The 72,089-nt window shown below is 36.6% G+C and overlaps 4 protein-coding genes across 4 annotated transcripts; 3 read left to right on the forward strand and 1 right to left on the reverse strand.

Annotated features, from left to right (window-relative positions):
* Nucleotides 1-10,438: 10,438 nt before the first annotated feature.
* On the reverse strand, nucleotides 10,439-11,106 carry LOC128567974 (keratin-associated protein 13-1-like). The gene has a single exon (XM_053565603.1). The coding sequence runs from the start codon at nucleotides 11,069-11,071 to the stop codon at nucleotides 10,601-10,603; it is 471 nt and encodes a 156-aa protein (XP_053421578.1). The 5' UTR covers nucleotides 11,072-11,106; the 3' UTR covers nucleotides 10,439-10,600.
* Nucleotides 11,107-31,887: 20,781 nt separating this feature from the next.
* Nucleotides 31,888-32,695, forward strand: LOC128567938 (keratin-associated protein 13-2-like). The gene has a single exon (XM_053565555.1). The coding sequence runs from the start codon at nucleotides 31,927-31,929 to the stop codon at nucleotides 32,416-32,418; it is 492 nt and encodes a 163-aa protein (XP_053421530.1). The 5' UTR covers nucleotides 31,888-31,926; the 3' UTR covers nucleotides 32,419-32,695.
* Nucleotides 32,696-55,494: 22,799 nt separating this feature from the next.
* Nucleotides 55,495-56,225, forward strand: LOC128568006 (keratin-associated protein 13-1-like). Its single transcript, XM_053565653.1, has one exon. The coding sequence runs from the start codon at nucleotides 55,516-55,518 to the stop codon at nucleotides 56,050-56,052; it is 537 nt and encodes a 178-aa protein (XP_053421628.1). The 5' UTR covers nucleotides 55,495-55,515; the 3' UTR covers nucleotides 56,053-56,225.
* Nucleotides 56,226-67,090: 10,865 nt separating this feature from the next.
* On the forward strand, nucleotides 67,091-67,714 carry LOC128567600 (keratin-associated protein 27-1). Its single transcript, XM_053564918.1, has one exon. The coding sequence runs from the start codon at nucleotides 67,091-67,093 to the stop codon at nucleotides 67,712-67,714; it is 624 nt and encodes a 207-aa protein (XP_053420893.1).
* The last annotated feature ends 4,375 nt before the right edge of the window (nucleotides 67,715-72,089 follow it).

The raw sequence follows: 72,089 nt of genomic DNA on the forward strand, positions 1-72,089 counted from the left end.
AATGTCCCATTTCAGGTGGATAAAGGAGAAAAGGTAATGTTATCATTTTACAAGAGACTCATAGCCCTGAGCTGATGTCATGCCATTACCATTTAGAAACAGTCCCTCTCCCCCATTCCAAATCTCTAGCAAAACTCTAAATCTCCCCCCAATGCAGATGTTATTCTCTGCTCTAGTTCAACAATTACATACAAAACAGTTAACTGTGGTCTTTCAATTTTCATCAAGTCAATCCCATTGTACACAATTAACAGGAGACCAGCTGGCACCTATCCGGATCTTATCTACTTGCTTCGGAACTTCCAGCTCCCTCCTGCTGGAAACTGTGACACATGCTCACACCACACACTTGGACCCCTCAGGTTTAGATCCCAAGCATCTGCTGCCCACACAGTTATAATTTCAGAAGCTGCTGGTCATCTGTCTAACAGGTTTGCAGTTCTGATTTCTAAGAATTAATGCAAAAATTGTGTTCCCAGGAAATTCTCCCATGAATCTTCTCTAGACACTTGATTTCAATAATTTCCATTTATTAAAGCTTATCTCATGAGTGGTTACAGAGAACAGGTCTGTCCTCTGAGACTCTCGGATTCCGGGTTTGTATGTCATTAGTCACGCCTCACCACACAGCGTCAAGTATTTTTTCAGTGCCTTCATTTTTCACAATATGCTCATGGAGCCTTTATCATGAACCAAAAATCTACGCCAAACAGTTTACTAAACTGAGTTTCATTATTTCACCATGCCACCCGCAGAACCCTAGATTTCTAGAACTCGACACCAGCACCAGCGTTTGGTATTGTCATGTTCCTTCCAACCTTTGGCGGATCTGAGGAGCAGCTCACTGTCATTTTAAGTTGCATTCACTTGGTGAACAGCGATTCTGAGTATTCTTTTTTGTGTTTTTTGGTCATTCATTCCCCTGTCTTCTTTTGTGTAGTGTTTGTTCACCTTTTCCCTTATTATTTCAATGGTTGCTCTCTTCTATTGGTATTGAAACTAATTTTTTACATACTCCAGAAGTCTAATGCCACATATTGTTAATAATTTCCTATTTGTTGCTTGCCTTCTTAGCTTCTTAATAGTAACTTTTAATAACCATATATTTTCAATTTGATGGAATCAGGCTTATCAATTATTTTCTTTTATGGTGATTTTTCATACTTTTCTATGCAAATTTTTGCCTTCCATCAGGTTGGTAAGATGCTCTCTTTTTTTAATTTTTTCTGGAAGCTATAAAATTTTGGCTTTTGTATACTGATCTATGATAGACATCAATTTATTTTCTTCTTCTTCTCATTCCTCACACCTATCCGGTAATTCTAAACCATAAATTGATAACACACACAACTATTCTATTCTACTGGTTTAATTATCCGTATTTACTCCACTGTCATATCTTAATATTGAGTACCTTAAAATTTTAATTTTTTTCAAGACTGAAATGCCTGGTTTTGCTTCCTTCAATTTTATAAATTTTAGAATCAGTTTCTCAATTTATGATATTTTAATTAAGAATTGTTGGATCTACAAGTCAGGGATAATGAACATACTTTAATCCATGATATTTCTCCATTAATTTGGGTTTTATTTAATTTCTATAATTCTTTAATTTATAATTTTAATGCAGGGATTTTTGAATCTTGAAATATATTCCAAAGATTATATATTTTGGTGTCACAACATATTTTTCAATAAGTTTTAATAGTTTGTGTAGAAAAATAAAATAGATTATTCTCTTATTATTTCGTAGATTCCTTAGGATTTTTCTGTGTAAACAAGTCACCTGTGAATAAAGAGACTCTTACCACTCATTTGCTGATATTTATGCCTTTTATTTGTTTTCCTTGTCTTAGGGCTCTGATACATACCATACAATGTTGACTAGAAATGTTGTGGCGCCATGCTATGTGGATGACTTTGCATGTATACAGTATGCTACCTCCTACTTTGTTCACAACAATTAATAAATAAGTACTTTTTTTTTTTGCAGTTTTTGGCCAGGGCTGGGTTTGAACCCACCACCTCTGGCATATGGGGCCAGCACCCTACTTCTTTGAGCCACAGGCGCCACACAATAAATGTGTACTTCTAAGTTTTAAGTGCCTGTTGTTTGCAATATTAAATTATATCTGAGCAAGAAAATGAGTGAAAGATGATTGATATGATTAGTTGGTAATAAAAGCATTATACAGAAAATAGTATTTTAAGTGAATCTAAACGTTGTGGCCATCTTGAATATCAAAATTATAAGAACTATGAAAATAGATAAAGGTACTGTGAGAAGCTGAAATAAAATGAGCAAAGCAGAGAAGGAAAATGCATATTTTGTGTTCAGGGAAGAGTTGAAATTCAGCTGGTTTATAAAAAAAAGAGAGAGAGAGGGTTTATGTAGAAATGGAAGATAGAACCTCTATTATGGGATGGATACATATGGGTATTCTGACTTTTGGATGTCATCAATCATAGATTTTTATTCTTATTCAAATTAGTGAAAAATACCAGCTAACTGAATTGTCTTTATTCCAGTTTCTCATCCTAATCAAGATATTTTTACTTACTCAGTAGATATGACTAATAATCAGCTTTCTCTGAAAAGCTTTGCTGTCTTCTAAGATAGCTCAGATCTTCCTGTGAAATGTTCTTATATGTTGAAGAACTGCTCATTCACAGCATTAATCACTGTTTAATGACATAATTATTCAGTTAGCATCTGTTAACCCTGCTGAATGATAAGTTCAGAGAGATAGGAACCACATTTTTAAAAATAATTTTTTTAAATTTACTCATTATAGAGTAACATAGGAATGAATGCTTTCTCCTTGAAAAATATAATACAATATTTCTTTACCCTACATTCTCTAAGAACAGAGACAGACGGATGGATATATATATACATATATATATATATATATTTTTTTTTTTTTTGCAGTTTTTGCCCAGGGCTGGGTTTGAACCCCGTCACCTCCGGTATATGGGGTCCGCGCCCTACTCCTTTGAGCCACAGGCACCGCCCCTGATGGATTTTTTTTTTTTTTTTTTAAGTGACTGGCACCAACAAGATGTTTGACAATGTGTTCCTGGGGCATGGCTAAGAAAAAATATGGTCATTAAGATTAGGAGTAACAAAGCTGTTGACCATAATCATTAATGTGACAAGAATAAATAAATGGAAATTTGCAGAATCAATTGCATGAAATGATTCGTAATGAGTTTCCTGAGAAACTGTATACATTAAGTCCTAGAAATGAGAACCACATGCTGGTCAGATGACTTGGGCAAGGGAGTTGGGTCCCGACCCACTGGATTGAAGTCTCACAGAGTTGCTGAGTGAAACAGAACCACCACCCAGGCAGCAGCAGAGCAGAAACCTGGAAGCCTGGTGAGGACGGGATGTCTGAGAGGTCTGTGGGAATCTGGTAAAGAGCAGGGCTGCCTTGATAGGAAACCAGATCCAGAATCGTTGTTGATAAAATGCTGAAATATCGGGAGAGCTCTGTCTTAATCCTGGTAAACTCAGAATGGTGCAAAAGTCTTGAGGGCTGTGACTATTTCTGAAGCAGCGTTTTTTGTGAGGGGGGGGTCGAGGTAGTTTCTTAAGATACGAAAGTTTTTATTCTTTTGATCTTTACATCTTGATATGAGATATTAATCTATCTAACTTCAGTATCAGTTGTAATATTACAAACTTATTGTTGCTAACATTATAATTACCAATTGAGGAATTATGTTATTTCATTTCATTATATTATCCTGTCATTAAATTGAATCTATCCTGGTTTAGTATTTAAAAAGATGTTTGGTGGCCGGGTGCAGTGGTTCATGCCTGTAATCCTAGCACTCTGGGAGGCCAAGGTGGGTGGATTGCTTAAACTGTCTCTAAAAAAAAAAATACTAGCTGGATGTTGTGTCAGGTGCCTGTGGGAGGCTAAGGCAAGAGGATTGCGTGAGCCCAAGGGTTTGAGATTGCTGTGAACTCAGATGCCATGGAACTCTACTGAGGGCAATAGAATAAGACTATCTCAAAAAAAAAAAAAAAGAAAGAAAGAAAAAGAAAAGGAAAAAGTAAAAGTTTGCTTTTGTAAGCAAAATATTTTCACAGGCTGGATAACCACTTTTATAAGTGAAATAAGCAGATAATTTATAATCATAAGAGGGTCCCCCAGCATAACTAAAAGTATTCTTTGTAGTTAATACTCTCTTTGTGTTCTCTAAGATGACTCTGAACCACAGATAGGGATTTTGTATGTGGAGCTAACTCAGATTAAAAAATTACTAAAAATTATGGAATTTATAAACAAAATAAGATTAAATTCATAGGTATGCACCCAAGATGACTATTCCAATTTCTGTCAGGGAAAGCTGAAGGCAACTTTCTGCATATTTTTCTCATTATTTCAACCCTTTAGTAATTTACGGCCAGCAATTTATGACTGAAAAACCAACTGATGAAAGAATCAAAGTAGAGTTGTTTCTGAAGATAGTGAAGATGACAGACACTTTGTTGACAGATTGGACACATTGCTCAAAGGTCTGGACCCTCAGTAAGTTGATCCATAGAAGCCACATCCCAGGGTAGTCTGTAACATGGAGACTAGAAACTCCTACGGCCTAAATAAGTTGGAAAGAAGAGTCTAGATTCGTAGCCCAGGAATGGAAGCCATGACTCTACAATTCAGGGATCTGAAGCTACTGGAGCCACAGCCAGGTGAATAACAGCTCCTAGATCCACAGTCCACAAGCAACCTCTCTTGGAGCAAAAGTTCAGAGACCCAGTGTAAGTCGTCTGGCAGGGGCTGCACAGTGTGGGTGTCTTTGGGCAGTAGCAGGACGACTGGCAGGGGCTGGACATCACACAGGACATCTGGCAGCAGTTGGGTTCACAACAGGTCTCCTGACAGTCCGTGTAGAGGGAGGAGCTCAGCTGGCAGGTGCTGGGAGAGCAGAGGTAAGAGCTGTAGATCAGGTTGCTGGGGTAGAAAGAGCCACAGGAGGTGCCCGGGTAGCACAGGTAGCTCCCAAAGAGGCGGGAGGAGAAGGTTCCAGGGCAACAGCTATAGGACATGTTGACAGGAGAACAGGTGAATGTGGCAGAAGCTGTGAGCTTTAATGTCACCTTCTAGACTTGACATTTATATACTCTTAGCCATGGTTGTGGTATTCTTCACATCAAGATCCCCACATTTGGATCCCTCATTACTATATTGTAATTCAATAATATTTTCTATAATTGTAGATGAATAATTCTCTCCATCTCATAATTCTGGGTGAACTCACTGTGTTGTTATAGCCATGTTCTCCTGGGTCAGTAATGCCATGGAAACTAATAGAGAATGCTCATTAAGATCGTTTAAAAATTCAATTTAAAACATTTTTAAATTGGGAAAAATAAATTTTAAAAGGGCGAAATTGTATCATTAAAATACAGGGTGTCCCCCAAATCACCCATAAAGTCACTGTACATAGGAAAAATGGGAAATTGCTGCTAAATATACATTTATTTACAAAATATTCCAAAATATTCATTACAAAGTTTTGACACTTTGTAATGAATATTACAACATATGCAGAATATTTTGTAAGTATTTTGTAAAATTTTGTGAATATTTCATAAGTAGAGGTACATGGCAATTTTGTATATTTTATGTATAACACCTGTATGGGCAACTTTTAGGACACCCTGGGTATTTATTAAGCCCTCCTCCCCCAAGCATGTGTGAAAATGAGAAAAAGGAACATAGGAAATGAATAGAACGATAAGAAAATAGCGAATATGTAGATTGAAATCTAAATGTAACAATAATTTAGTGAAAGATAATATGACAAAAAATCTAAATAAAAACCCAATATCAACCAAATGATTTCCTACTGAAAAGAGATATTATTAGGGCGGTGCCTGTGGCTCAAGGAGTAGGGTGCCGGCCCCATATACCGGAGGTGGTTCAAAACCTGCCCCGGCCAAAAACTGAAAAAAAAAAAAAGGAGAGAGAGAGATTTTATTAAATATAAAGAAATAGAAAAGAGCAACATGAAAAGATAAATTAGGCAAAAGAAGCAAACAAAAAAATGCTATTTCTGCTTTACCAACCTCAGACAAAGTTGGCTAAATTGCACATTACTTGACATAAAACAGCCTAGTTCTCATAGTTCTTAACAATCACTCTGTCAGTCACCCAGGGTGATCTACAGGAGCCACATTTCATAAGCATGAGAGGTTCATGTGGCTGGTGGATGCCATTCAGCAAACAGTGGGAACATGACAATATTGTTCTCGTTACAGGCACTTTTGTTGGACTGTGATGCCTTAGAAATCACAGCGTGCATTATTGATTTGCTGACATAAATTAGCACTCTTGCCACTTGCTGTGCAATGCAAGAATCTTAGCCCTTTGTCTTTAAGGCCATTTATCCTTCCCCCAATTTATGTACTACTGTTAGGATTTTATGTGTTTTAATTTCATGTATGCTTACATATACATTGATATACATTTATCTCCATGCTTTTATGGACAATACAATTGACCCTGAACAACACAGGCTTGAAGTGTACAAGTCCATTTATAGGCAAATTTTCATCTCTGTCACTCCTGAGGCTGCAAGACCAACCTCTCTTCCTCCCTCCCCTCCCTTCCTCTCCCTCCTCCTCCTCAGCCTACTCAATGTGAGGACAGCAAGGATGAAGGCCTTGCTCATGACCTGCTTTCTCTTACTCAATAGTAAATATACTTTTTCTCTTTCTTGTAGTTCTCAATAATATTTTCTTTCTCTGTTTTTTTTTTTATTGTAGGAATATAGTATATAATATATATAACATACAAAATATGTGTTAGTAAGGTTTCTGGTTAGCTGGAGCTATTAGTAGTTAAGTTTTCAGGGAATCCAAAGTTATACATGTATTTTGGCCTGCTTGGTGCACCAGTGCCCCAAACCCTACTTGCTCAAGGGTCAACTGTATTTGCTTAAATTTACCAAATACATGCCTGTCATTTACTTATCATTCTTTACACCCTTCTGCTATATTCTGAGATCATTTATTTTAACCTACATAACTTTCATTATATATTTTAGTGCTAGAAGGCTAGTGACAAGCTCTTTAAGTCTTTAACTATCTGAAGATGTCTATTAACTCCTCTTCATTTTTGAAGTACCGCAGATACTCATACCACTTTAGTTTTGAGGTTTTCTTTATTCATCAATTTATAAACACTATTGTTCTTCTACATTCTTTTTTTTTTTTTTGCTTATAATTCAGCTGTTAATTTTATTGTGCCTTTTTAAAAAAGAGCTTTTCTTTATCCCTTTTCTGGATGCTATAAATTTTTCCCTTTTTATTTTGTGTTCATCTAAGTTTGATGTCAAGATACCTAATGGTTCTTGAATCTGTGAATTTGATGGAATTTTATTTTTGTTTGTTTGTTTTTGATTAGGAAAATGCCCTCTGGACTTCCTATGATCTGTTTCTATTTCACAGAGATTTCTTTATGTTTGGTGATATGTTGACTTGTTGTTAGCTATTGCTCTTTTACAAGCTATCAAAAGTATATGTATGTGGTACACATTTTATATATATTTGCTTCAGATTTCCAACAGCAATTATGCCAGACTTTTCACATCTTTTGTACTCCCTGAAGGCTCCTTTTGTATTTTTCTTTAGTTTATGGTTTGAATATATTCTACTGAATAATCACTAATTCTCTTTTTAGCCATCCATCTTTAGTCATCTTTACACCAATTCTCTATTTATTTAATTTATTTTACTTTTCGATTTTAAAGTTTCTACTATTTGGTTCTTTGTTTCATTGCTCTGCCAAAATTTGTGATCTATTCTTTTTATCCTAAGCAAATTATCTGTAGTTATTTTAAGACCTATGTCTACTATTCTCATTTACTGAAGCTCTTGTGAGTCTGTTCCTGCTATATGATATGTGTACATATGTATTTTAGATTTAGCCATCTCTTAGTTTCTTGAATTCTGGTAAATTTTCATTGTGCATTAGAATATCTGTATCTTCGTCTATACCTATATTTAATTGTATCTATAAACTACATCTGTGCTTATGTATAAATCTGCCTCTACATTTATATTTATATTTATAGTTTTTATTCACAGTCTTAAACAATTTGGACCAAATCACTGGAAACCCCTGACTTTTGATTGTTATCCCAGTCCATGGGTCTTACCTCTTGAGATTTGGCATCCATGCTATGAAAGTGTCACAAATTCTGTGACTTTCTGTTTGTTTGTTTGCTAAGATTTAGGCCCTGGTGATTTTTGGATATTTTCATATGCATTTTCCTTGTCTACATTTTCTAGATAAAAGACACTAATTCTAATTTTTTTTCATTTATGTTTTATTTTTACTTTACCCCCCCTCAGGTATAAACTTAAAAGTTCACACCTAATCATTGGATAGAATATTTATTTTATAAAATACTATTCAGCCATGAAAAGGATGGAGACTGCATCTTTTGTATTTACCTGGATGGATTTGGAGAGCGTTCTCCTAAGGATAGTATCTCAAGAATGGAAAAGCAAGCATCACACGTTCTCAATTCTATTTCAAAACTAGTAGATCAACAACTATAGGCCTACGTGAGAGAAAAACACAATTACATTCAAGAAGGGTGGAGGGTGTATAAGTTCTCACCTAATGAATACAAATAGGTGTACATGGTACACTTCCTGGGTGAAGGGCCAAGTACAACTGCGACTTGCAAATACAAACAATGTAACCAAATCGTATGTGCTCTCATATTAATCCAAAAATCTAAAAAACATAAAATACAAAGTAAAATAAAATATGTAAGTGTGATTAGAATAGGAGAGAAAATGGGTAAAAGTACTCAATCATGAAATTGTTTTAATAATTTGGATAGAAGGAAATGAAAACGTGAATGATGTGACATAAAATTTAATACCTTTAAAGGATGAAATAATGTTATTCATCAACTATTCTTTTTTTTTTTTGTAGAGACAGAGTCTCACTTTTATGGCCCTGGGTAGAGTGCCATGGCCTCACACAGCTCACAGCAACCTCCAACTCCTGGGCTTAAGCGATTCTCTTGCCTCAGCCTCCCGAGTAGCTGGGATTACAGGCGCCCGCCACAACGCCCAGCTATTTTTTGGTTGCAGTTCAGCCGGGGCCGGGTTTGAACCCGCCACCCTCGGTATATGGGGCCGGCGCCTTACTGACTGAGCCCCATCAACTATTCTTAACTGTATTTATCATTGCTACATTATGTAAGATTTCCTTGTAAGGTAACTAACTCAATTTCCATCATTCCTTGAAAAAACATAGAGCCTTTTTAGCCCTTTCTGGTTCGCTTATTATAGCTCATCTTTCCAGATTGCTCTCTGCCTCCCTCCCATTCTTCCGTGTCTTTGCATGTCAAAGTTTTGCGAATCTTTTAAGATATGACAGAACACAATTTTTTTCCTTATAATAAATTCCACATTGCCTCTGTGTCTCTATATTATTACACATAACCTAACTTATTTGTAATGGCTATCTTTCTCTGAGGGCTGTTGTGTGGTCTAAAGACACCACGAATGGGAATGGTTACTGAAATTGTTTGAACATTTTTTCTTCTCAGTTTTAGGTTCCTTATTAAAAACTGTCTATCTTTACACTGCATTGTTACCTGGGAAAACAGATGATATTACCACACTAAAGAGAAATCACATTTCTCAGGTACATATAACATCATTGCTTCTGATAATAGCAAAAGCTTATTATTTTTGCCTTTATTTAGTTTTTAAAGAAGTGTGAAAACCAAGGTGGAATATTAATTCTCTATTTATATTTCATGATATTCCTCACTACACATATGTAGATGAGTGAATTGTGTTAAATGTTCACTAGTGAAACACAGACATTTACCAATACATATTGAGTGATTTCAAGGAAAGTTACTTCAAATTCATACATCAATTATCATTTAGCTTTATCTTCAATTCAATTTTTCTATAATGTATAAACAGAACCACGTTAATCTAAACATTCTTTTTGTTCTGCATTTCTGATATAACTATCAGCTAGTCTGCTACCTTAGCCTGTTGGCACAGCCCAAAGAATCCACATTTTATAAGGGAATTAAGGCAATTCATTATACTGAGACTTTAATAAAAGTCTATGTATTCAAATAGACTTCCATTATGTGTAGTTTGAGTGAGAAAAACATCTGAAGCCCTCAAAATTTGTTTAAATCCATAAAGTTTTAGAATGTAAAAAATTATACCATTTACATATTAATTATTTCATAATGATCGATTTATTTTATTATATCACAACTCAAACTCTAGCAATAAAAGCTAATAACAACAAACACAACTGGATATCAGAACCAAATAATTTATTAGATTAAAATTATCTGACTTCTCATACAATTGTACAAGAAAATTCAATAATATAAATTCTATCTCTAATCAGACTTCAGCTTTATTTTGGGGTTAATACATTAATTACAGAGCTTTTCAGATCAAGTCTGTAAGCCAGAATTTAGAGCCAGAGAAAAGATGAAAACTGGACAATTAGAGAATAAAAGGGTAATCTTTCTCTACCTAATGAATATGATAAAGATTAGTAACTTAGTAAGATGATCAACAGAAGCGTGGTCTGTAACAAGAAGACTGGCAGCTCCTAGAAGCCAGGTAGGATGGGCGGCAGAATCCATATCCATAGCCTAAAGAAGGGAAGCCACAGCCTCCATAACCCAGGGGTCTGAAACCACTGGATCCACAGCCCAGGGAGGAGCAGCTCCTGGACCCAAAGCCCAGAGATCCAGGGTAAGTCGTCTGGCAAGGGCTGCAGAGCAAGGAGGTCCTCGGGCGGTAGCAGGACATCTGGCGGGGGCTGGACAGCACACAGGACGTCTGGCAGCTGCTGGGCTCACAGCCAGTCTCCTGACAGCCCGTGTAGAGGGAGGAGTCCAGCTGGCAGGTGCTGGGAGAGCAGAGGTCCGTGCTGTAGACCAGGTTGCTGGGGTAGGAAGAGCCACAGAAGGCTCCTGGTTGGCTCAGGAAGCCCCCACAGGAGCGGGAGGAGAAGTTTCCCGGGAAAAAGTAGGACATGTTGACCGGAGATGTGAGTTCAGCCGAGCACAACTGAGTAGATTCCAAGTATGAATGCCACTTCTGGACCGGGGCATTTATATACTCTTAGCAATGGGTGTGGGACCTTGCAGTGTCATCTTTTCCATATTTGAACTCCCTCATATACGTATATGGAACTTAGTAATGTCCTTTGTAATTGCAGGTAACTAAATTCCTTCATCATAAATTTATGGGCAAACTCATTTTGTTTTTATAGCTCTATGTCAATGAAATACATTTTTGTCACAAAAGCTATGACTGAGTGTAATTAGTACCTTCTCCATCATAGCTAGGAAACCCCTCTCATTTTCCCGAGCAATGACTTATACATCTACTCCTGTTTTGGCTAAGGAATTCTTTTATTGTTGATTGGGGATCTCAGTGCAGTCAATGAGCATAATCCTAAACAAATATTTAGAAAAAAATGAAATCAAAACAAAAGCTAAAAAAAAAAAACCGATATGGACCCATGTGGGGGAAAGTAAAGTGTCAGCCTCTATAGATACAAGGTAGGAAGCAACAGCAGATGGAGGAACTAAACTATTGAGATGTTTTTCCACCCAAAAGTAATAGATGGATACTCCACGCAACTTAATCAAATTAAAATGATTTCAAAATAAAATTATGTTATGGTTTTTGTATTACACAGAGAGCACATATATGATGCGTTTATAAAGTGTTCTGGGGCCTATCATCCTACCGTACCTTTATATCCCCACCTCAAAAGTTTGAATGCCTTTGAACATTTTCAAAGTCATGCCAGCTTGTATTTTTTGCCCCTACTTAGTGATACGCGATTCTGGCACTGCTTTCTTACCAGATATAGTTTCGGATTTTGCGGGTGTTGAAAAGTATAATCTTGGAGATCTTCATTAAGAAACATAAAACAATATGTTGAATATAATAATAGATATAAACATGCATGTTCATTTAAACTGAAAATAATACCAAATTATTACTTCCAAATTTGATAAAAACCACAAATACCACAAAATCAAGGCCATAATGATATCATCTGTGATCTTTTCCCTACCTTTTTTTGGCTGCATAGTCTTTGATCACCTCTAAGGTGACAATGATTTTGTCAACGTGATTTTCTGTAGAAAAATAGAAAGGTAATCTAGTTTGTCCTCTAAAAATTATTTGTCAAAAATATTTGAATTACTTTTTATGACACAGAAGAGTTTCTTTCAACAAGGCCATTTGTTGTGAGTAATGCCACACTTGTGACATCCTCTGTCATTTCTTTCAGTGTTTGAAGCCTGAGATTATGCTCACTTCAGTCAGTGTTCCTGGCTCACCTCCTGGAGCCCCTCTGCCGGTAGGGGGGATCTTTGTATGAGGATCAGCTGCAATTAGCTATGCACCCTGGGCTCTAGGGGACTCCCAGCACATAGCAGAACAGTGTTTTGTTCTAATCCTTCCTCATGAAGTCAAAGGTCTCTAAGGTTAATAAGGTTGACACTGGCCACTAAAAGTGTCTAGAATCAGAGCAGACAGAACTTCCAGATACATCCACAGCCTGAGGACTGAAAGCCACCAGTGGCTCCTAGGCTGGGGCACTGGAGCCAGAGCAGCAGATTCCTCCCAGTCTCCCTGGAAGACAGCCAAGGGAGCTTTGGAAAGGAGGAAGCAAGAGAAAGGCCACCATGCTTCAGGTTTGCTAGGCTGAGTCTGACTCTGACTCTACCCAATACCCCCTGCCCAAGATGTCTCAACATGTGCGCACGAAGGTCTCTCTGTCCTATCAGGGACCTTTGTGGGGCACCCAGGTCTTCCTCCAGGTGCTCCTCATGCCCCAATGTCTCTCCCCAGGGCACAGGCCTTCCTTTTAGTAATTACGTTGTTGTAAGTGCTTTTGTTGTCTTTTCCCCTATGTAATCCTAAATCAAAACACAACACAGAATAAGAAAATGTCTGATAGATCTATTATGTTCTTTGAATATAACTGTATGTTTTCTGACAATTCAAGACAAATGCACTGATGTGACACAGAGCAAATAAATACATGATATCAGGGCTCAGGAAGGATAATACCATGGCTTATGCTGCTGAATTGCACATCTATTTAATAAAAATGTAATACAATTACATAGCAGGTGCAAAAATGATTAATTTTTCCACAATTGTAAAGTAGGTTTAATTGGAAACTTTTTAAAAACCCACCATATACGACTAGTATAAATCAAGGAAATGATGAAGTAAGCCACACCCACATCAAACAGCTACTTTTAGTGAGTTTATCTTTTGAACATTGAAATTTCTTTCTATGGGCTCCTCGTCCCTGGGATAAAAATCTAGCCCATGCAATGTTGTAAGGACCATTCCTGTCTCAACCAGTTGGTTCCAAAGAACTTTTTGAAAATAGTCATCTATCCCAACAAGCATGACTTCTTATTAACTTGAAGTAGGACCAGTGTTAATCAAAATAACAAAGTCAGCAAATTTGTCTGTCTGGCTGCCTTTCCAGCCTTCCAGGGTGCAATGGTGCCCTTCTCTTCCCTGCACACAGCCAGCCCTCCTCATGGTAAGGTGCTGGTAAATGAGACCAGTTGAGATAATAGGCTACAGGCCCTCAGACCCTCCAAATCTAGCCTAAACTCTGTTCATCTCACAAATACAGTATAGCCACTCAAGGGCTTTTTCTTAAACTCTTTATTAGCTGCAATATTGAAAAATAAATGTAATTCACATAAAATATGGAGTTTGGATTTCTTAAAAAATATTTCGAAAAATCTGGTGTCACTGGGCTTTCTCATGCCCAGTTGGCCGGCACTGCGTTTAAGATACCTGCATGTCTAACTCCATGGTGCATTCTGGTAACATTTATCTACATATGAGGCATGCTCCTTGTACTTCCCCATTCCTCTTTTCTCCCAGCTCTAAATTCAGATTTCAGTAGTGATTTGTTTTCAAGCCTGCATTATTTTTTACGCATGTTAGTTAATGTCCCTATCATAAGCGGAGAATGTGAGATAAATTAATAAGCTTTGAGTTTTAAGAAAATTCATGGAAAAAACCATTTCCTTGTCTGCATGAAGAATATTCTTTCATGTTTAATAGGAAAATATAATGTGTCTGTGATAAATGGACATAAATATCAGTCACGAAAATATCACAGGTCAACTAAACCACCTCATTTACATTTATGATCTGCTCTCATCATATGGTGATTTGAAATTATCTCCTCTGACTTCAACTTCAAATACTGTATAAGCCAGCAGAATTAGAGTTGGTTTTTATATGCTGGGCAAAGGCTTGAATCAGTAGTGTCTAACTTTGGAATATGCAAGAGAATTAACATCGGGTCATTTTAGGACATACAAGTAACCTTTCCCATAATTAAAAAAAAGCAATGAAAACAACAGATGATCCAATTCCTCCTCAGGCTGCTCCACACAATTCTGATGAACAACCATTGTTGGAAATCACTCCTTTATTAAATTAAAGAGTTAACATCTAGTCAAAAGCCCAGCCCATGGGAGATCCTCATAGCCCTTGACATCATACTATGTGCCTGACCACTGTAACCACCTCTGGGCAGGGCTTGTCTGTCCAGTATATAAAGTACAACATTGGAAATAGAAAAGGTCATCTATTTTCTGCTTGTGGTAAAATATCATAATTCTACTGTCATGGGCAGTCCTTGATAATAATATGCCATACCTCTTCTCATGCTATTATACAAATATAATAGCTGTTACAAACATTCTTCTTTGAGAATGTCGAAGATGGATTTGGTGGCATTAATATTCATCCTGCAAGATGGAGCATCTTAGAGGCTGAACAGAGGCTGTGTGTCACTGCCCAGTGACACTGTACAGATGGCCTCATGATGACTAGTAATGATTCTTTTCACCATAAATACCAGAGAGAATAGCAATTTTGACAAACTTGTGACAGCTGAAATTGGGCAGCAGAATACAAAGGGCTTTCAGGGAGAAATCAGATGAATGGCATGTTAAATACTAATATAATACGTACATGGCACAGAGACAGTCCCTGGCATATAGTAGGTGCTCCATGGGTAAATGCTTATTGAATGGAAAGGGAAGTTAGACACGCAGATCTCTCTGATGAAATCAAGCATGTGAGGAGGTTATGTAAATGTTAGCTACTTTAGTTTGTTCATTCCTTGATTGGGCAGCTGAATGAAATTTGGCTGGATTTATTAACAGGTTTGGAAGCATTTTCACTCAAAAGAAAGAAGCCTCAAGGTGTATCACATAAGATGCATAGGCCTGTATGGCTCTAGCTGGGATTAAGTCCTGTCCTAATGAAAAGTAGTGAGATAACAGGACACAAGAACATGTGAGCTGTGTGTGAGCATTTTCCTTTTCTGCCACTTTAAGAAAGTCTGGCTTCAATTCTGATTCTGGGATATCACCATTCGCTGCCTCGTTCTTTTATTTTCAAAGTCTTTGATGGGCCCTGAAGAGATAACCACTACCATACAGAATGCAATGACATATTTAGTCTGCATTCATTTATCTCATCTCTAGAAAGTGACACGGGGTTGGGAAAACTTTCTGGTCATGAACTCCCTTCGTTTCCAAGAAAGGAAACAAATAAACTAGCAGACTACATGGCCAAGGAAGGCATGCATGGGAGAGTAGGAAAGTAGAATTAAAGTGGAGCAGGTCGTTTAAAGGCGCTTCCATATTTTCAGAGCATTAAAGTTCAAGAATACTTAAGGTTTCCTTGTTTCTTAGCCTTGCGCACCCTTGTACGAAGACAGAACAGAGAAATCAAATCAGGTCAAGAGTCCTAGATCGGAAGAGAGCCTGATTTTCTCTTGAGTGGATCTTGCTTAGTTCTGTCCACTTGGCTGAGTCATGTCATGGGTACGTGATCAGAGGCACAGACGTGGCAGAGGCCAAGGTGTCATAGTGTCTGTCGGGACAAGTGGAGGGAGCTCCAACATCCTGAAAACTTCTAATGTAAAGTTCTTTTTTGGGTTTTCTCCATCGCTAGCACAATAAACTGCTTAGCTCAGTTTGTATGTTTTCCCACTTCAGACCTCAAGTCCTATGATGCTGAAATTTGCTTGTGGCATCATCTATCTCTGGTGCCCAGACAGTAATTCCTTTGTAAATTCTGTCCCATTCAAAGTGGATTAAGGTTTTGATGATTGGGGTTAAAGGGCTTTAAGAACAGAGTTGAGCTTATTTATTCCTGTGGACACGTGTTTTTTCTTTTTTCTCATTATCTTTCTTGATATTGACTTTTCACTCAACCTAATTCCAGGTTTGGATTTATTTTTAAGGACACGAAATTTAAAACAATGAACAAACAAGGTAATTGCAAGGTATTGTAAAATGGAGTCTGTTCAATCACTCAGAATCTTAATGCCTTGTGAGTTTAAGAAATGTTGTAAATATACATGTCAGAATCCCACCTGCCCAGTGACTAGTAGGGGAGGAGATCTGCCCTAGAGAGTGTTGGGCCGTGTGACGAGTCTAAAAGTAGGGCTTCGCTGTCAGAACTCCAGGGGCAAATGATGATGCCCTTTTCAGCACTAGAACCTCTGCCGTTGGCTTGAGATATTCGTGTCTCATTTTTTTCATCTGTGATACTGGATAATAATGCCTCCTGCACTGGGTCATTGTGAGAACAAAATGGGGGGTACTATCAATTTATAAATATGATAACCGGACTGCACATAACCAGAGTACTACCAGGAAATTAGTTTGGAATATCTGCAAACTTTTGCTCAAATAAACAAAGTAGACATTTTTCAAGTGACTCTGAGGTATCAAGTTTGAAGAATTGCTGCCATATATATTTAAAATACATTTTGATGGTCCAAGACATTCTTTGGCACAAGAACAAAAGGTTCAGAATTAAATTAAAAAAGGAAATTTTCAAAACATATACTTGCTTAAAAATAAGAACATAGCACACACAATCCAATATAGAAAGCAGAACCCGTCAGCATTTCAAAAATCAGTCATCAGTGACCTCCCATAATGACTTAACATTGTATGCACATGCTGGGTTTCAGCTTTTATCCTTCTCAACTAATTTCCCTTTATTTTTTAACTTTTATCCATGTATCATTTTAGCCCATTCCCATTCTCCATGCTTTTCCTTTCCTTATTCTCATTTTCAGCACTTTTCTTCTTGGGTTAGCAAAAAACTGGGAATAATTTCAACTGGAATAAATTTTTCTATTTGCTCCATTGATTGACACCATTGCTTTTCTATCTATTTTATTGGTTGAATAAAGTTGACTGCCTTGTATGTTTATTTTCCAAAATAGTTGAGCATTTTTATTCATTTTTCCTAAAATGCTCTAAATTTAATTGGTTTTATTGGTTCTTCGTTTAATTTTAGATTAAAAAACATTGAAAAGCTTCCAGGTCCTATTTTAAATTTTAAAATCTCCGCATTCTATTGAAATGCCTTTTCAATAGACTATTTTTAAAAGGCAAACAATTCCAAGATGATTTGCAACCATGCTGGCCAGGAGACTTTGTTCACAGTTATACACATCTGGCCTCCAGAGATCTTAGTTGGTTATTCCTACGGTGCTTTAGAAAATAACTCCTACAATAGCTCACCTTAATTTATCATATTGAAAGGGAAGACAGAGATGGTGTCTACTCATCAGTTAGTGACTTGAAATGGACTTTTAGAAACTTTTGTTTAAAAAAGATGAATACAGGCATTTTTGGTATTGGCTTTATTATTTTTATTTGTTGACAACTCAAAGTCTCCGATTATCACTTCAGGAACTTTGAGACTTTGTTGCCTCATTCCTTAGGAGGCAGACATAAAGGGCTGTGAAATGCAGGAAATGGGAGGTGGCAGAGGCTCTGCTATGTTGCTTTGTGATTGCCGCATTATTGGCCATGAACTTAGCCACTTTCATCCTTCATACGTGAAAGGAATGATCTGTGTCCTTAAGTAAATGAATCAAACATCTTTAGCCATGTCTGCAGGGAAAAAAAATTTCATTTTAATTAGATAACTGATTAGTGAGCCTTCCAAAGGACTCTGAATATCTGGGTGCTTTCTTCATTTATCAATGGCAACACTACAGAAAGTTATTTAGGACAAAATTCATAATAGTTCCTCATTAAACCCAAGAAAAACTGAAGTCAGGAAATAATATCTTCATAAAGTACCTCTTTTATTTTTAATTTTAGTGACTGTTTGTCTCTTGCTATATGAGTTGAATTTTGTCCCCCCAAAATTCTTATGTTGAAGCCCAATCCTCAATACCCCACAATATAACTTTATTTGGTGATAGAGTATTTACAGAAGTAATCCAGTTGAAGTGAGGTCATTAGGATAGGCCTTAATTCAATGTGACTAGTGTCCTTATCAAAAGGGGAGATATGGATACAGACATGGACACAGCTAGAGGGAACATGATGTGAAGAGACACAGGGAGAAGATGGTCATTTGCATGCCAAGGGAAGGGGCCGGGACAGGACCTTCCCTCACAGCCTCAGAAGGACCAACCCTGCTAACACCCTGAGCTCAGATTTCCACCCTCCACAACTGTGAGACAATAAATTTCTGTTGTTTAAATCTTCCAGTGTGTGGTACTCTGTTATGCTAGCCCAAGGAGACTAACATAGCTACAATTTGCCAGAGGGAACTCCTCTCATTGCCAGGAGTTGAGTAGTCAAGTGACCCCCTTTTTATAGTGTATACCAAAGTGCTGCCCACAAAGAACCTTCCAGCTCTTCTGTGCCCACTTATGAACACTCTTTCCCACTGTCCTTTGAGCAAGAGGCTGTGGATTACATGGTGTCCAGTCTCTGAAATGTGGATCCATGAATTGGGCTACTGTTAAGCTCCTATTCCTCTTCCAGGAAAGTCAGTCTCCTCATTCACAATCAATTTATGATGACAGGTCTAAAGATCAGCATATTGCATTGGTAGGATCTCAAGACTTTTTTTCCTAACTTTATTACTTTGGAGATTCTAGATATTCTAATTCAGGAGCTTCTATCAGTTTCCATAGGAATGAGGGCTTCAAAAGCCATCTTCAAGCACTCAACTGAAACCTTTTAATTTACCAGTAACCTACACCACAACTAGAAATCTACAGGTTGTTACCTCTGAGATTCTCTCTCTCCTTTCATCTATCTTTTCCCCCGTCTCTTTTCTCTCTGTCCTCTCTTAACCTCTTTCTTTCTCTTTCTTAGAACTCATTTTATGTTCCATATTTTCTAGATCATCTCTTTCCTTTCAGCATGTCCTCCCAAAATAAAAACATGCCAGCTTATTTAAAATAATTTTCCTAACATAGAAATCATGTTCTTGTTTCCACTTTTTTTCAGTGTGTTTCATGTGCATTTAGTTGGTTGCCTTTGGCATGAAAATGCATTGGTCCTGCTAACAGACATCACATAATTGTGAAGTGTAGTGTTTCTGCAGACTATTAGAGCCCCAGTAAAAATCACTGCTCTAGTTAGATTCTTAATTAGCTATCCTATTTTTCTTTTCTTCTTCTTTTAGTCTCTATCCAAACATGAAGCCCCAAGGAATGTATTTTTAAAAAACTCTGAACACTGATTAGCTTCTACATATCTGTTGTGGGACAGAGCAAAAAGGACAACTTTAGAAATGTGTTGAGAAAACATCTTTCTTCTTTGCTAGCTGTTCCACTTGAGACCTAAGTGCTATCTCAAATAAGCAGTACCCAAATTCAACCTAAGTTAACAGTATAGTTCTTATCACCCAGAAATATATTTCAGGCTCCCCAAATCATCAGAATTTGGGAGAATTTGAGAATGGGTTTGAGAATAGATGTGATACTAATAATTCAGACTGCAGTGAACCCACAAATTTTATTAATTTACTCATTCATTTATGCAACTACATATCTATATGTCAACTCACCTGTTCAAAAAGTAGTATCTATTCTATGCATCTTACAAGGGTACATGTGAAACTTAGTAAATGTAGAATATAAATGTCTTAACACAATAACTAAGAAAATGCCAGGAAGGCTATGGTAACCAGTGTGATGAAAATGTGTCAAACTGTCTATAAAACCCGTGTATGGTGCCCCACGATTGCATTAATGTACACAGCTATGATTTAAGAATAAAAAAAAGAAAAAAAATTAAAACAAAAACAATTAAGAAGAAAAAAAAGATTGCAATAAGATTCTTACATTGCAGTAAGATAAATCTAACCTTGAGCCATAATTCTATCACTTACGAAAGGTGATGACTTTATGTTGTTATTAAATTTTGTTTGCTTCTGTTTTAACAACTGCAAAATGTGAATGATAACTTGTAGAATATATTTCTTAGAAAAATTAAGTGAAGATTGTGTGTGTGTAAAATTCCTAATAGAGCTATTTATTTATTTAAAAATTGTAGGGGTATAGTGTTTTTTGTTACATGGCTGAATTGTATAAGGCTAAAGTCAAGGCTTTCAGTGTACTTGTCACCAGAATAGCATACGCTGTGTCCAACTGATAGATTTTTATCCCTCAATCCTTCCCTGCCTCCCCTTCTTAATTTCTGATGTCTATTACACCTCTTTATAACCATAGGTATACCACATTTAGTTCTACCCATAAGTGAAATAATGCAATTATCTGTTTCTCCATTTATGAGACACTTCACTTAGAATAATGGTCACCAGTTCCATTCAAGTTGCTGGAAAAGTCATTATTTCATTACTTCGTATGACTGTGTACTACTCCATGGTTTATACCTGCCATACTCTGTTTATCCACTCATCAGTTGATGGACACTTAGCTTAATTCCATATCTTTGCAATTGTGAATTGTAGTAGGAGAAACTTTTGGATGCAGGTGTCTTTTTGATAGGATGACTTCTTTTCATTTGGATAGATACCCACTAGTGGGATGGCTGGGTCAAATGACAGGTCTACTTTCTGTTCATTGAGGAAGCGCCACACTGCTTTCCATACCAGTGATACTAGTTAACACATTCCCATTCCCACTGACAGTGGGGAAGTGTTCTCTTTTCACCACATCCTCATCAACATCTGTTGTTTTCTAGCTTTTTAATGAAGGCCATTCTGACAGGGGTAAGGTGGCATCTCACTGTGGTTTCTGGGAGGGTTTTTAAATCTCTACTGCTTCTGTTGCTTTTTTACCCTCCCATCTAGCTGCCATATTGCTCCAAATTCCTTTGTTTTGATCTCTCTTTTTTCAGGAAAACTCTCTTAACCCCAAAATCCTTCTTGGATAAAACTTGCTAAACTTCTTCGTGTTGTGCCCATGCTTTCTTCTCCATGAACTTGTTTTGGATGATCAGTAGTTCTGATCTTGTCTTTTATGGTTTTGTAGGACCGTATCTATCTCCCTTTGTCATGTAAACAAGAAATTAAAGTGCAGGAATTTCCAGGGTCAAATTTCAGAAAAGTGAAACAAAATTGATAAATAAATTTGAAATAATAGAATTTTGTTAGAAAAAAGCTAAGAGAAGGTTCCTGAAGGAAGCATTTTTGGAGTGGATTTTCAAGTTCAGCTCTTTGTAGTTATTAAATTGAAAGAGGTTCTCAGAGAAGATCTAAGAATTTGGAAAAGGTTAAGGAATCAGGATGAAAGAATTTTTTTCTTTTTCTTTCAAGAAACCTAGAACATTTTTTGGTATCATCAATATCTAGGGTGGTAGTTTGAAGTTGTGGTAGAACTTAGATGTTGATTTTTCAGGTGTGGGTTAATCAGGAATAGATAAAAATCTAATTAAAATTTGTTTGCAGCAGAATTGAATAACTGGAACCAAAACAGGTCTGTATTTAAGCCAGGGTTTCATTTTATTCTCCTAATACTTCTTCATTCTTTGTGCTGCCTCCAATCATTCACTCTCTACCCTCCCAAATTTCCTCAACTGTCTTTCATGTTACTAAGGCAATGCATGCAAAGATTAAGAGTAACGATTCAGATAAAATGATGATGGTACATAATCGCTGATAACATGTATTATGACTCATCTGTAGAAAGGATACAAAAGTTATTACAAGACTACTGTGAGTTAAATAGGGTAATTTATGTATCACTTATAATGCTTAGTTCAATACTTGGCTAATTGCAGTAAATGCATATGAAATATTTTAAAATATTATCTACTATTATCTACTATATATTATCTACTATTATCTACTATTAAAAACTGAGATTCCTCATTGTGTTCAAAATCTAAACATTATACTCTCTAATCTATTGTACCTGAAATTTTTGTTAAAGAACCAGTAATGCTTTTAGGTACTATTCCAGTTTCAAAGAGCTCTCTAGGGCTCTAACAGTATTATAGAATGAGTTAATTATCATTAGTTCAGTGACAATATAGTTAAAATGTTAATGTTTACATGTATAATGAACTAAAAATCACAATCTATGTCAAACATAGTTTATAACTTTAAGCTAACAAATACATCTTAACAAATATGGCTTTCTATAACAAAGATTTATGGTCTCATGTTTCAATGTCAAGCATTCTTGAAACTATTATAATAAACAATTTTAAGTTATAGGAAATCAATTTTCACTTTTTGGCAAATAAATTTAGATAGAACTTCACCATAATGACGAGGTATAAAGAATTTATAGGTTTAGTTTACATTTAATGTCACTGGCTTGTGAATATTTTCTAATATTCTTTCTAATATATATAAATAAGACTAATGCCTTTACCAGTGTTTTACCTTTTCAAAACACAGTAGTGAAAACTTCTTGGTTTCTTTTCCCTTCAAGTGATGTTGATTTTTTTTTTTTTTTGAGACAGACTCTCACTATGTTGCTCTTGGTAGAGTGCTGTGATATCACAGCTCACAGCAACCTCCAACTCTTGGGCTTAAGCGATTCTCTTGCCTCAGCCTCCCAAGCAGCTACAGGCTACAGGTGCCGGCCACAACATCCAGCTATTTTTGTTGCAGTTGTCATTGTTGTTTCGCTGGCTCAGGCCAGGATTGAACCCACCATCCTCAGTGTATGTGGCTGGCGCTGTAACCACCGTGCTACGGGTGCAGAACCTGATGTTGAGATTTTAAAGCTTGTGACTTCAAGTATAGCTTTATCTGGGATTGGGATGACTCAAAGATGTTACAATATCTATAGATTTCATATTATCATTATTATTGACACAAAATAAATAAAAAATAGATCGGCAAAAGAGGTAAATAGTAAAATGAAAAATAATTATATTTTTCTGATGAAATAATTGTTTGCAATACTTTAATACCTAATTTGCTAACATTCTTCAATGCCTCAGTAAGTATCTGCAATGGTTAACTTTAACAAGTCAGCTTGATAAGGCTCAGTTGTTTGTCAAACACAAGTCTATATGTTACCATGAGGGCACTTCTTATATGGGACTAACATTTAAATCAGTAAACTTTGAGTAAAGCAGTTTACTCTCCATGATGGTAAAGACCTCCTCCAATCAGTTGAAGACCTTAAGAATAAAGGCGGAGGTTTCCTGAGGAGTAAGAAATTCTCAAGGCTACAACACAGAAACACTGCCTGAATTTCCAGCCAGTTGTATTACAAATTGCAACTCCAGATTGCAATGTCAACTCTGACCTAAATTTCCAGCTTGCTACACTATTTTGAAGATTTCAGACTTGTCATCTCCAACAATTGCATTGACCAATTCCTTAAATAAATCTTTCCCTCTCTCTTTCTGTGCATATTCATACATATTACAAACACACACACACACACACACACGTCCTATTGGTTCTGTTTATTTACGGGACCCTGAATAATACAATTTCCAAGGAATAGATGATTTTCTCAGTGGATACTGTCAATATCCAGTCTAATCAATTAATCATAAGCTTCTTGAATCTCATTGAAACTTTACTAGGGAAGAATCTGCCTTTTCTTCACAACCCTGCAAAAAGTAAAACTAAGCAACAGTGTAGTCATATGGAAACTCATTGTGGAGACTGAATTATCAGAATTTAATTTTAGAGTCATAAAATTCTGCAATTTTCAGTCCCTACCATAGCCATCCCATTCCTGCACCTGGAATATATAACAGCTAAAGTGACTTGCTGTGACTCAATGTGACTCAACCACCATTCTAATACACGAAAACACATTGCTATCAGTAGAAGACATCCAACAACATCATCGGTGGCTTCTCATGCTAGCATTTTCTCGATAGCATTTAACTCTGTTAAATATGTCTATTTTGCTCAATTCCCAGTGAGGCTTTGTTTCTGTTTTTGCTACAGCATTGCATTAAAATGAATAAACAAAAATAAGGAGCACAGAAGTTAACCATGATACCGACTCCTTCTCCAGTCCCCTATAGTTTTATTTTTTTGCTAGATTATGTGCATTTTTGACAATTTTCAAGATGAAGATTTAGAAACTAATTTTGGGGAACAAAAGACAAGCTGCATATTTTCCAACCTTTTAAAAAGAATCTGTAGGGTTTAGAAACTAAAAAGCAAACTGAATAAGACTGAAGTCTTCCAGTGGCCTGCACCAGGTAAATGATCTGTCCGTCACTGAGGTGATGAACTTCATTTCAAGCGCAAGGAAAGAATCTGTTACTGTGTTCTGTCACCTTAGTAGCACACTGCTGATTAATGCAGTGAGAGCAAGTGAGGCAGGAAAGTGGCCGTGCATGTTCATGCAAAATGATGGGGAGGAGAGAGCTGGGACACCTGTTAAACTGGAGCATATGTTCTAGTTGGAGGCAATCAAAATTAATATTATTTGAAAAATTCTTTGTTTCTTCATCATATTTTTAATAAAGATACATAATATCATTTTATTTGAATAAACATGCAAGAATAAATAACTATGGGTGTGTGGCAAGAATGATTAACAAATGAAACAAATGATTCACAAATGAAAAAGTAATCAGAATAAGGTGGATATTTATGATATTACCTCTTCTGGACTCAATTTACGTCCCAACTAGTATAAATGAACTTAACTGGCTTTCTGGTCAAGGTGCCATAACAACGGCTTATGTGTGGTCAAGATACAGGTTGCCATTGTTTTTGTCATTTGTACAGATCAAGAATATTGACATGACCAATTTTTCTGGACCCTGATTTCACATACAGTGATAACATTGATGAAATGAGAAAAATTCTTTAATAGACTTAAACTAACAGAGGTCATACAAGAATATTTATACAACCCAAGTAGCCCTGCCCCTGTAAAAGGAAGTAAATTAATAGTTAATAGAAAGTTCCAAGCCTAGACAGCTTTATTGGAAAATTATTCAAAATATTTGAAAACCACCAATTTTACATAAAATCTTTCAGAAAAACTAAGTATAAAAACTTTCCAATTCATTTTATGAAGTCAACATCATCCTGATGGAAAACCATACAAGGACATTATTATAAAAATTACAAAATAGTGGTCATAAACACTGTTACAAAAATTCTTAGAAAAAAATCAGTAAATCTAATCCATGAATGTATTAAAAGTATAATATAATGCATAAAAGAAGAAATCTTCAGGAAGCATATTGCCAGACATCTAACAAAACTATAGTAATTAAAACAGCATGGTATTTGTATAAAAAGAGAGACATAGAGACATAGAGACATAGACCAATGAAACAGAAAAGACAACCCAGATATAAAACCTGTACCTACAACCAACTGATCTTTAACAATGAAGACAACAACCTGCACTGGGGAAGAAAAGTCCTATTTCAGACAGTGCTGGGGAAATTGGATACCAAAATGCAGAAGAATGAAACAGAACCCCTATCTCTCAACACTTACAAAAATTAATTCATAATGGGAAAAAGATTAAGTATAAGGCATGAAACCATAAACATTCTAGAAGAAAATGTAGGAAAAAATTCTTCTAGATATCAGCCTAAGCAAAGAATTCATAACTAAGACCCAAAGGTCATTACATCAACCACCAAAATAAATAAATGGGACTTGGTTAAATTAAAAAAGATTCTACACAGCAAAGGAAATATTCAAAACAGCAAATAGACAACCTACAAAATGAGAAAAAAAAAAATGTTTATAATGTTAACCCTGATTAACCCAGGCTAATGTTAGTCCTGATGAAGGGCTAATGTGGTTTGATCCTAATGATAGATATACTCATCAATGAAGCAAACACATGACAAACACATCTCTTCAAGTATGACTAATACATTTTTGAGAAATCTATTGTGATGATTCAATGGGAAAGGGCAGTCTTTCCAACAAATAGTCTTGGGATGGTTGGACACATTCATCTACAAAAAAAAAAATAAAAGGAAAGAAAAAAGGTGGGAAACTCTATATACTGTATATTAATATATTTGGGGCTAAATTAGACTTCATAAAAATTAGAGAGATATGTTTTTCAAAGACTTTGATAAGAAAGTGAAATTACATGACACAAGCTAAAATAAAATATTTTAAAACACATATTTCGATAGAGGACATGAATCATGGATGTATAAAGGACCTACTACTCAATTTTAATACAGCAACTCAAATAGAAAATAGTCAAAGATTTGAGCTGACCCCACTAAAGGGGAAATGTGGGATGTAAGCAGAGCACACGAGAAGATGTTGAATGTTTTAATCATCAGAGAAATACAAAGTAAGGTTATAATGAAACACCACTACATGCCAACTAGAATAAAGTAAACTATTATTATTACTACTACTGCTGATAAACACAGTGTTTTTGAAGACATGAAACAGCTGGAATTTTCATATATTGCTTTTCCAAATGCAGAATGGTACAACCACAGTGGAAATTAGTTTGGCAGTTTTTTATGTTGTTAAACATGATATTATCATATAAATATCACTTTTAGATACGGGCGCGGTGGCTCACGTCTGTAATCCCATCACTGTGGGAGGCTGAGGAGGGAGAATTGCTTGAGCTCAGGAGTTCGAGACTCGCCTGAGCGACAGTGGGACCCCGACTCATGAAAAAAAAATGATAAAACCCAGCTGGGTGCTGTGGCAAGCGCCTGTAATTCCAGCGGCTTCCAGAGGCTGAGGCAGCGGGGTGCCCGCAGCTGGAGTCTGAGGTTGCGTAAGCTACCACGCCCACTGCACTCTGCTCAGGGGGCACAGGGTGGGACCCTGTCTCAACAACAACAACAACAACAAAAAAGTTAAGAAATGAAAAAAAAGCAACGAAATAAAATTTTAAAAAAGCTGAAAAAACAAAACAAAATTAAAAAAAAATTGAAATCACATGTTCACAAAAATATCTACATGTGAATGTATATAGGAGTTTTATTTGAAAGCATTGAAATGGTCATTTTCTGGTGCATAGCAAACATACAACAAAATACCACTTAATAAAATGGCATGAACTACTGAAATATGCAGAAACACAGATGAATTTTAAGAAAATCATACTCTATGAAGAAAAAGATAAACACTAAAAGCTCTACATACTGTATAATTCTATTTAGAGAGCAGAAAAAATAAGAATATAAGAACAGAAATTCAGATAACCATGGGACAGAAATCTCAGAAAAAAAAAAAGAATATAAGAACAGAAATTCAGATAACCATGGGGCAGATTGATACAAAGGACCACAGCAGCACATCGCGTCCAGCAGTTAGGGAAATGCTCTGTCTCTGTCGATTGGTGATTACATGATGTCTGTGTTTGTCAAAACTCATTGAACTGTAAACCTAAAAATGCTGAACTTCATCATGGAAAAACTGTACATCAATAGAGGATACTTTTTAAAAATTTCCAACAACTGACCGAGAAAGTATATTTGCAACATAGGGAAGACAAAGGCGTACAAAAAAAAAAAAAAACAAAACAAAACAAAAAAAACCTCTAAAAATAAATTTAAAAGAACAAATGACTCCATAGAATACTGTATAACACATAACAAAAAAAAAAAAAAAAAAGAAAGAAGAAATTAAAATAAGTCTGGCAGGATTCAAACCCCACCAGCCTAAATCCAAGAGCTACGATTCTAACTTCCATGCTCAAATTGAAATCACGTATACCCAGCAATTTCATCTACATATATACATCCTAGAAGCTCTAGACATATTCTTTCCAGTGTGGTTTCTGATAGTAAAAAATAAAAACAGCAAGAGATAAATGAAATAGAGTATTTTTGTATGATAGAATTCTATAAAGTAGTAACAAGGAAGAAACTGGGTCTTTATAAGATAACAAAAAGGACTTATTTGAACAAACTCTAACATGATGTCAGTATCTGGATCCAAACCCCCACCTTTGCTACTAATTACATGGATTACTTTGGGCAGTACCTCAACCTGCTTGTGTCTCAACTTCTTTACCTGTAACATATGAAAAAAACCAGTGTGTACCATACAGAATCATTACAAGGATTAAATGAACTAATATTTGTAATAAAGTGCTAACAACAGTACACTTAAAGGCACTGCGATAGGAGTGATAAACAAATATACAAATATATAAATATCAACATGGACATATTTTAAGTATTTTTATTTAAATAGTTTTATTATAAAAAGAAAGCTATAAATGTATATCAAAGAAGGTAGCATTATTGTAACTGGAAACAATAATAACAAAACAAATTGTATAAATCTGGAAATATACATAAAGAAAACTTCTGGGAAGGCTACTCAAATATGAATGCATTACTGTGATGTTTCTGGGAATATGGGAGAATCAGATGGAGAAGCTGGCCCATAGAAGCTTGTCCTTGTAATGCAGTGAAGAGAATGAAGGTTATCAGAGGCTGGGAGGCTAGTGGGGAGGTGAGGCTACAGCTTGATTGGTTAGTGTGTACAAAAATACAGTTATATTGAAGGAATGAAATCTAGTGTTTGGTAGCAAAATAGAGGAACTATGTTTAACAATAATTTATTGTATATTTCAAAACAACTAGAAGAATAGGTATGGAATGCTCCCAACACAAAGAAATTATAAATGTTTGAGGTGATGGATACCCCAACTATCCAGATTTGATCATTACACATTGCATGCTGGTATCAAAATACCACATGCTCCCAATAAATATGCAAAACTGTGTATCCATAAAAATTAAAAATATAAAAAGAGAAAAATGAAAACAAACCTGGCAAAATAATATGAATTGGGAGTTTAGGCCTTCCAGTAAACTTCTCTAAAGTTTCCTTTATTACTTTATGCAATCATTTTCCTTAGGTTCTCCAGTTTTCCCACACTGACTTGGAGAAATGCAAGTGTTGAGATCTTAGAAGAGGGAAAAAGAGCAGAGGGGTCTGTAAGCACAGTGGTTAAGAAATCAGTCACACTGGTCTTCTGAATTAAAATAAAAGATGATAATACAGGCCTGAAGATTGTAAAAGGGTCAATTGGAAGCAGGAAAAGCTATCATGAGGTAAGATGAGTTAGCGCCTGGAGGTATATCAACGTGTTGGGGAAAAGCTTGTGTAGAAGTGGGAGAAAGAGGCTGTGAGCAGAGTCCAGTGAGTCCCTATCGAGTCCTACACCCCACAGTGGGTCCTTAGTCCGTACTTTACGTTAACATTTAACAGATGATTCCACTAGGGGTGAAAGAATTTTCAAAGTAAAAATCTAGTATTTTACTGTATTAAGTAATTGTATTAAGTCCAGGAAATCAAAGGCTCTAATAGGTCTAGATAAGGCAGTTAGTTTAAAAGACAAAATAGAAGAAGAAAAGGTATTTACCAATTTAAAAGATTTTCAACAGTCTCTAGAAATATGGTGATAGAAGATTGTCAGCTGGAAGCCCAAGCCTCATTCCAATGGTGACCTGGAAAAATAGTCGTTTCAAGTTGCTCAGATCACAAACTGCTTGTGGCAAATGGGTACACTTATATTAGTATTCTTCAGCTTCTCAAAAAAGGAAAGAAGTGTTTTGCAGTTTTCCTCTGATATAACAGATAGTAATTTTTTTCTTAAACACTTTGCCTATGTATATAAAGCATATATTTTATTAGTTCCAGCAATCTACTCTGAACTATTCGAGCTAGTTAGTTTTGTGTTGCTTTTCCTTCCTTGCAGAGGGACACATTTATTAGCCATTATGAGTTGTTCATTAGCATTTATACAAAGTACACATAACTCTAATGAAAAGTGTTAACCTAATTAGAAATGGGTGGAGGGAATGCTAATTGGAATTGACTTATTCCCGAGTTACTTTAATGTTTATTCCCAGACCTAGGGAGCTAGCCTAGAAAAGGAGGAGCTTCTGGATATTAGAAAGCATATATATAATTTTTTTTTAGCAGAAGCAACATTTAACAGAAAGAAATACATATTTTGCATTCTAACAGAGTTAAAGGCTGGCATTATAAGGAATCACATGTAATAAGGGCTGGCAAATCCCTTTTCAGTAAATTTAATAGGTGTCCATTCATAAAGCCTAGCTTATTTTATTTCAGTGAATCAGAGTGATGGTGTTAAGTATTGCATAAGTGGATGCATGCCACACTGTGGGCTCTGCATGGGAGAGATAATTATAAAACAAAATAACTAAGTGTTCTGAAGCAGCGTGCTTTGGAATAAAGCAAGTTAATTTTCAGGGTATTAAGGTGGTCTCTTTTAGATGACAATCATGAATGCCATTTCCCCAGTTAAACCAAATAAAATGTCAGATTCAAAATATGGGCAGCAACCAGATGAGAAGATCTTTCTTTCCCATTAATTTAAGCATGGATTATCCAGCTTGTTTTCTCTTTCCTCGTCTAGAAAATCAAAATATACTTTAAATGTATAAAGATCAGTAATACATGGAATTCCCCTGTTGAATACAATTCAGTACAAGTATCTTTAGGAGAGGTAAATATGGCTTTATTAGGTTTTTATATCTTAGTATAAACAAGCTTGATAGATTATTTTCTGAAACAAGTTAAAGTCAAAGTTGCTTTTATATATGCAAAGTATTTGAAACTTGACTCTGCATAAAAAACAACTGTGGTTTATGCCTCAATTTTGCTTTTATATTACTGAGAAATTAGAGGGAAGGGGAGTCATTTATACACGTGTGGATTTACCAGGGGATGTTTAAAAGCCCAGGTAGCTCTAATATTTCAAGTTCATAGCTTCAGAAAATGTTAAACAATTCCTGAAATTTTATTTTAGGTATATATGAATCATTGGAGCTAAGAATCTGTTCTTTCACCAAGAAACAATCTAAAACAAACTAAAACAAAATTTAAAAAACACCCTGAGTTGATTTAGAGCATAAACATAAAATAATGTCTTCTATAAGATAAGGTCATTATCTTCAGAAAATAATTGGAAAAATCTCTTCTATTTGGAGTCTCACTAAAAGGGTGTATTTATTATCAACATTTCCTAAATAAGCATGGTCTAAGAACGCCTCTCTTTAAGGAAGTTCCTTGTCATGAACACCAAGGACAGTGTTGCACTCAATTCTGGCGCTGAGCTCAAGATACAAGGTTGAAATGACAGATTGTTGAAGCCACTGAACAAAGCTAGTGTTTGAACAAATCCTTTATAATGTGTTTATTAAAAAAAAAAAAAAGACAAACTACTTCAAACAGTTAACTATATTTGCTCCCGATAACTTAGTGGAACTGAAGAAAGAGTTTCTGTAATTCCTGCAGGTTGGACAAGAACACACCATCCACATAGATCATGACAGGGAGGACACTGAGAAAGGAGAGGCCTGTGACACTGAAGGTCAAACCACAGCCAACTCCAGGGGAAAGAAATCGCGCGGCTTCCTCTTGAGTGTCCCAGAGTGACTAAATTACAATTACGTACATTTTATGATAAACTAAGCAATAATGTAGGGAGGCATTTTATAGAAAAGATGAGCAAGTGGGAGGGAGCATCTGGACAGTGGACACACCCAAGTCTACGAGTATATATACAATGTGGAGTCCAGACCATGGCATTAAAATTCAGAGAATCTGCTCACTGTAACTCGGCTGAACTCATATCTGCTATCAGCATGCCCTACAACTGTTACCCTAGGAACTTCTCTTCCCGCTCTTGTGGGGGCTTCCTGCGCCAATCGGGTGCCTTCTGTGGCTCTTCCTACCCCAGCAACCTGGTCTACAGCACGGACCTCTGCTCTCCCAGCACCTGCCAGCTGGACTCCTCCCTCTACACCGGCTGTCAGGAGACCTGCTGTGAGCCCAGCAGCTGCCAGACGTCCTGTGTGCTGTCCAGCCCCCGCCAGATGTCCTGCTACCGCCCCAGGACCTCCTTGCTCTGCAGTCCCTGCCAGACGACTTACCCTGGATCTCTGGGCTTTGGGTCCAGGAGCTGTTCCTCCCTGGGCTGTGGATCCAGTGGTTTCAGACCCCTGGGTTATGGAGGCTGTGGCTTCCCTACCTTAGGCTACGGATATGGATTCTGCCGCCCATCCTACCTGGCTTCTAGCCAGTCTTCTTGTTACAGACCAACCTACAGATCAACCTTCTGTAGGTCAACATGTTGAATTTTGAGGCCCTTTAAACAAAATGTCTCAGTCTCTACTTAGCGCGGCTTGTGTAGGCTTTTCCAGCAGTGTTGTCTAACTCCTCTCGCCTCCAGCTCTTCATTCTCTCTCTGGATTCAGACACTGGCTGACAAACTAGCTCTTTCAGATTGTAAAATTAATGAATGATGAAACATAGAGTCAAATGTCTGTAACTTTGAAACAAGTGATTCATTATCACATAAACTCATAAAATGTATGGAAGTTTGGGTTTGTTTGACCTAATAAATTCATTTCCTCTTGCATCCAATATGTTCTCAGTGATTTTATTATTTTTCAAAGTTTGATTTGTGATGTTTTGTGGGCTCTAAGCTTTCAAAGTACATTTCCTAGGAAATCCATTTCCCTAGGAAATGTCATCAGGCCTGGCGTATGGGAAGATTCCCCAGGTGTGCCACTGCTTAACCACCAACAGTACATGTGTTCTGCCATCAAAACTGATTGGATTTTTAACAGCATTATCGAGACTTATACCCATAATAAAATCAATATTCTTACAGTGTTTTCAAGGAAGACCCCTTATGTGAAAAATCATATTTGGCTTTGAGTTTAAACTTTCAAAATGATAATGAGTTAAAATTTGTTCAGAAAATATCAACAAGATGATTAAATATTTTAAAAATATGTCTAGTGTTTTTAATATGTAAGTATAAAATATCTAAATAAATTTGATATGCTGATATAAAAAAGAGAAAAAAATGAAATGTCTGATATGAAAGGCACTAGGATTGTCCTTAAATATATGAAAAAATGGATTATTTAGCGTGTGTATGTATGTGTATGTAAAAGAGAGACAGAGAAACAGAGAGAGAGGAGAGATAACAGAGAGTTAAAGGTAAAAACCACGAGAAACAGAAAGCGTTATAGGGAGGCAAATTGTGGGTTGTTATAAGGAAATACATATTAATAAAATATAAATTTATAAAATTCTTATGACGTGAGTGTAAGACTTAAGTGTTTTCCTTGAGGTCATTGAGTTTCTCAACAAGCAGATGATAAATAATCCATTTCTTAGTGATTTCTGCATTGAATGGTAGTAAAAGTTAGATGACTTTCAATCTTATAAGATCTTATAAGCTGCCAAGGTATCATTGGAATCCAATGTTCATCTGTGACAGTAAGAACAAAAATAAATCCTTGTAGAATGCTATTTAGATCTGAGATACATTGTGTGTTTATTTTAATTTAAGCAAGTGATTGTTTTAGAGGTGAAAGATAGTGTGAGGATATAGTTAGAACACTTTCCATAACGTATTTGGTAGTAATTCTCCCTGAGTGGGAGAATAACTAACAAATATCATCGTCCCCTCCAATCCTGTGCCATGAATGTTTATTCATTTTCTTCCCAGACACTTTTGCCTTAGGTTACTCCTGATTGGATCTTAGAAAAAAATAGTATTTTTTCTCTTACAGTTGAGACAAAAGTGGGGTAAGCACGTATGTGTGGGAACTATATCCTTGGAGCACAGAAACCTGCCCAAGAGACAGAAATAGAGAAAGACAGACAAGGGACATAGAGAGAAGCTTTTGGTGACACAGGAGCCACTGACTCCCATTGTTTCTTAAACCAGCTATATGAGCTTTGTTTATATGGGCCAATAACGCCTTCTTGTGACTCAAGCTAAACCAATTAAAATAAAATAGAATTTCTGTCACTCACATCCAAAGATTCACAATTAAAAGTGTGTCATCCAGTGAAGAGTTACTCATTGACTTTGGCATAAATAGGCATTAAAATTTTTATTAGTGAGACAAAAAGATCTATGAGTCTAAATTATGGACATTACCATAGTGAACTACCAATACTTCTTTGAATAATGTGAGATGAGTTAAACGTGGACTAAAGAACCATTTGGGAAAACAAACTCAAAAGCTCCACAGCAGCATGGGCAGTGAGACAGTCCTGGGAACTAGATGATTCTAATTTTAAGCAAGGAAGGCACTAGGGCCTACAAGGGTTGCTAAGCACAGAGAAATTATTAAAACTGAGAACAATCTCAATGGAGAAAGAAGGGCTGTCCAGTGCCATAGAGGATCTAGCTCTGAAATGATTGGGAGAATTTCCCCCCATTTATTGAAATCTTTGAAGTGGGAAGCCAAAAATTAAAACAGGGAGGCAAAGAGCAGAAGTGGAAATTCATACACTAGAATGCTTCCAGAATTTAAACTTTCCAAAGTATACTATGGAGTTTCAGAGTTCAGGGATCAGACAAAATGAATATCCTTTGCACCCTCCATTCTGCATAGAAATCTTTCTTTAGTATCTCATCTGTGTTCATCTCAAACTACCCTTTTTTCCCCCTCACCTGTCTCTCTCTCTCCATCTCTCCCTAGATCCCTCTCTCTCTCATATTCCAACTGTAATGCTTTTAATACACCAAGTGACATCAGCACTTCGCTCTGAATTCAGCTCACTAGATATGTTTTGAGCTTTAATTTTCTGCTAGAATTCTGTGAATAATTCTGTGAGCTTAGAAAATACCAGAGCCTTTGTCTCTAAAGAATTAGCTCATATCTAGTGAGAGAGATGCATTTTCTCCTATTAGCATGAAGGGTGGGTGTGAAAGGAGAGTCACAGTTGTTTGGAAGAATATAGCATGGGTTTGGGAGAGGAAACTACAATTTCTTTTTTTATCAAACTTAGAAATCTTGACAGTAAGAGGTAGAGATTTATATAATAATCAAAAGTGTGATTGCCCAACCCTACAGATCCAGAAATAGAGACAGACACTGCACTGATGCGTAAGAAAAGCTTGAGCTTTGTGTCTGTGTTGGCAAAATGTCAATGATAAAAGCTTTAAAACATTTTTCACATCCTATACATGGGAATTGATCTTTGGACTCATGTTGTTCTTGGGTAGCAAAGTTTATGAGAACAGGGACTTAGTTGCAATTAGCAAGCTAATAAAGTGTCAACACCATAGGGTAGAATCGAGGGATGTATTGTATGGCTTTAGAGGATTTCAGTCCTAATTGAGGGAACATTGGTAATCTGTCTTTCAAGTTCAAAGTACTTTTCCATCTACTAAACAGGAAATCAGCATCCCTTACATGCTGCTGCCCTGTAAAGTGCCTTCATTGGCTCCTATGGATCTTCTGACTTCCTAGTACTCTTCTTTGAGACAATTAAGTTCAAAAACTTATCCTAGAAAATGTGCTACATATCTCATTGCTGAATATCACTATAGTGACCCTCAAAGTACTCCCCTTAGGAAGCTATGCACCCATGCCAGTGTCTAGTCCACCCTTCACAGCAATTTTGGAACTCTTGACCATAAGAGCTGTTATTGTATCACCCTTGCTGTCTTGAATGTCATCAAAATGTCTTCCTTTCAACATTTCCTTTATCTTCAGGTAAAGAAAAAAGTTATTAGGGACCAAATTAGGTGAGTAGTGAGGGTGTCTCAATACAGTTATTTGTTTACTGAGGACTAAAAACTCCCTCACAGACTTTGCTGTGTAAGTTGGTGCATCCTCCTGATGCAAGAGCCCGTTTTTCCACTCTCCTTTCTCAGGCCAAAAGTTTTAGTTAAGAATTTTCTAACTGTTTCTTTATTGATATTGACTTGGTCTGCTATGCTTCTCACAGTAGGGTAAAGATTTTGATAAAAAATTGTTGCAATGTTTTTGTCAGCTCTACTCATTCCTGTCCACCCTTGCTTCTTTTCATTAGTGATGCTTTCTTTCCCCTCATAAAAGGATTTATTTACTTTTGTACACTGTTGTTCCTTCATAACATTATTTCTATAAATCTGGAGTACAGGTACCTTATTTCACTTCCACTCTTGCCAAGTTGAACAAGAATTATTTTGTGTGTGTGCGGGGGGGTTGTACAAGAAATTTAATGTTTCTTCATTGCTCTAATTAAAGCTCTGACATTCTCAAGATGCCCACATAAAAACACACAACAACAATAATGAATGCCACTCAGCAAGACACTGCCACACATCGACACGAACACAGCTGTGAGATGCTGATAAACCAAGGTTATGAAATGTTGCTGACTTGTTTGTACAGTGCTACCAACATAAGTACACAGTGGCAAGTTTACTAACTTGATTGCCAGAACTCATATGTCTATTTTTATCTCATCAATTTGTTTACTGCATCTCATTCTCAATGTGACTCTCACTCTCAGGGATGTGCAATGATTGCCTCCTTAAATGTTGTAGTGTTGGCTCCCAAACCTTGTTCTGGTCCTGTACTGCACTTCTATTTACTCTGTAATTCCCTTCTTCTTTGACTGTCCAATGCACATCATCTAGGAAGTGCTTCTTTCTGCAGTCCTTGCCAAACATCTGATATGAAGTTTTCAGGCTAGGGACACAATAGTTGCCACTTCTACATTATGGACCCTGTTTCTGCCACCCAAGCTGATTTCATCTAAAAGTTGTTTACATACTTTGCCAACCAGTCTACGTGTATACATGGGTTACTCATCAAGCTAGTGTATGATCAGATTTTTAATGCAAATACTTTGCGAGTCTCTAATGATTGTAAACTCTCCCTACACAATCAATTATTATCAAATTTTTGTTTTTGTTTGTTTGCTTTGAAACAGAGTGCCACACTGTTGCCTTGGGTAGACTGCTGTAGCATCATAGCTCACAGCAACCACAGACTTTTGGGCTTAAGCAACCCTTTTGCCTCGGCCTTTCAAGTAGCTGGGACTATAGGCATGTGCCACTATGCCTGGCTAGTTTTTCTAGTTTTAGTAGAAACTGGGTCTCGCTCTTGCTCAGGCTAGTCATGAACTCCTGAACTCAAACAATCCACCTGCTTTGGTCTCTCAAAGTGCTAGGATCACAGGCGTGAGCCAGCATGTCTGGCCCAATTATTATCAAATGTGAACATTCCTTTTTTGTATTGTGGTATTTGCCCAATGTGATTATTTGTACTTCTTTTAAGATACCCTTATATTAAGGCAAACGACCATCTACCCCAAAAGAGAAGAGCAATATTTGTCCATTAATTTCTTCATTTGACTAATGCATTAACTTTTTTTTAATATAGAGCCTCACTCTTTTGCCCCAAGCTAGAGTGTCCTGGCCTCTGCTTAGCTCACAGCAACCTAAAACTCCTGGGTTCAAGTGATCCTCCTGCCTCAGCCTCCTGAGTAGCTGAGACTACAGACACCTGCCATAATGTCCAGCTAATTTGTTTCTTTTTTTAGTAGCGATGGAGTCTTGCTCTTGCACAGGCTGGCCTCAAACTCCTGAGCTCAAGCAGTCTTCATGCCTTGACCTCCCAGAAGGCTATGATTACAGGCATGTACCCATTAAAATTATTTTAAATCTGCACATAGCCCATTAAAAATTATTGTAAATCTTAGTAATATTTAACTTCAATATGTATTCTTTGGAATGAAGTAAATCTTTACAAGTAGAAAATTTTGGAGAAAATTAGATTATAAGATTAAAGTCACAAGACCAAAATTATGCACTCTATTATTTTTCACTAGTTTTTATATTCTGGTGTTTTAGATGCTCTGGGTATTAAAGAAATATTTATTTTCTAGAGAAATATACATTAAATTGTCAGCCTAGAGATATGTTGCTATAGATAGGATTACTATAGATGGATGAGAGCTTTGAAATTTCTTCCCCCCCCCAACCATATAAAGGGAAATAGAGTCAGTTATACATGTTTGGAGTTAGGTTTTATTCTTGATTCTTTTGTTAACTGCATCACTAAGTTTTCTTTGGGTGTCACTTTGTTGTATATAAAATGAGGTGGCATCCCATAATCTGTGATCTCTTGAGTTCCTCCCAACATTACAAATAAATGTGCATAGCATGCATATTAACATGGGGGGGGGCTATTACTCAAAGTATAAATTCTTCTCTGTGGCCTAGAACAAGAAGAACAGAAAAACATTTAAATGTGATAAAGTGTAAAACATAGTAGTGTTAGATAATTTCTTAAAGACAAAATCATGATTCTTATACAAATAAAAAATAATCACACGTAATATACTTCAATAATAAATGAGGGGACCACTAAGATGCTGCAACTAGTTCAAAGGATAATTCAAAGAAAACACTCACATAGGTTGCTAAGAATGTTCAAATGGATTCAGAGAGATAGAGGCAATGTGACCAGAGTACAAATCAGTGGCATTCCACTAGACAGAAGTTATTTCATTTCTATAGACAAGAATCCTTTACCTTAATAACAATTTTCTACCCATTAAGAAATTATGCAGTAATTCAAAAGCAATGAGAAGTGGACATACTCTGAAGAACGAGCTGGACAGGCCACACAGCAGCTCATTTCACTGCCATTTCAAAGTCTTTAACCTTCTTTCCTGACAACAGTGTGCGAAATCAGTAATGCTAATTGTAAAACACAGTTATGCATGTGCGGCAACAGTGTGAATATAATTTTTTTCCTTTAATATCAAAACAATTGAAAGGAGAAAAATAAATTATGCATATGATTTCATGGAAAGAATTCCTTTAGTTTATCTGTTTATGATTTTCTTTCAGCTTTATGAAAGTATAATTAAAATATAAAAGTTATACTTTTTAAGGAGTATAACTTGAATTTTGATGCCTAAGAGATCTGTTCAGAAAGTATTCGGCCATGTAATATGAAAAATAGAATTAACAATGTCTGGATACTTTCTGGACAGACAGACATACACACACACACACACACACACACACACTCAGAGTGTAAAATGATCAGACCAGTCAAGCAAATTAGCATATTCATTATCTCACATAGTTTCCATTATATGTATTCATTTATTTTTGTGTTAAGAACCACAAAAATTTACTGTAAGTATAGCAAATTTTAGGTACACAGTATATTATTAACTATTCACATACATTAGATCTCCAGAACTTATCCATCCTGTATAAATGAAACTTCACACCTTTTCACCATCACCTCCCCATTTCCCCTTCCTTCCAGCCCCTGCCAACTCTCTTCTTCTGTGAGTTTGACTATTTTAGAGTGTCTGCTTGAATTTTATCATGCAGTTTTATTTGTGTTTCTTTGTCTGGCTTATTTGACTTGGAATAATATCCTTTAGCTCTACCCCAAATGTTTGCTATTTTTTTATGTCATTTTATTTTTTATTTAATTTTTAATTAAAATTATAACTGTATACAAGTGTGATGATTTGATATATGACGTGGAATGCTTAAATCAAACTGATTAACTTAACTATCACCTCACTTACCAATTTCTTGTTGTAAGACATTTAACATTTACTCTTAGTTATTTTGAAATATACCCTTGCATTGTGCACATTAGGCAAGATCTCACCAAATGCCCTCCTGCTTCCATTCATTCACTCTCCTCCCTCATCTTCCCCTCTTCTCCCCTCCCTCTTGCTAGACTATATTTGTGTTTTATCATTCATATAACTGTATAAGTGTTTATATATTGCTTTCATAATAGTATTGAGTACATTGGATACTTTTTTTCCATTCTTGAGATACTTCACTAAGAAAAATGTGTTCCAACTCCATCCAGGTAAACATAAAAGATGTAAATTCTCCATCTTTTTATGACTGAATAGTATTCCACGGTATACATATACCATAAATTGTTAATCCATTCACGGGTTGATGTATTTTGGTTGGTTCCATGACTAGGCAGTTATGAATATGTTTGCTATTCAAATGACGCTCCAGCTACGTGTGACCTGTGAGACAAAAGGAAATTATGACCGAGGGGTGTTATATTTTGACTTGATCTTTTCTCTTGCCCCATCCTATCACTTACCTACAGTCTAGTGTTGTTTAAAAATAAAGAAGTGTCGGGCAGCGCCTGTGGCTCAGTCGGTAAGGCGCCGGCCCCATATACCGAGGGTGGCAGATTCAAACCTGGCCCTGGCCAATAGCTGGGCGCTGTGGCGGGTGCCTGTAGTCCCAGCTACTCAGGAGGCTGAGGCAAGAGGATCACTTAAGCCCCAGGAGTTGGAGGTTGCTGTGAGCTGTGTGAGGCCACGGCACTCTACAGAGGGCCATAAAGTGAGACTCTGTCTCTACAAATAAAAAAAAAAAAAGTGTCTAGTTTAAAAATAAAAAACAGTCTAGTGTCTAGTTTAAAAATAAAAAAACCTTTGCTTTCTTTCTATTCATATTTTACTAAATTAAACAATATTCTATAACTATAAAGGGGAAAAATATGCGACCTATATTTCTGATTCATTACTGCATTACTACTATGGCCTGAAAGTTTTATATCCATACAGAACTCACACATTGGTGAATATAAGGATTAGCCAATGTGATGGTATTTGGGAGATTAACCTTTGAGAGGTAATTAGGTTTAGATGAGGTCTACAGAGTGGAGTCTCCCAGAATGGTCTTAAGGCCCTTATAAGAAGAGGAAAACACCAGAGTTCTCTTTCTGACTGATGACAAGAAGATAGCGATCTGCTAACTGAGAGAGGGGCCCTTGTCAAGCACCAAGTCATCTAGCACTTTGGTCTTGGACTTCCCAACCTCTAGAACTGGGAAAAATAAATTTCTATTGTTTAAGCCACACATTCTGTGATATTTTGTTATAGCAGCTCAAGCTGACTGAGACAATTACCCCTTTAAAATTTTTCTAACACTAAAAATTTAATCATTAATGGAAGAATTATTTTTCTGGACTATACTAGTGGTTACATGAACATATAAATTGGATAAATTACACAGAACCATACAAACACATACACAAAAGTATAAACCAGCAAAATTGAATAAGATCTGTTGTCTACCTAATAATATGGTACCATGTTAATTTTCAGATTTTGATATTATACTTCATTTAGATAAGATGATGATATTGAGAGAGAATGGGCAAAGGTCTCAAAGTACTATACATAATATTTTTGAAACTTCCTATTAGTCTATAGTTAATTTTTTTAAGTTTGATGAAAGGTCATCATGTGTTGAGAATATAAGTAGATGATTGGTAGAATGTGCTATAAGGTTTTTGATGAATATTTCTGGAAGATTAGTATAGGAACATAAAAGCCTGTTAATTAAAGTGAGATGTAGTTATTGATGAATGGAAGCCCTTAATCTGCTAACGGTAGATATGGAAGTAGTGAAAAAGGTAAAGTATTAGAAATTGCCCTACATTCCTTTCCTTCCGTGGTCACTGCATGTCTATTTCAATGTTCATGGATTTTCCTCCAATCTCCAATTTGTTTCCTCATGAAATCAGTTTACTCCACTCTCATCTCAAATGACTAAACCCCACTTCTCAACTTTAATCACTTGGAGCACTGGTCTTCAGCATATTAATAACAGACAGGCCAAGTAATTTGGACTTTTTTTATTCCTTTTTAAAAGTTCGTTAATATGCTCAAGTGTATTATAAATTTTCAAGAGGTGTAGGAGGACCATAATAGTTTTCCTCCCCTGTCTTCCTGGCAGTGGAGTTGTATAAGACAAAGACACCAGTTTCCCAAATTTCTTTGGGCCAGACAATATTATAATTTTCAGTCAAAATCACTTATAGTCAAAATCTACACTCAAGTTATGGCCCTCATTTCAGGGAATTTCTGCAGAGGGACAAAATCTAAATTTTTTACTGATATACACTATCTTTTTGATATGTCACCAGAAAAATAGCACTAGTCATGTAATTGAAGGGGAAGCTGTTATCACAGTCATAATTCTAAAACAAAGTGCATAGCTGATTTTGTGTTTTTAACAGCTTACTCTTTCTGCTGGGCAATTGACCACAGAAGTTAATGTCTTGACTATAAAATTGATTTCAGAGACTTCACTATCTGTGTTCTATAGACATTGTGAGGTGAATAGGTGCCATTGGCTGTTCATATTCTCTAGCTTATAAACTAAATTTGAAAAATGCTTTAGCCTTGACAATTTTAGGGTGATTTACCACGGTCTATTATTATACTAGGGAGAACAGAGAAAATTGTCAACCATATTTAGTATGTCCACAGGAGCTGCAAATTTCATTCTGGGAGAATGATGTGGAAATGTTTTCTTAATCAGGTGTCAACACTGGAGAGAAATGATTAGGATAGCAAGTTTACATTTACCCAAGTTGCAAGATGGAATTCCATTTACCTAAGTTGCAAGATGGAATTCCATTTACCCAAGTTGCAAGATGGAATTCCATTCAGCAAGTTTTTCATTTTCAAATTCTAGAGAGGAAAAGTATATGAGTATGAAATCTAAAATGATCTGCATTTTGCTTTCCCACTTCCTACTTTTTATCACATGGTCTGGTATTCTGCCTGGGATAGTCTCACCTTTTCCCCAATACTTTTCCCTTTTGCTAGGAGTTTTAAATGACAAAGAGCTTAATTATACACTTCATCTCACCTGCATCATGCATTTGTTCCTCGGTATTTGTTAGCAAACATAGAAGGTAGGGTTGAATAATAAAATATTTACACATAGAATGACCTAATCTCATTTTCTGGCTTTATAAGTTTCTGTTAAAACACTTTTCAATAGATTCCTTAGCTTAGCTCTCTATTTTATCTTAAAAATTAATTAATTCATAGGGCTATTATAATTTACTCTTAGTTATTTTGAAGTGTGCCCTTGCATTATGCACATTAAGTGAGATCCTACTAGATGACTCCCTTCTCTCACCAATTGCCCTCCCCTCCCTTCTCTTTCCTCTCCCCTCCCTCTTGATAGATTATATTTTTTGTTTTATCTTCATATGAGTGTATAAGTGTTCATATATTTATTTCGTAATAGTATTGAGTACATTGGATACTTTTTTTTCCATTCGAGATACTTTACTAAAAAGTATATGTTCTAGCTCCATCCATTTAAACATAAAAGATGTAAAGTCTCCATCTTTCTATGGCTGAATAGCATTCCAGATTTTGAATTTATTGAAGTACAGTGTTCAACACGTCTTTGTTCTTCTGAGCACGATCCCATTGATACACAATGTGATTGTCATGTGTTATCAATTAGTATTCCTATATTTGTCTCCTTTTAGCAAGCAGGAGGAATATTGACTAGACTTTGGTTGACATTATTAAGACTCCCAAAGGGCATCATTATCTCAGCCATGAGCAAACCAAATTTTGCCTTCCCTACTATGCATAAAATAAATTTTATGTTCCAAAATTTACTTGTAACTAAACTAATATATTTTATTTCCTAAATCTTTACTAATTATTGTGTTGGGCCAGACTAAAACATGTAAAATGCATAAGACTTCCTTGAAAGAATCATTCACCTGCTGAATACTACTCTGGACTAAGCCCTCTTAACTACTGCAGTATATGATGGGAGCCACCAGAAAGGCAAGAAAATCACTAACCTTGATACACAGTGCCGCATGGCACACACTGGGCTATCAGCTTAAGTAGAGATCCTACAGATCAGTCCTTACTCTACCAGGATTCTTTTGGGAATGCCAAACAGGACATTGCTTATTAATGTTCCTGAAACTCAAAATGAACGAGCACCATGAGTTATCTATCATCTTTGCCTGTTGAATTTTAAAGTCTTTCCAATTTGGATAGAAAACATAGGCACATTGCTTTCTCTCTGATGAAATCGGAGAATTGATACTATCCAAAGGAATCCTGCTTGTGAACAGGCATATGTTCCTGAATGGCAAGGAATCTTTGGTAAGTCATAAACTGATTATTAACAGTAACTGCTTCTTCCCAAAATTCAAGAAGAACTAGGAAAGTTCTAGTAGTAGGTATAGAGGTATATATAAGGATCAAGCCCCTCAAAAAAGACAGAAGAGTCAGGGCTGCTGGGTCTATTGACCAGCTGACATCCTGAATTGTGTCTGTATTCTTAAGTGTCCTCTAGGTAACAGGATTACTTGATCATTAGAATGTCACACTCAGGGTCCCCACTTGGATTTCATCACCTAGAGGATGAGCTGAGGTTTTGTGCATTAGAAACATTCCTTAGAAAATTTAAGCGTTTAGATGATTATGTATTTTTTTTTCTTGTACATTAGTCTGCTGTGAGAGTGAATCCATTTAAACTAAGCACATGAGATTCCTGAAGAACTGCGTGGACACCACGTCTATCTAAATCCTCATCTCTATTTCCTTAAATGTAACAAAGAGATAATGATAGTATTTACATCACAGAGTTATGATGAGGAGAAAATGATCTGACATGTGAAACAACTAGAAGAGTTCCTTGAATATATAAAGTGTTGTGTAAATGTTAACTTCATTGCACTATAAATGTATGCAACTCATGGCCAAGAAATAAACGTACATGTACGCTTTGAAGTCATTCTCAGAATGGGTGAGCAATTAACAAACACCATATTCTTTTATGTATCTTGCAATGAAATATTTACTCTCTCAATTTGTAAACACTTTAAATATCCACTAAAGCATAAAATAGTATATGCCATTCCCTCCCAAATATCGTAAAATAAATGAATATGTTTCAATGTACTTCCTATATATACACAGATGTTGCCAAAAAAGTGTATACATGTTTTATGAGATAAAAAATTGTATAAAATTATAATACTCAATATATACTGATAACAAAAAATGAATATCACTCACATTGCACGTTGAGCATCTTTTGTAATTGCAAAAGTCAAACATGACTTGAGTATTACAAATTTAATACAGCTTTTCCCTTCTTAAAATGTGTATACATTTTTGGCACTTTCTATATGTGTGTGTGTATTGGATGTAACCTAATTCATTTTCTTAATGGTTTTTTTGTCCATTTTAAAAAGTATTTATTTTATTTTACAATCCTTCCAGGTAGGTCTACCTAACTGTCATTAAATCCTGGCATTTATCTGTATCTTCCTTTCTCTAGGCCAACATATTGCTCTATATAGGCTCATCTTTATATATTAATATCCACTCTCACATAATATGGAATGTGACTATCTGCAACATTCCTTTGAAACTTATTATTTGTTCATCAATTTTCAATTGCCTGAAGAAAATAATTTGGTATCTTCTTTACTGGTTATAAACACAGTCCCCAGGGGCCATTAAAACTTCACACCCTATAAATTTGATAGCAGATTACTTTATGAAAGTATTTGGGCTGAAATTTCCATCTTCTTAGCTAATGGAAGTCCACTTATCTAAGGCATTCCATTCTCGTCCATCTGGTAAAGAGAGTCAAGCAGAATTATTTTTCCATAAAAACTCATTTGATTTTTATGGAGTTTCCTGATCATACAATGGATATCTTTGTCTTTTATGCACCATTTATATCAAACACATTAATCATTAGTGAATATAAGCATATGCTTTATTATAATATGGCAAGCCACATTATGAATGACCTACAAAAGAATCACAATAAAATACAATAACAAGAAGAAAGAAAAGAACTGTATTTCAGCATCCTGGAAAGGATTCTCTCAGTCACAAATTAAGCTGATGATGATGGTCAACTGCTTTGAGTATGCAGTAATCGTCTGAAATATAAGACAGAAGAGGAAACTGGCTTTCGGCTATAAAATACAAGTATGCATATTAATGATAGTACTACTATATTTAGTTGAAATTAAACAACATACTAAGGAGATATTCTTATGCAAATTGTAGAGCAGAAGGGTATGATAGTTGGCAATCAAAAAACATTACACCCACAGGGTCACAGCACATGAGTCATTAGGCCAACAGTGATGTTCAGTCATCTTTTAACCAAAAAAAAGCCAGAAATCATACTAATTTCAGGATAGTCTCTAGACTGTGAGTTCAATAAATTCCAATCTCTAAGTTGCACATTTGGTGGTTTCCAAAGCTTGAGTTACAACCCCAGCTTCTTGCTGCCCCAACTACTTCTCTCCTGGGAGTAGCCAGTCAACTTAGTATAGACCAGTCTACAGGCTCAGGGTCTATAAATCAACTTAATGCCTCTTCAGAGCCTCCAGGAGATGCTACTGTCCCTCACATTCATTTAGTACAAACTTGTTTCAGGAACTGAGCCAGCTACTTAGTTTCTCTCAGGCACACATGTTTTGCTATTATACGATTATAAAAAAATGGTCGAAGTTAAGAAATTAAAATTTTGCATGTCAGATAATAAAAGTTACACATAAGAATAATTGTGAGGCTATTTCATGTACTCTTTTTATTCTACAATGAGACAGAAACATTGCTATTTAATAAACTTACCTTTTAAGAATACAAATACAAACATTTTTCCTTAATTTTTTGGAGTTATTAGCTTACTGTGGTTGCATTTTTTTAATATGAAAAATTACTATTTGAACAACTCTAATTGTTGATTTTGCAAAAAGTAATCTGTAAAACCAGACCAAGGATGGCTCATTTGTACAAGCAGAAAAAATTCTATTAAAATAACGTCAAATTGGAGAATTATTATTTTCTACATAAAATATTAAGAAGATACAAAATAGCTCAGACTGCATCCATTTAAAGGCTTTATTCAGCTTTGCATAGTAGCTTAAGGGAACTACAGAATAGCAAAAGTAACTGTATTTGATGTATTATGACACACTTCCTCTAAATCACTTACTGTGTCTTAAGATACTTTCATTCGTTTTCTACAAGACATTGATAGATATAAATAGAGATAACTAGATCAACTTTTCCTCCAAAAATTGACTTAGGTTGTAGTGTGAACAATCGATTAGAGGATCATACAGAAGTTAAGAGTTGGCCTTGGAGTTCAAGCACAGGCAGTATGTTCCAAAGGACTATATCTTAACCATACTGCTCAACTTTCTCCAATGAAAATGGTCACTAAAACCAAGTAAAATATATTAATGACTAAGAAGGGGGCCTGAGATGACACCCTGAGACAGATTAAGGCATACCTCCTTTAGGGATAGGACCATTTCTTACTCACCTCCACATCCTCATCTCTCACCATAGAGCCTGTACTTCAGTGCATGCTTGCTGAATTCTCTTGAAATGGATTTCTCTAGCTTTCAAATGCTACATTAATCTGTGATGGTTCAGTTTAAAAAGTGTTAGGTGCTGTTGAAACTGGGGAGACTTCCCAGTTTACATGCACCCACCAACACACTTCCCCACACATATAAACACACAGTGTCTAGTAGTAGTTGAGTAATGAGTTGCTTAAAATCCAGGGAGGACATTTAAATTGACTTCTCTCCAACACTGACCATCTTTGACTACTTTCCTTTGTTTGTCACACAAATTTAACTTGACTCTGATACTTTCCTGGATATTTCTCCTTGGTCTTTTGTGGGCTCCTTTTCCTTTGCCAGTTTCTTAAATGTAAAGTTTTTTCAGAGTGTCATCCTAGACTCCTTTCTCTTGTCATTCTACATATTTTCCTTGGCGTTAATGACCATCTTTATGGGAAGAAGTTCGGCATTTCAGTTAAGACCACAGTCTGTTAGAACATACTAGACAGGGTTGAACCCCAGGGTCCTCTCTTACTTCTATGTGACCCTCCAATCTGTTGTTCACACTGAAACCAAAGTCAATTTCTAGGAAGAAAATTTGATCTAGTTATCACTATATTAATATTTATTAATGTGTTCTCATTGTTTTATTTCAATTTCCTTATCTAAAGCAATGGGGAAAGGTGAGTTTTAGAAGCCAGAGATTTGGGGATCTGAGAAAGATAACTGTAAGTCATATAATATCCTAAGTAGGATCTAGGGCAATGCCCTCAAGTCAAAAAATACTAATTTATTCTGAGGCACAACACAAAGATATTCACACTAAGCTCAAAAAATAAAGGATATGCGTGATTTCCATTAATTTGAGCCAAGCAATTCTATCTAAAGAGACTAGCTTACATCATCTTTAACTGCCAAGTTAATTCTAAATAAAAACTTTTTGCTTTCAAAGTTTTATGGATCTTAGAAGTATGTTCAACACCCCACCATGGCTTACAAAGCCCACTGTAATTGGGCTCTGCATCACCTGTCTCCAGCATTGCCTTTCATCTATCCTCTTCTGACTCTTCCCTGATGCTGAGCTTCTCAAAACAAGCCTTCTTTGCTAAACTCTTCTGCCTCTAGTCTTTATCTTGGCTGAAATAATTTGGTATCTTTGAAAGATCAATTTAGGATATAAAGACTACAGGCATGAGATAATTAAGGGTCAGATCATCGGATGACTTACATATCATACTTGTGAAATTGAATTTGAGTTTGAAAAGGCCAACATAGACTTTCAGAAAAACCTTTCTGAAAAATGCACGTGAAATGAAGTTGAGATAGGCAAGACCAAGCTCAGAGGCACACCGATAAATAACTGCAATTGCTGAGGCAAAAAAAGATAAATTAAAGCAAGATCAGAGGCTTCAGGGAAAGCAAAGGGCTTTAACATGTTTTAAAGACAAAAATTGCAAGGCCAGTTGATCTAAGATTGGAGGTGGGACGTAAGGAAGAGGATGGTATAGATACCTTTCAGGAATCTTGTTTTCAGAATTGCATAGATGGTGTTTTGAATCTAAAACAGGGTGCAAAGGAACAGAAGAAAGTCATACAAGGTGCTGATTGAGATGACAGTTGATTCTGCTGGCCTTACTGCTATTAAACATCCAAGGAGAAGTTTTGAGATACACAATGGAAGATGTATGTCAAATGAAAGTTTGGAAGTCTGGGGCAGCATAAGCTAGGAGATATTTAGGGATGACAATGACATTAATCTCCTCATTTACCACTAAGAATTTACTAAATAACAGCTATTAACTTGTGCTATTTTTTTTTTTTTTTGATGTAGGGTCTTTTTTTGAGGTAGGTGTCATCAAAGCTCACTGCAACTGCGACTTCAAACTCTTGGCCTCCAATGGTCCTCTTGCCTCAGCCTCCTGAGTAGCTGGGACTGTGATTGTGCATTACAATACCAGGCTAATTTTTCTATTTTTTTGTTATAGAGAGGGAGTCTCCCTCTTGCTTATGCTAATTTTAACCAATCTTGACCTGAAGATTCAGTGTTAAATAAGAAAGAATACAGTTATTTCTTGTTCCCCACTCCTACCTGAGAGATTACAGTTTAGAGGGGTGCCACTCAAAGACTTAGTCATAGTGATCTTACCCAACATACAATTTGGGTCAGTGGAAATTTTTACTCATTTAAGATTTCTTTTTCATTAAATTTTAGAATATTAGAGGATACATGTTTTGTTTACATGTTTTGTTTTTGTATAGTTTGAGTTAAAATTATAAATGCGCCCTTCACCTAGTTAGTATGCACTATACCCAGAAGGTGTGAACTTACCCCAGCCCTTTCTCCCCTCTCCCCAGCTTGATTACCACTGAAATTTACTTTTATATGTGCACTTATGTGTTGATTGATTAGTTATAATTTGGTATTTAGTGCATGTGTTTGTTTGTCCAGTCCTGTGATGTAGGCAGTCATGCATCCATTTATGTGTTGATATATACTACTTATCTCATGGCTAATTGGTGAACTTTCATGGACTGGATTTATTTAACACTGTTTTAGTCTAGAGGAGGGTCTAAAAAATAAATATTTAAAATGTTAGAGTTACTTATATTCCTTAGCTTTGGGATGGAGTGTTCTGTGTATGTCTGTTAAACTCAGATGTTCTAGGGTCACATTTAAGTCCTATGTATCTTTGTTCAGTTTCTGTTTAGAAGATCTGCCCAGCTCTGTAAAAGGGGTATTAAAGTCCCCTACTATTGTGTGTTATAGGATATAATATTGCTCAGACTAAGTAAAGTCTGTTTCATAAATCTTGGAACATTTAAATTAAGGTCTGTTTCATAAATCTGGGGGCATAAATGTTTAAAATTGAAATGTCTTCTTGTTGTAACATTCCCTTGACCAAGTCTAGGGAATGGCACAGCCCAGTGTGGGGCTTTGCCTACAGGGCCATGGGTACAGTCCTGGACTGAGACCATATAGTAGGCACTTTACTTAAGAGGATTGTGGGATCCTCTAGCACGTCTCAGGACCCCTTTTACTTCTCCAATATTAGAAATGTTTTCTATATGAAAGTTGAAATAGCACTTATAGATCAACTTCTCAAGGAAGTGATATTGGAAATCTCATCGTGAGAAGCCCCATTTTTTCTTCATTGCCTCATTCCTTTAGGATTCTTGGACCAAGTGGGCTAATGTTGGGATTAATTAAACTTCAATAAAATTAAAAAAAAAATGTTAGCGTTAAAGAGATGATAAGAATCACAACAGGGGAACCTAATTTATCCGGAAATATGGTGGTTAGAAAGTGAGGAAAGGCTTAGTTATTTTAGTCCAGATGAAGAAAGAACATTTAAGACAAAGCATGAGCTATTTCCGTGAGGAACAAAGGCCAATGCATTTGTGAAAGAGGGAATGATCACTGCATGAAGATGAAGTTAGGGACATGGGCAGAAAGTGATTGTGCAGCCTTGAAGATCCAATAGAGGATTCATGCTTCATCCTCAGTATGTGAGAATGCAATCAGGTAGCTGTAATCAGGAGAGTGACAGGACCAGCTTTTTGTTTTAAGAAGACCAATCAGACAGGAGTATAGGGAAATGATTAGAGAAGACTTTTTTTTTTTTTTTTTTAAGAGGCAGGTGATTAGGCACCTTTTCAGCCATCCCACCAAAGAAGGAGACAATTTTAGACCAGAGCAATTGTTCCCCTCCAGAGCTGATTTCCTTCTACCCATAGGATGGGTGGAAATGTTGCTTTAAAGATGCAAAAATATTTTTTTCATTTTCCTATGGAAGAGTTAAAGTTTAATTTTATATACATAAAACCTTGTCACCCTTATAAAACCTCCAAACATAAATGGCAAGAAAGTAGTTGGCTAGTAGCTCTAGAATTAAAAAAAAAAGAAAGAAAGAAAGAAAAAAAGAGAAGAAAACAAAATGTATGGACTGAAAATACAAATTTGCTTATTCGACTGTCACAGAAAATAGATGAAGTTTTAAGCATTGGAAAGGAGGTGCCTTCTCTACAGAGAGAATACTTCCAAAGAACAGCCCCAAGTCGTAAGGAACATTATGAACAAACAAGAACACAAGCAAACGTAGCAAGGAATTAGGTGAAGGTTAAATAGAAGGCCAGGACTGCTATAGAAGTGTTATAGAAGCCCATGGGTGAAAATGTTTCAAAAGTAACACAGACACCCGTGTTGAATGTGTTAAAACATTTGCATGGGATCATCCTAACAATGCCCATTGCATCAGGCAGAATCAAGGCCACTGATGACCTCAGGAAAGTAATTTTGGAATAGTGTTAAGTGCAAGGTGGTATGGAAAAGAGAATGAGAAGTGAAATGAGAAGCTGCACAACTCTTCAGAGAATTCTTACTTATACAGTAAGAAGAGCTAAAAAAAAATGGGGGAAATGGTTCTATTTAAATATTTGGTTAGAGGGAGATGGAGCATGTCTATAAGGCTGAGAAAAAAGAGCATTTAGAATGGATGAGAGTAAAACAATTGGAAAGAGAGAAATAGTAATTGTGGAGGTGATTTGCTTGGGGTGGGGATGAGGGACAAAGATTAAGGATCATCTCCAGCACTCACACGTTTGGTGAGAGATTTTACTTTTTAGAATAAGCATATTGATATAGTCTGAGTGAGAAAGATGCAGCATCTCAAATGAGACATTCAAAATAACAAATTAGGAAAACCTACTCACAAGAGCATATACAAATATAAAATTCATGACAGAAGGCTGTGTTTATGGCAAAACAAAGTAAAATGGTAGAAACCTATCTTTTAAGGTTTATGTATAGGAACACATTGGACTACAGAGCCCGAAGCCTGGATTCCAATCCCAAGGACACAGCTGTCTGAGGGCATAACAGTTTCCTCAAAGGAAAAATTATTATTCTATGCTATACTTACAACTCCTCCAGCAAAGTCAGAAACATGTTATGAAGCCTTAGTGTGGCATCCAGGGAAGCTTTTCAGACCAAGACAGCTTCACAAAGAGGTGACATGAAGGGATGCAAAGTATTTTGGCAAAATGTCCTAATTTATTAAGTATTTAGACATAGTATTTGACCTATCTCGAAGTTTGTGGGTGTATGTAGGTATATGTTAATATCTTTAATAAATATATTTAAATGTGTTGAAATCCTCAGATGAATGTTTTTTAATTTATTTAATAAAGAAATGGTTTTCCATATTTCAACCTACTGTATTGCCTTAGATAAAATAGGTGGCCTATTAAATTATTTCAGAAGAGACAGTAGTAGTTTCTGTTTTTAGTACAGTATTCAAAGTTCCAAAAAGAATGCATGGACATTTTTAATTTTTAAAAATTGTGGATTTTTTTTTTGTTTTTATTAAAAGTATTCAAAGTTAGAGAAATGTTAAAATATCTGACATTAATAGTAGCTACAGTACACCATTTGATATATCTCCTATATAAAATAACACTGATTTGCCTGCAGGAATGGAAGAAAACTAATTAAAATACTCTGATGCCACAGTGATTTGGGAAATTGGTAGATGGCTGATCATGATGGAGAACTGGAGCTAAGAGAAATGTTTGGTGTATGTGTGTGTATTTAGTATCTGTGACACAATGACGGAAGCCACAGTTAAGATACTACTGCAGCGTAAAGTTATATCCAGACTTGTGGCTAAACTAACTGACCACCCCTTTCCAGTTATGATTTCTTTGATCCCATTGTTTTCTGTGATGGGAAGACAACAAGCGCACATTTCCAGTGGAAGAACTACACGATTTCTGACCTTTTTCTATGTTCTAGGTGGCTTGATAGTTTAAAAGACCCTGGATTACTGGTTATGATTAACTTGGGGATGAGATTTAATTATGAGAGATAATGTTTATATTCCTTTAATATTTCATTAAATGTAACTTGAAAGAATGATTATGCCCCCGTACATATACTTATTTAGGATGGAAGTCAAACTAAAAAGTTAATGATCTGATATCTTTATGCATTTTTAAATAATTGTTAAGTGCCCACTATGATTTGCCAAACACTGGGTCTAGGCGCGGTGCCTCTGACCCTGCAGGACCCTGGGCACTGCACTCTCCCCCTTGGGGGAGAGCCCTGCAAGCTGAATGCTGCTCACCCTGCATGGTCCGCCTCAAAAGACATTGCTTACAATTCCTCCACTGTGTGTGTGTGTGTTGCCAAGATGGACTCATTTATAAAATAATGAGATTCTTGTCCCTGAAGAGTTAAAGCCTTGTGGAGGTGAACACCTGTTGGACAGGAGTTTGATTTTGGTCTTGAGGGATGAGAAGCATCAACCTAAACAGAAACTCAGAGAGATGGGCTTTCTGAAACAAATGAGTTTATTTGGGAATAGTAGAAAATTACAATTCAGGGTATGTGAGTTATGATGAATCACAGGCATATCTGAGGGCTCCGAGCAAAGGGGAAGCTTATGAAGACAAAGAGAAGAAGTCCATACGCTGCACTGAAATGAGATTCATAGAGCACAAGCCGATGGGAGGAGCTGACATTTAGTCCCGTGGGGACAGCCTCAGGCTCGGGAAGTGTTCTTGCAAGCACGTCACCCCAAGTACAGCAATTTTGAAGACATTCTTGCAATAAATTCTGTTGTAATACAAGGATATGTATTTAGGGGGTTCTTGTTCACCATCTCTGTTAACTCCATTTTGTTAGAGTTTGACAAAAGTGACTCTATTCTGGTAACGCCAGCTTTCAAGGGAGGTTATGCAGCTATGGGAGGAAAAGAAGGGAACAATGCAGTTAGTAGACATTTTTGAGCAAAGCAAAGGTAGTGCCAGAAAAGCAAATCTACAGGAGATTAGAAAAAATAATCAGCTACAAAACAGTTTAAAAAGATCAAATTACATAAATAGCTTTTTGCTTTCCAATTTTTTAAAGACGCTTTAAGGCAGAAGTGGGATATGCTAATAAGTGAAAAAGAAGGCTTTTCTAATTCCAGGGCTTTTTTTCACCATTGTTTTTTTTTTTACAGTGTTAAAGATAACTTTAACTACTTCACATGTAGGTGAGCTTTATGCTGCTTTGTCTTCTAGAAAAATGAGCAAAAGAGAAGCTCAGCAGGAAGTGAAATGAATTACTCTCAAAGGTGCCAAATTTCTTACTCCCAACTGAGTTGGCAAAAGTTAGCACACTTATTAAAATTCAAGTTTTTGCAAATGTATTTCATTGGTAGTCAACTCACTCAAGGCATACCAGTTTTTAGCAATTATTCTCATTGATAGTCTAAGTGTTTGCCAAGGAATTTTCTGCCTCACACTGAACAATCCAATAACTCTTTAGTGGATAAAACACAAGTCACTCAACAATGATAAACTGAATGACAGGACAGAGAGAAGATAATTGGTAATGAACATCTCCATGGTAACTCTGAAGGCTAAGAAAATGATTAAGAAATGGTGCCTTCATTGGCTATATTTGGGGATTTCATAAAAGTGGTAAGAATACCCAGGTATATATATCACATGAAATAGAATACCATCATGTTGAAATGTTATTTTCTTCACCTGCATATGCAAGTGTTCATGTTGTTCTAGGAGCAGAAATAAAAAGCTTCTCAAGTTGACCACATAGTAATGTGGTACCTGCCACTTCTAGAGACATCAGTTATGACATGGGGTCCATGACTTGTCTGATCTGTTCCTACAGGTTGCATAACTTCTTTAAGCATCCACGGCCTCATTCCTAATTTGTTTATAGCAATTCTTATCTCATACGATTGTTGCAAAGTATAGATCATACCACACTTTTAAAAGGGCTATACATAATAAGTGCTCAATAAAACATACGTAAATAGTTCGGGATGGGTGGGTACTGATGACAATGAAGAGTACATTGCTGGTAAGAATTCACATACTCATGCTCAAAATACCCATAGTCAAGTTCATTGAAAAGGTGGGGACACTAGACGCATCATGACAAATGTTCTGAAAGCAAACCACACCTTACTTCTAAAAAAAAAAAAAAAAAAAGACAGAAGATAGAAAGAAACTGAATGTCTTCTATAAACAGAATGATTAAACAGCTATTAAGAGCACATGAATGTGTTCAATTATAACTACACCCTAGATTAATTAGTCATTTTATTTCATGAGGAATGGCCAGAGTCTCCGATGTTACATCACACCTGCCAGAGTGAGGGTATATAAACATCACCGGGCTCAGGTAGGAATATTAGAGCATCTCCTCAGCATAGCTCAGCTGAACTCACATCTCCTGTCAACATGTCCTACAGCTTTTTCCCTGGAAACTTCTCCTCCCGCTCCTGTGGGGGCTTCCTGCGCCAATCGGGTGCCTTCTGTGGCTCTTCCTACCCCAGCAACCTGGTCTATAGCACGGACCTCTGCTCTCCCAGCACCTGCCAGCTGGGCTCCACGGACCTCTGCTCTCCCAGCACCTGCCAGCTGGGCTCCTCCCTCTACACAGGCTGTCAGGAGACTGGCTGTGAGCCCACCAGCTGCCAGACGTCCTGTGTGCTGTCCAGCTCCCGCCAAATGTCCTGCTACCGCCCGAGGACCTCCTTGCTCTGCAGCCCTTGCCAGATGACTTACCCTGGATCTCTGGGCTTTGGGTCCAGGAGCTGCTCCTCCCTGGGCTGTGGATCCAGTGGTTTCAGACCCCTGGGTTATGGAGGCTGTGGCTTCCCTTCTTTAGGCTACGGATATGGATTCTGCCGCCCATCCTACCTGGCTTCTAGGAGCTGCCAGTCTTCTTATTACAGACCAACATGTGGATCTGGCTTCTACCAATCAACTTGTTAAGGGCTCCTGATCTTAACTTTGCAATTATCTCTCTCAAAGTCAATCTCAGCTATCATCTGGCTAGAGTCCATATTCTACTACCTAGGAGAGTGATAATTTATTTTAAAATCCTATCAATACTACAATAATTTGTCTCATAGAATATCTGTCTCTTTTTCCTCTGTTTTCTTGAGTTTTTCCCCTTACCCATCCAGTTATGTAACAAGAGGTGATTTGTTTTCTTCAAATAAACTCATTTAATCTGCCATCAGATCACAAATCTTGCTGCTAATTTTCCTTTTAATATGTCTGTGGTGATTTTGGGATTTAAAAATCTACATTTATTTGTCTAAAATGAAAGTTTAATTTGAGGAATAGGAATAGTTTCTCAAAGATTCAAAGTTTTCTGACAACACGGAGTCAGTGCCTGGGAATTGCAGCCAAGTAGAATTAGCTTGTACAAGAGATTAACCTCCACTCTTCCATCCATGGTCATTTCAACCTAATCCAGACACTCACTTTGGTTAAACTACTAATGGTTCTGGTCTAAGCAGGATAGTACCAAGGATAGCAGTGACACTTCAACAATCACTACCCTGACTCTTTTCCGTGAGAATATTGTCAGCATTCTTCCTGTTATCCTCCTTCCCAGACATATATAATCTAGCATGGAATGCTAAAGTCATGACTTGAATTGCAGTAGCTGGGGTAATGAAACAAACGTTTTAGGTATGGATGAAATTAAATATGTATGCATTCTCATGTTATAAATGGAATGTAATTTCTAAAGGTTATTGTTTTTTTTTTTTGATTTTGGCCAGGGCTAGGTTTGAACCCACCACCTCTGACATATGGGACCGGCGCCCTACTCCTTGAGCCGCAGGCACTGCCCTAAAGGTTATTGTTTTATATTGATGGTTAACTCTCTCCTCCTTTTCTTGGGTCACTATAAGGTCATATCTTTTCATGGGAGAAGTACCTGAGAACTACGTAAAACATAGCAGTGTCATGAGTAGGTGATCTGGACAGAGAGGGCTAAGACATTACATCTTGATATCCTGGGCTTAGATCTGGATGTAATAAGTAGGTAGTCCATTACATTCTCTTATGAAGGAGAGTACAATCATCTAAATTTTCAAATATATCAGTGTAAATAAAAATATATAAGCAGATGTGAGTAGCTCTTTGGGCATTGGTCTCACAGTTGCTTTTCACCACTCTCTTCCTCCTTAGGGTAATCGGATTTTGTTTGCATATCTCTCATATACACACAGCCCTGTAAGTGAACATGACTATGCTCCAGTTTTTCACTTGAATCTGGCTAGTCTACAACACCCCCATCCCAACTAAAAGTGATTGATTCAGGAATGAGCTTGTGATCTGACTTAAACCCATGAGAAATAAGAGAGAGACGCTTCTGATGAAGTTCTCCAGTGGAGTTTCTTAAACCAATCCTCTCTGACTCTGGACTTTGTCACCTTAGCATCTTGTATCATCATGGGTATGGCCTGACAATTAAACCTTCAAAAAGAAGAGGCCAGAACCCCCAGAAATGCACATGAATAAAACCTGAACCATCTCACTTCTTCTGGATTTTGTTTTACATACACTAGTAAAACTTCTTATTGGTTAATCATTTTTGAATCAAAATTTCTATTATGTGTACTTGACATGTTTCTAAATGAGGTACTAATTTACGATCTTAAGCAATCTCCTTCTCAGTGAAGTCTTCTTAGTGTAATCCAGTTTTTTGTTTGGGGAGAACAGAGTCTCATTTGTCATTCTGGGATTGAATGCCAGCATCATAGCTCACAGCAACCTCAAACTCCTGGGCTCAAGTGATCCTACTGCCTTAGCTCCTCCAGAAGCTAAGGCACCCACCATGATACCTGACTAAATGTTTTGGTGTTTTTTTGTTTGTTTGTTTGTTTTTTAATTAGAGACGGGATCTTGCTCTCGTTCAGGCAGGTCTCAAAATCCTGAGCTCAGGTGATCCAACCACCTTGGCCTCCCAAAGTCCTGGGATTATAGGCGTGAGCTACCAGGCTTGTCCTAGCTTAATGTAATTTTAAAAGTCTTTTACACCCACTTCTTCCCTCTCCAGCCCCCTTTTCTCCATTGCCTTTCACCAATATACACTCCATCAATGGTACGTGCTCCCATTTCTTTGAACACATTATGCAGAGTTAAGCTTATAAAAAGCCTACTACCTCTAGAAGAAATGTCATCTCCATCCCAGCCTTCGAAGTTCACAATGATCCAATTTGAGCTACTTCACTCACCCCTTTGAACTACTCCACAGTTAACAGAGTTGATGATTCCCTACACAATTCTAACATTATACATACTTATATATTTTAATTGTGAAGTTTCTGCTTTTAATATTAAATTAAAAATAATATTTTAATTAGCACTACTTTTTGTTTGTTTATTGTTATTGTACATAAATGGACACAACAGAATCTTGACTAACAGAATCTCGCCGGTGGGAAATACAGGCATAGCTCAGTGAGAGTGCACATTCCAGACAGCTGCAAAGACTTGAAGGTTATAATTACTCCTTGCTCCATGGCTGCAGAATGGATCATGTTAGCAGGAAGGCAAGCATTAATCTGCTTGTACATCTTCATTAAAGTTCTTGAGTGAATAGGTGCATTGTCAATAAGCCGTAACATTTTGAAAAGAATCTTCTTTTTTTTTTTCTGAGCATGCAAAAAATCATACAGGTATCAACAGTGGGTTTAAAATATTCATCAAATCATGCTATAAACAGATGAGCTGTCATCAATCCTTTTCTTAACATTTATAGAAAATGGCAGAGTGGACTTAACATAAATCATAAGGGTCCTAGGGTTTTCAGAATGGTAAATGAGCATTGGCTTCAACCTAAAGTCCTGTGCTGCATCATCCCATAACAGGAGAGTCAGCCTGTTCTTTGGAGCTTTTTTTTTTTTTTCCTTTGGAGCTTTGAATCCAGGTATTGACTTCTCTTTTCTAGCTATCAAAAGTCCTAGGTGACACCTTCTTCCAATACAAGGCTGTTTCATCTTCCCCTCAAGTTTGTTGTGCAGTGTAGCCACTTTCATCAATGATCTTAGCTAAATCTTTGTAACTTGCTTCAGTTTCTCTCCCAGCTCCTGCTGGTTTAACTTGCACTTTGATGCTATGGAAATTTGTTTCTTTCTTTAAACCTCATGATGAACCAACACCTGCCACAAAGATTTCTTCTGCCTTCATACAGTTAAAGAGAGTAAAGGCTTAGCTCAGAATCAGGTTTTGGCATAATGGAATGTTGTGGCTGGTTCGATCTTCTACCCAGATCACCAAAAATGTTTTCCATATCAATGATAAATCCTACCATTTGTTCACTAATGTAACACTTCTAATTTCTTTTAAGAACTTTTCCTCTGAGTTTACAACTTGGCTGACTGTTTGGGGCAAGAGGTCTAGTTTTTAACCTATCTAAGCTTTCCCCAGGCCTTCCTCACTTAATCATTTAGCCTATTGCAGCTTTCCCCAGGCCTTAATCATTTCCAAATTTGACTTAAAGTGAGAAATGTACAACTCCTTTTTTTTAGTAGTGCACTTAGAGGCCACTGGGTTAATTGGCCTAATTTTAATACCATTGCATCTCAGGGGTTAGAGACCCAAGAAGAGGGAGAATGACAGGGAATGGCCACCAGAAAACTCACAATACTCACAATATTTATTAAGTTTGCTGTCTTACATGAGCACTGTCTGTGATGCCCCCAAACGATTACAATAATAACATCTAAGATCACTGACCACTGTAAGAACTATAATAATAATAATGAAATTGAAATCTTCAGATAATTACCTAAATGTGGCACAGAGATACAGAGTAAGCACATACTGTTGATAGAGCAACCCTCACAGACGTCTCATTGCAGAACTGCCACAAACATTTAATTTGTAAAATACTCATTATCTGTGAAGCGTAATAAAGCAAAATACAATAAAATTAGGTATGCCCATATGGAGGACAGGCTTTCCCCACAGGAATGGTTATATAAAACATTACTTACTCTTAATTTTTTAATTGCCACAAGGACAGCCTTAACACCAGTGATGTATCAACCCCCTCCCCCCCCACAAAAATTCCAAACCTCTGGTGTCATACAAAGAACCTCTGGGAAGTCCTCAATGGCTGGGGCATCTTGGCATGGGTGCAGGGTTACACTGACGTTTTATTGCTAATAGGCCCTCTCTGGATTCCAGCCCATTTTGTAAAACTCTACCCTGAGCTGATAGCCAATGGAAGAAGAGGATTCAATCCCAGAGATGAGCCCTTTTGTTGAGTCTTCAAGAAACAATGATGCCTGTTACGTCAATCAACAAAACCCTAAACCCCCACAGACGTCACCACCTAATAACTATATTGATTTTATCTTATTAGAGGATTGTTCCATTTAAGGCTCTTTTTGCTTAGAAAACAAAAAGAGGGGACATGTGAATAGAAATATAATACAGGAGGACGTTCCAGATGACTGGGGGAAAACGGCCCTGGGCCTCAGCTCCTTGCCACTCAGCAGGCCTACAGTGGCCAATGGGGGTGATATGACATTCCAGTTCTCCAGAATAGACAGAAAACTAGTCTGGGGACATCTGAAATCCAGCACACAGAATATCAGCAGATTTAGAAGGGGATTAAAAATTAACCTTGAGCCGAGACAATTTACTGTAACTGTTCCTCTTCTATCCCCTAAGGCAACTTTGTTTTTTACCTACTTAGTTCTGCCATGGAGAATTGTTCTCTGATTTAGCACCTCCACCCCATGACCTTTTTCATAATCAAAAGACCATCTGTGTGATTGAGTATTGAGACTATTAACCCTTTACTTCTTCATTCTAAACACAAGTCCTAAAATCTTAATAAAACCTCCTGAGATTTCAAGTTGGTGAAGCACCTATCTGCCTTGTTACAAGCTTATATGGTGTCCCTATCTCTGGGTCCCAGCAGACTTTTTCACAGAAATTATGCTTATTGATTTCTCCGAGCTGCACTCTTCTCCCTCTGCTTCCAGACAGTGGGTGGTCAGGGAAGTCCCCTCTTGGGGAATTCTCAGTCTGCTATGTTGTGGCTCCATCCCAACTGCAATATGGATATACTCAATACAAGATCATTGAAAAATAAATGAATGAAAGGAGTTGGGGTTACAGTTCCCAGGATATGTTATGCCAATGACATCAAACATCCATTTATTTTTTTGGTGGAACTCTTTCAAGATAAGCTAATTGTCATTGATCCTTTGATCATCATCACCAAAATTGATTAAGCACAATCTCAATCACACATTACCACAACGGCATGCCCACTCACTTGAAGTGAGATAACTCAAAAACAAATTTACATTACTGTGTCATACAAAAACAGAAAAATAAGTTCACTTGAAGCTAACCACAGAGGCAGGCAAGCACAAATGCATATGGTGAAAGGAGCTGAAACAAGTGTATAAATGCTATGATAAACCATGACAATTACACTTCCAAAACATAATGGAGCAAGGGGTTAGAAAACATGGAGTGTAATGCTCTGATGGTTAAGATACCATGGTTCATTCTTTTCAACAATTACTCACCATTAAGAGCAACATAGTGTGTAATCCACCAACTATTCTTTTTTTTAGAGTATTTAAATTAAAGCTTCATATAATTGAATTGTAATCAATGAAAGACTATCCCAAGAAGTAAAATTATTGAGATATTAGTCTCAAAGAAGAGATGATGTCACATATACTTCCTTACACATAAGATAATATTCTAAAAGAATGTATTATTAGAAACAAAGTTGTCAAAAGACCATTTCCATATACCACAAGATCATTATTATTGTCACAGTGCTATAATTTTGAAGTTTTCCAGAACCTCAACTTTTTTTCTCTATGTATTAAAGTGTCTCAGAAGGGTTATATGGTACTTGAAATATCAGTGATGCTGTGAGGGATTTGTTTCCATCCATACACATTTTACATTTCTTGATTTTTGGGTATCTCAAAACTTTCATAATGACCTGCATATTTCACAAAATGTTATATCTAACAAAATTTAGTCATTTCCCAGCAAACTTTTTTGAAGTAGATTAATGTGTTCTGGGTCACATGAACACACTTTTAATTTATTCTCACAAGTTGCTCTCAACATAAAATTCACAGGAATGGATTGATAAACTGTGGTAAATGAACATCATGCAATATTATTCAGCTATAAAAAATATGCAGATTATGTATATTTTGCAACAACCTAGATGGAATTGGAGACCATTTTCTCCTAAATGAAGTATCACAAGAATGGAAAAACAAACAAAGCATGGGCCCAGTCCTAAACTGGAACTAACACCTGCACGCTCACATGAGAGAAGAACTCAGTGAAATTCAAGTATTGGCGAGGGAGCAAGGGCAAAGAGGTTGAGTATAATTCCACCCAACAGGTACATTACACGGGTATATGGCACAGTGTTTGGGTGTAGGACACACCTACAATTCAACTTTAACCTTACAAAAGCAAACTATGGAGTTTAACTGTACCCCCACGTGAATCTGAAATTCTAAAAAATGCTATAAGATTATTCAGGATTCAGTTGTAGATATCTGGCAGCATGCATGGCAACCCACAGTTTACCACCTTTGGTTTTTTGCTCAATCCCATTAATATTTCATAAGTAATCCTAATAAAGATTAGATGGTCTAAAAAGAAAGTGAAGATTTAATTGAGTAGGTGGATTTGACAAGATATCATTTAATGTCCTTTTCAACTCTAAGATATTAAGATTCTGATAAAGAATTATGGGATGTGACAGCTAAAAAGGACCTTAGAGAGCTTCTCATCTAAACTCCTTACTCGATAAGATATCCCGAGCGGCAGAGTGATTTGTCCAAATTCATGCAGTGAATTAATAGAACCAACAGGGCTGGAAGCCAAGTCTCTTCACTTGTGGTCTAGTACCCTCCATTGCTGTGCAGTGGTTCTATTGGAAACTTCCGAGAAAATGAATAGACTTCAAGAAACTTAGGTCATTTGGCATAGTTTGGTTGATGAGATAAAATTCAGGCAAATATAAAGTATATAAATTGTGGAAGCAATGAGATTAATTGTGTTATTTAAGAGTGACTGGTTTTTATTTTATTTCTGTTTTATTTTAATGTGATTAAACAAGTGATAAGAAGTTCAGCTAAGGTGCATAATCAAATATAAAAGCATTACAAACTGTTTAGCCTTACAATCATGAAGTACTGAGCTTATGAGACATGGAGACAAGCCAAATTTCCATCTTTAATGGGAATAAACACAATTCAACCCTTAGAGGAACAGAACATAAAAAATATATAATTATAAATTAATAACATAATCACAAAACAGTTATTTTTTCTTTTATACCTTTTTCAATTTCAGATTGATACTATGATGGGAAATATCTGTGTACATGAATATTTTTAAGCTGATCAGAAATAACTACTTCTTATTCAACATGAGACAATCTGTTACTATATATTATATCTCATTTATTCAGTAAAATAAAAATTATTTTTATTTAATAAAATTCAATTTAATTATTATTTAAATTAAGATATTTGTATTTTTATGATATTAATTTTAAAAATGAAAAAGCCAAGGATTAGAAAGCTTAAGGAAATTGTTCAAAGTTATAATTTAAGATGATCACATTAATGTACACAGCTATGATTTAATAATAATAAATAAATAAATAAATAGTTTTTGGCTTAGAATCCTAGCATTTTGATTCTAGAATCCTTATATTTAATTGCTTGTTGCACCAAGGTTGATAGTCTAGTTTCTGTTGGTTAGAAGGTACAACCATTCATGTACTTCAAGACCAGTTCAGACCTGGATATTGTTCAATCATTTAGCAGCGGTCTGTCCATTCACTATGAGCACTTAGGTAACTAGTTTTGTCTATTTCTCAAGAATACAAGCAAATAGACTCCATAATTATCATTATTCAAGTGCCTAAAAAGTTAAGTTTTGTCAAGTGACCATCTGCTCTAGCCTTACATCTTTCTATAATAATAAACCATGTAAGTCTGGCAATGATCAAAATCTGTATTTACTCATTAAATCAAAATTATATACTGAAACACCTATTAATTCAGGAATGAATTAAATAGAATGAGCAAGTTAATGCCATTGCAAGGAGAAAAGAACTCATGGAGTGACCTTATTCACAAATGACAAACCTAACATCACCATCTGACATTTGAAAATTTGGAACTGCACATGTAGTCACTAATTTACTGCACGTTGTGAGGCTAATAAGAATACTGTTGGCTGGAGACAATTGTGTGAACCCCAACCTATGTGATTTCCTGTCTTTGCCTTGCTAATTTGGCAACAGGACTCTATGCCAACAGAAAAGCTTTTAAAAACAAGTCTACATGGGCAGCACTGGTGGCTCAGAGAGTAGGGCGCTGGCCCCATATACTGGAAACAGTGGGTTCAAACCTGGCCCTGGCCAAAAACTGCAAAAATAATAATAAGAATAATAATAAATAAAATAACACTAAGGCACAGAGTGGAAGATGTGCTATTAAAAAAAACCAAAAAACAAGCCTACATAGATCATAATTTTTAAATAATTGATTCAGTTAATGCCATGCTAACAGGTGACTCTCTTAATGGTTCTGTTCTTATTTAACAATGCTGTGGTTTATTTATTTATTTATTTATTTTAATTTTTCTTTTTAGAGATAAAGTCTCACTTTGTTACCCTTGGTAGAGTGCTGTAGTGTCACAGCTCACAGCAACCTCCAGCTTTTGGGCTTGGGTGATTCTCTTGCCTCAGCCTGCTGAGTAGATGGGACTATAGGTGCCCACGACAACGCTTGGCTATTTTTTGTTTGGCCAGGGTTGGGTTTGAACCTGCCACCTTCAATATATGGGGCCAGCACCCTACTCATTGAGCCACAGGCGCCACCTGACAAGACAGTGGTTCAACGGTAGGCATCGCTTTCTCTCTCTCTCTCTTTTTTAAGCTCAATATCCTTGCCAATCCTTGGAAATCTTTAGTGTGTCAAGCTTTCAAAACCATTTTTCAGACATTTAGTTGTAATTTGAATACATTTATTTAGCACCCTCTGTTCATTAATTTTTCAACATACCTATCATACCTATGTGTCAGCTAAGCGCCATAGTCAGTGTTGAGAATGCAATAGTGAAAATGATACATTTCCTTCTTGCCTTCTTGGAACTCACAGTATAGTGGGAAAGGCACAAGGAAGAAATAAATGAAATCATCATAAGTTAAAATCTATGAATTAAATGAAAAGAATCTAGACCCTGAGAATGAAATTATTTCTTCAGATACGATATGGAGAGCCATTCTAAGAGGTAAGTCTGAAGCCAAGACACAACTGTTGAGAAGAACTGTGTATACAGAATGGAAGAAGGCAATGAAGGAGTGAAACAGACAGACAGCTGCACGTGCAAAATGCAAAAGTAGGGAAAAGTCTGCTGTGAACAAAGAGCCAAGAAGGACCTGTGGCGATGAAGCACATTGGGCAGAGGGAAACTACAAGAGTCCGAGTCAGGAAAACAGGCCACAGCCAGGTCTTACAAAGGGTTGTAGGGCAGGCTAAGGGGAAAGAATCTTCTGATCATGATGTAATCCATTTGATAACTTTAAGCTGGAAAGTCACAAGCATAGTGGAAGCCCTTGTATAATAATAAATGCAAATATGAAAGGGAATTAAATGCATCATTATAGGGTCAAGTGGAGGGCACATGAGGTTTTTAAGCAGTAAGAGTGGTCATTCAGAATTATAATTAACTTGCATGTGTTGTGAAGCTATTGATATGGGTGGAGTGTACAGTCTATAAAGCTGAATGTATTCGGGTGTGTCTTCTTAAATACATAATGCCCTTAGACATTTATGTGTCAAGGAAAGGCTTATGTAAAAGTTATTGAGAGTTCCTGAATGTTCTTGGATTTCTTCAGACCTGAGGAAGGGGGGTTAGGATGCAGTGCTAAGAATATACTTCTGTTCCACTTTATTGTCATTAGCTGAGCTAAGTAAATCATAGAACATACTATAGAAATTGTGCTGTAGGGTTCCCTGTTATGAACATAAAACTGTGCTAAGGACAATATACTAATGTAAAGGTAGGAGTCCATCCTCTGTCTGCAGTCAAAAACCAAACACAACATGAAAAAATTATACACAAATCTGAAGAAGGTTTTTTGCAAAATAAAATTATCAACTTTTGAGAAACAAGTGAACATACTCCATGGCATAAAGTAAAGTAATAATGAAAAGGATGGGTGGCCAAATTCATTGGTAATTCAGAGGAAGAAATGGCAACTTATGAATGAGAATATGGTAAAAATTTCATGAAGATGAAGCTTTCAAATGTGGCCTTCAAGGAGATGATGGAAACAAACTGTTCAACAAAAAGAGAGGTGCTTGAAGATCAATGGCCACATTCAGTACTTTGGGTGAACAGTAGAAAGGAATGCTATTGGAAAGTCCTCTCACATCCTGAGCCACTGGAGAGACCAATATCTGAGTGAAATGGGGTGGGCTCAATGGGTTTTGTTTCTGATTAAGAATGTCTTGAACATCATACTACCACCTTCAGACATGTTGGTGTCCCTCAAAGCTTCAGTGCTAAATGTTAGTCAGGATTCAATTTGATATTTTCATCTATATTTCTTATAGTTCACTTACCAATATGGAGAGTCATAGTGGCTAAGGAAGAAGAAAATTACAGCTTGGGTGACATGTTGGGCCTCATATTTGACAAAGTCCACCTTGAATGAGTCATCTTTGGAGCTAACATAAAAGCCAATTTGAAGATTCAAAATGGACTCACATCTTTGTTAATAAGATGCCATCTTCATATATTACTAAACGAAGTGCTAATGAGATGTTCTCATTAAATTACCCTAAGCAATGAGATGAAAAGGAGTCTTGAGAAGAAGCCAACACCCAGGTTTTTGAGTATATAATCTCTCCAGCAAAGAATTTAATTTTTAAACTCAGCATGTTGGGTGCTTATGAGCAACGTCATTCAGAGTTTTAGCAATATGCCTTGTAACCACTACCACTCCCTCGGGAGTTCCCAAAAGGCACCACTACTCTCTGCCATCGTACATGGCTCTAATCCTATAAGCCTTGAGGATGGACTTTGTTTGCCCAGCAGCTACTATAGCAGAACCTGGTTCCTAAACAACTTTCAAGAGACATGCAATGAAACCACCATCAGCCGGCCGACCAGTTGTGAACAGAAGAACCTGTTCACAGAAGACAGCCATGTGCAAAGTACCTGCCTCCCTGGAGTTGTCCAAATGACTTATTCTGATCCCGGGCACTATGAAAGGACAACACATCAATTACAAAGCACCTCAGCAGTGTTGGAGCATACTTCTCAGCCTTGCCAGTCAGGAAGCAGTGAGCAAATGGGTTTTGTAGTCCCGAGATGCCAACCTGAGAGCCACATGGAAAAGTGCTGCCCACCCAAGACTTCTGTGTCTAAGAGTTGCCAAACTCTGGAATGTGAATCCAGCCAATGCCAGTCTCAGAGCCCTAAATCCAGCTCCTGTAAACCTTTGGTCAAAGATGCACCCGAGACACCATTCCTGGAATCTCCTTCTAGCACTTATGAACCAACTTGCTGTGTTACTGGTGGTTTGAAATTGCCTAGTAAGTGAAGTCTGTAGGGGACAGGGCATATTTTAATTTAGAAGAATTTATTTCTGAGATATTTAAGGACTCTTATTTCACTAAATGGAAAGTATTGTGTGTGTATTTGTAAGCAAATGAACTTGTCTTCTTCTACTAGTGTGTCCAAAGACAGAGAATTTTTGTTTTGTTGTTGCATTTTGGAGCACTTCTAGTGGTAAGATAGGGTTGAGAGGCATGTTAGTTATTTTACATACCTAGGACAATGTTTGTTATAAACAGTAATAATTGGGGAATAACATGAGTGCTTAAAAAGTCAGTGTTACTCTTTAACTATTAGTTATTTTTCCAGGAATATTTAGTATTGAATCTGCCTTATAAACTAATGTCCTACCATTATCAGAAGTGCATTAAGTGCATAAGACATTAGAGATAACACAGCCCTACAAGCTCAGCTAGTCCTATGGATTCTGATAATAGCAGCTAGCCACTATTTTATCCATCATATCACAACACTCTTAAGTTAAATACCAAGTTGAATCTATTACTTGAAAAATGTGCAAGAGAATGTTCAATTTCACCTCCATGAACTCTATAACCACATAGCAACCAGAAACCTTGAAAAACAATGAGCTCAAGTTTAGCATCTTCATTTCACTCTATTCCTGCAATTCTTCTTCCTGACTTTACCATTTCTCAAGTAATTCTTGAGTTGAGAGAATGTTCTTTGTATTTAATAAATTTACTTTATTTGGAATTAAAAACTTAATTGTCATACTATTATTTTTAGGCAATGCTTTTGTGGATTCCATATCATGAAGCTTTTTTTAATTGATGCAAATGGTATGAATATTTGAAAAATGAAAAAAAGAACATGCCCCATCATATTTTTTATAGTATGAACTGGAATTAAGTAACTCTTTGTGGTAGTCAATGAACAGTGGGAAACATACTTCATATGATGGTCAGAGGACCATGTAGTCAGAATGTGTGAAATTCATTAATTTTGAAGTTTTAGGTGTGTTCTGAAATTGTATCTCTCATTTTTTTCAAGGCAACATAAGGTTAAGAGTGTAGCCTTCAAAGACAAATTTCCTTGAGTTGGAATCTTAGCTTTGCTGAGTGAAGGCTATTTAAATCCCAACTATGTTACTGTGTGAAAATTATTTAAACACTCAAGACCTCAGTTTCTTCAACTTCAAAACTGAGATTTTAATTGTAGAGCCTCTGTGTGCTGGGAGAATGGGGACCAAAGACCCCATCCTTGGCAAGGGAAAGCACCCCCAGAAAAAGAGGAAAATTAAAAAGTAAGCTGAATGAGTTGGAACAAAGAAAAGTCAGCTAGTTTACATTTAAGCTAGCCATTGCTAGCAAGGTTCTTGCCTTTTCTGAAATTCTAGCCTGGTGGGGATACAGCTTACAAACACCCTGCTGGGTCTGTGAGCACTCTGAGGAAAATAATGGCCATAGAAGAGACTGTGGCAAGTCCTAGAAAAAGATAGATCTTCCAGGGTGTTACCTGCCCATTAAACAGACAAAGCAGATACCCATTGCGGAGCCCTGAGATATGGGCAGAAGAGCTTATATCCCTTATCGCAAAGGAAGAGCCTCTGCGGTGGTGATGGGAGGAAAATTCCTCAGAGGAGATTCCACAGATTCCTCAGAGGAGATTAACCCCAGTGGTGAACACCTCCCTACAAATCTGTATATGTGAATTCAAGCAAGAGGCTCTCCTAATATAAGGCTCTGAAGGCTACCCTTAAGGTTAATAATAATAACAATATGAGCTGGTATGCTTAATCAGAGAAACCGCTGTTATCTTTGTTCTCTTCCTCATCTTACCCTCTAGCCAAATAGACTTCATTCAAATCAGAGGGCAGCAAACACTCTGGGCCATTGCCAGAAGCCCACAAATGGGCAATGGAACCCTGAGCTCCCACTTTTAATTCTACTCTATGTCTTATGTCTCTCTCTTACCGTAATTTCTAACTCTATATTCTTCAGTTGCTGCCAGTTTCCACAGGTCTCAGTGGACCCTTCTCCCGTGTCAGAACCATGACAACTGTGAGCCTTAGGGAGTTTATAAATTCAAAGTATGAGACTTAATGAGTTACTTTGTTTATAATATATGCTAGTGTTTGCTAAGATTTAGCAACAGAGCTAGTTCAGAGTCTCAGTATGGAGGAGGTAGCAGGAATTTTTAAATAAACCCAGAAATGTATGACAGGTAAGGAAAATCAGTCATCTAACAGAAGAAAGATTGGCTGGTTTGTATTTTGGAAAATGTAAGAGATATCATCTGGTAAGGAATGATTAAAAAACACATAGACCTACCTAGCTGAAGGGGACTGGCAATTATCTCTGAATCTAGGACAAAACTAGCATATTGATGATTCACCAGCCAGTTCTGTGGGTGGGTGTGGTGGTAATTCTATGTGTTGACTAGATTGAGCCAAGGGGTGCCCAGTGTAACATTATTTCTAGGTATGTCTGCGAAGGTTTTCTGGATTAAATTAGTATTCCATTTCAGTGGGCTCCATAGAGTACCCTCTGTAAAGTAAGTGGGCATCATTCACTCCACTGAGGGCCGGATCAAATCCAAACGCAGAGGAAGGAGAGGTTTGCCCCCTTCTGCTTCCTGCCTGCCTGCTTGACCTGGGAAATGCATCTTCTCCTGCCTTCGGTTCAGCTCCTCTGGTTCTCAAGTCTTCACACTCGGTCTGTAATTATATCACAGGCTTTCCTGCATCTCCAGGTTGTAGAATTCAGAGGCAAATCATGGGACTTCTTAGCCTCCATAATTGAGTGAGCAAAATCCAAATAATAAATCTCTTCTTTCCTTTATAGATACACACATACACACACACATAGACACATACAGACATACCTCAGTAGTTCTGTTCCTCAACCTTGACTAATTTGATGGGCTAGACACAGGTCATCCCAAAGAGGAAGGTAACCCTAAAATCTATAAACCACAGCCTATAGGGAAATTGAAGGAGAGCTTCAGGAGGTCTGGGAGAGGCCACACACTGCTGGATCCCAACAGAAGAAGCAGAGCCTGTGACAGCCACAGAGGCAGAGAGTCCCTGCAGGACAGACGGTGACATGAAGCATCCGGCTGCAGCTCTGACGGCAGTAATGAAGACTGACAGTGAGGAAGGGGACCCTCCTCTCATGGCTGCTCAAAGAGTTCCACTTACAGCCACTCATTCAAACATGGATGAAATCCACTAATAGTGAGAATTGTCTCTGATCTGACTTAAATTGGACGATCTAGAAAGAGCTCACATCATCTGAGCCAGTGTTTCTACAGACAAGAGGGAAAACACAGCCATTACATGTGCCTTCTGACTTTATGTTTGTGTGTTGGGTGTAGCTTGGTGGGAAAACAGAATTCCCACCAAGTGGGAAGTGTGAAAGGTATGTATATGTGGTATGTGTTTTGTGGAGCAGGATAAGGCCAGGAAAGAGGGACACCAGTGTTAAACAAGTTTCTTTTTTTAGACCTTAAATCATTCTTTCCAGAGTGAGCTTGACCAATTCTGTAAGGCTGTGATTTTCAACAGTGACATAAAGCCTCTGGCCCTCGCTCCTATGGCAGGCATGCAGCATTGGAAATAATAAAAAGGGATTTCGTCTCATGTGCTGGGAGAGGATCTTGGGTGTGCCTTGCAAATTTTTAAAGATCATTAAATTATTTTCAAAAGAAGTTTAAAGCACAGTAAGTATATTCTTTTATTTTTTTGATTTTTTAAAAATCAATGTATTTTTAAGTATGTATATATCTCTTTTATGTATAAAGTAGGATCATGCTTTATATAATGAACAGTATTTTGATACTTTCAACAAATGTTACAGCATAGATATTTTTTAAAGTTATTAAATTTTCTTAGAAAACAGCTTTTAACAGCCACATGGAATCTATTATATATCTAGGACAACATTTATGTAACCATTACTCTACCATTGAAAGTACAAGGAATTTTCCATTTTCTCCACTGAGTATCCTTGTATGTAGATCTTGGATGCAGCCCCACTTCTTTAACCAGTTTGAGGTAAGCATTCCAAATTGCATATAAAATGAGCACATTGTACCCCATAAATGCAGTCACATACATAGCTATTATTTAATACATAAAAATAAAATAGGACACTATATTTGGCATATCAAATAGGCATCAATTTTTAAACATCCAATATTTATAGAAAAATAAGGAAAAAGGACATTTTCAAGTACCACAACTAGAACTGGAAATTGGTACAACTTTATGCAAAACATTTAATAATATGCAGCAAAGATCTAAAAAAAAGTACTGCTTTTGGAAATTGTTCTAAGTCAACGTATTCTGAGTGTGCCGCAGAAGTTAACTATAGGTTCAAGTGCATCAAGAGATAAAAATG

Source organism: Nycticebus coucang, chromosome 16 (assembly GCF_027406575.1).
Source record: "Nycticebus coucang isolate mNycCou1 chromosome 16, mNycCou1.pri, whole genome shotgun sequence".
Taxonomy (NCBI): Eukaryota; Metazoa; Chordata; class Mammalia; order Primates; family Lorisidae; genus Nycticebus; species Nycticebus coucang.

What these genes read in the sequence shown, in the direction of transcription:
- LOC128567600 (XM_053564918.1), top strand. Translation starts at nt 67,091, where the DNA reads ATGCCTTGTAACCACTACCACTCCCTCGGGAGTTCCCAAAAGGCACCA.
- LOC128568006 (XM_053565653.1), top strand. Translation starts at nt 55,516, where the DNA reads ATGTCCTACAGCTTTTTCCCTGGAAACTTCTCCTCCCGCTCCTGTGGG.
- LOC128567974 (XM_053565603.1), bottom strand. Translation starts at nt 11,071, where the DNA reads ATGTCCTACTTTTTCCCGGGAAACTTCTCCTCCCGCTCCTGTGGGGGC.
- LOC128567938 (XM_053565555.1), top strand. Translation starts at nt 31,927, where the DNA reads ATGCCCTACAACTGTTACCCTAGGAACTTCTCTTCCCGCTCTTGTGGG.